General features: G+C 50.7%; 2 protein-coding genes across 12 annotated transcripts; both read left to right on the top strand.

The window, feature by feature from the left end:
- The first annotated feature begins 235 nt into the window (after positions 1–235).
- SPTBN2 (spectrin beta, non-erythrocytic 2) lies at positions 236–39696 on the top strand. Of its 3 annotated transcripts, none has more exons than XM_042958041.1 (37): positions 236–322; positions 6856–7034; positions 11530–11681; positions 12130–12303; positions 13125–13216; positions 13376–13456; positions 13782–13897; positions 16430–16542; positions 16677–16864; positions 18112–18229; positions 18820–18978; positions 19308–19610; positions 20874–21027; positions 21280–22150; positions 23933–24070; positions 24436–25192; positions 26059–26261; positions 26645–26735; positions 26983–27129; positions 29779–30042; positions 31261–31485; positions 31795–31884; positions 32238–32498; positions 32584–32714; positions 32959–33163; positions 33721–34095; positions 34792–35036; positions 35131–35269; positions 35533–35617; positions 35892–36088; positions 36389–36531; positions 36622–36697; positions 36782–36832; positions 37054–37274; positions 37789–37962; positions 38463–38505; positions 38833–39696. In XM_042958041.1, the coding sequence occupies exons 2-37, from the start codon at positions 6878–6880 to the stop codon at positions 39064–39066; spliced, it is 7173 nt and encodes a 2390-aa protein (XP_042813975.1). In that variant the 5' UTR covers positions 236–322; positions 6856–6877; the 3' UTR covers positions 39067–39696. The 3 variants fall into 3 exon arrangements, with proteins under 3 accessions (XP_042813975.1, XP_042813976.1, XP_042813974.1); XM_042958042.1 differs by lacking the exon at positions 236–322 and adding an exon at positions 906–991; XM_042958040.1 differs by lacking the exon at positions 236–322 and adding an exon at positions 1088–1183.
- A 5309-nt stretch (positions 39697–45005) lies between these two features.
- On the top strand, positions 45006–55612 carry RBM4B (RNA binding motif protein 4B). Of its 9 annotated transcripts, none has more exons than XR_006208275.1 (5): positions 45011–45204; positions 45888–46311; positions 51393–52069; positions 54490–54540; positions 55495–55612. XR_006208275.1 is itself a non-coding variant. In XM_042958270.1 (4 exons), exons 2-3 carry the CDS (start codon positions 45900–45902, stop codon positions 52058–52060), a joined length of 1080 nt encoding a protein of 359 aa, XP_042814204.1. In that variant the 5' UTR covers positions 45011–45204; positions 45888–45899; the 3' UTR covers positions 52061–52069; positions 55495–55612. The 9 variants fall into 9 exon arrangements, 4 of the variants coding, with proteins under 4 accessions (XP_042814205.1, XP_042814204.1, XP_042814201.1 ...); XR_006208274.1 differs by having other exon boundaries at positions 54490–54570; XR_006208276.1 differs by lacking the exons at positions 54490–54540; positions 55495–55612 and adding exons at positions 53675–53836; positions 54571–55173.
- The last annotated feature ends 5336 nt before the right edge of the window (positions 55613–60948 follow it).

Genomic DNA, 60948 nt, shown 5'->3' with positions numbered 1-60948 from the left:
GAAATGTCCATCCCCACCCCCACTCCCTTTTAAGACAGTGAGTAGGCCGGAATTCTCCTGGTTGATAAATGAGAGGAGCCGAGAAGGAGCAGAGAGAAGCTGCAGTGATGACTATTCTGAGAATCTGATCTGCGAGCAGGCGAATCTCCACCACATACACCATGGAGACGCTTTGGGAAAGAGAGCCGGCCTACCTGCCAGAAGAAGGATGCTCGAGAAAGGGGATGGACGACAGAATTGCTTAAAGGGAGATGAACTGGAGGTGCCCAAAGAGGAAAATTTGAAAAGGAAAACAGAAGCTGAATTTTGGGAAACCTGAGCGGTGAGTGTCATTAAAGGAAGGATTGCGTGTCTCGGGGAGACAGATTTTGGAGGAAATGAAGAGTAGGGACAAAGGTGGGGGTCCTCGAGCTGCGGAGCCCGAGCCGCGCAAGCTGTGGGGGATCTCCAGATGGCCCAGCGGTGACCGGAAGCCGACATTATGGGGGGCACCCACAGGGAAGGTGGCGGGGTCGGGAGCCGGCCGCACAGAAGCCGCCGCGTTCGCCCCGGGGAAGGTCAACGACCCCCGGCCAGGGGACTGTACGGAGAACTGAGAGGGGCCGCGGTTGCCATGGCGCCGGGCGGGGAGGGGGTGATTCGGGCCCCGCCCCGAGCCCCGCGGGGCCGCCGGCTCCAGATGGTCCCGGGCCTCCCGCGGGAGCCGGCGGCCTGCGGCAGGGGGAGGCTATTGTCCTCCTTCCGCGGCGCCGCAGTCCCGCCGCTCGCGCCCGCGCGCCGCCACGCGCCCCGCCGCCGCCGGCCCCGCGCGCCCCCCGCGCCGCTCGCGCCCGGTGACAGCGCCCGCCGCCGCTCGCCGTGCGCCCCGCCGCCGTCCGGCCACCCGCCGCCGCCCGCAACCGCCCCTCGCGGCCGGGCTGCGGGCGCGGCGACGACCGGTGCGCCCCCGCCCGCCGCGCTCCCGCCTGCCCCGCCGGCGCTCCGCACCGAGGTAGGTGCCGGCGCCCGGGCCCGCTTTGTCCCGGCGGCGGGGCGGCGCGCTTTGTGCAGCCGCGTGCGGGCGGCGGGGTTGGGGTCGGGGTCGGGGCCGGCCAGGGAAGTCCGGGAGGGAGGATGCGGCGCCTGGCCCTCGCTGCCGCCGGGTCCCGGCGACTGGATGGAGAGTCATGTGCCAGCCACCCAGGTACCGGGGGTGAGGGTTAAGGCGTGGGGAACGCGGGCCTTTCCGGAGCGGAGGGAAGAGTCTTGCAAGAGTTGGGACTGACAAACGCGTTGAGGGATCGGGTCCGCTGGGCTGCGAGCGTCTGACAGCGCCGGCTGTTCCCGTAGCCGAGGCTCCTCCGCCGACCGGCCGGCGCTGATCCAGGTGCTGCGGACACGCTCTGCCGTCTGTGCCCGGCGTGTGCGAGCGCCCGGCTCCCTCTCGGGAGCTTGTTGGGGGCTTCTCTCTGGAGCCGAAGGGGCTCCTCCTCGCCTCTTCGGTAGCTAGCTCCATGCCCTCCTTTATGCTTCCTCACAGTGTGTGCGAGAGGGGACACGGCTGGCTGTAGTGACCAGAACACTGGCAGAGGGGGAATGAAGCCCCTTCGGGCGGTGGGGAAGGAGCGGTGTAAGGTGTTTCTGTGGCCGGGACATCCAGAGGGCTGAGAGTCCACCCCGCACAGAACTCCTGGGCAAGGCCTCCTCCCTGGGGTGTTCCAACTCCAGCATTTACTGTCCACTCTGGGACCGAACGACCCCATGGCGTTGCATGCTCGTCCGCGCTGCAGGCTGGCCCCTTTCCTAACCTGCTGCATGTTGTCTCGTGGGTTTTTTCTCAGCTGCCCTCCTCCTCTCTCTGGAGCAGACACGATTCCAGCGCTGGAGAGGCTGTTGGTTCAGGCAGGCATGGGCAGGGTATCCACAAACCAGTTTTCCTTGAAGGTGAAGAGGGCAGAGTGAGTTCCAAATATGTGTCTTGGCTTTGGGTGCTGGGCAACCTCTTGGCCAATTCAGAAGAGGAAAGGATTAGAGAGGAAAAAGTTAATATGGATCTTAGTCCCTTGGAGAAACTGATGTAACCCATCAGTTACCGCTTGGGGGAGGGGCATAGCAAGGGAGTGAAAATTAGTCTGAATAATCCTACCCTGAGTGGAGGATTCTAAAGAAAATCAAACAAAAATTCAGTGCCATTCTTCAGCCCAGTCCCTAAGTTCCTTGGAGGAGAGTCCCTGTGTTTCACCAGAAATACAGCCTTGAGGGAAATGGGTTAGAGGTTTGTTTCTCCACAGGGGTCTGTGATTGCCCTGAGTGCATCTTCCTTTTGCCCTCCTAGGAGCCCTGACTTTATTTGTGATCTCTTTTTCCTTTTATGTCTCTGCCGGTCCACTCGTGCTTTGAGTCAAATAAGATTTTTACATGGCCAAGGTCCCTATTTCTTCTCATTTATTATTCATCTTGCTGTCATTTGTTCAACTCTGCTACCCCACCCCAGCGTCTCCAGCGTCCTTCTACAGCACATGTGTGATTCGCCTGTGTTGGGGCATCAGCTCTATTTGTGTCATTAGATCTAGAGTCCACTCCATCTTACTTCCTCTCTCATCGCCTGAGGCTTCTGGCTCTTTGTGGATCTTGGGGTTTCTCGGGGAAATTATATTTGCGTTTAGCATTGGGTAGAGCCTAAAGCCACCCAGAAGCTAACCTCAGGTCACACTCACCCCTGAAACTTTGTGTCTCTTCACTCCTCCTAGCCTCCCCTAACCAACAGTGGCCCTTGAAGTGTGGTCCCCAAACTAGTACTTTAGTATCAGCTGGGAACAGGTTAGAAATGCACATTTCTGGGCCCCACCCCAGATCAACTGAATCAGAAACCCTGGGGGTGGGGGGACAGGGCCCAGTGGTCTGTGTTTTAATAGCCCTCCAGGGTCACTGGAATTCATGCAAGTCTGAGAATCCCTGATCCTGAACTGTAGAGCTTAACCCTGAGAGTACTCCAGCAGAAGGTCTTCTCCAATCCCATCTTTGCTTGAGTTTTTCTCCAGCTCTAAGAAAGACATTAATTTGCTGGTAAAAAAAAAAAAAAAAAAAAAAAAAAAAAAAAAAAAAAAAAAAAGAAAGAAAGAAAGAAACAAGAAAAAAAGAATTATGGTCGAGTCATTCACTATTTATTTACCGAATACCTATTGTACTGAGCTTGGAAAGGACAAAACATGAGTAGAACACAGCCCTTGTCCTCAATGGGTTAAAAGTGGAGCAAGCAGAGAGACACATAAACAACTAAGTGTAATACAATGTGATGAAAGCAATGATAGCTTCATGCTGAAGTTCTGTGGGAGCAGCAGAGGAGGGAACCATCAACTCTTTCTCCGAGGGAGGTAAAGAATTAATCAGGAGCAGGATGTGGCCAGAGGAGGAATTAGGGTATAAGACAGGCTCTAGCCGGGGGACAGGATTTCTAGTTTTGCATGCCAGCTAAAACAGGAGTGAAGGGGAAGGGGCGGGGGGGGGGGGGAGTCTGCCCCTGAGGATCACCACGCGGCTGAACAAAATCTGCATCCAACAATGCTTGGGTGGAGAATTGAGTAGGACCACAAGCTTGCAGCTGGTGGGAGTTGGCTTTATTCTAGCATGAACAATGTAAGCTACTTGGGCCTGGCCTCGAGGTCAGTGGCTAAGAATAAGGTGCTGGTGAAACTGTAATCTGGATTAGCTGCTGTACCGTCCTATTGCCAGAGTTCAGGAATCCATGAGGAGAATACAGAGAGACAGGGGGGCATGGGGCTGGTGGACAGGCTGACTCTGGAAATGTGAGTATGGAGACCCAGATCATAGGTGAGGAATAAGATACTCAGTGAAAAGAAACCAGAGCGGGATCTATGTGAAGAAACTCAAATAGAAAACTATAGGAATCTAGAGATGGGGGTAGGGAACAGAGAACACAGGGTATTGTCCAAAAGGCCAGGAGACTGCAGAGCCCAAAAACCGTAAACCAAAACTCAGAGGCCCTCGGAACCACTGTGCTGAACAACACCAGAGAGCACCATTCACATCCAAGTCCATGGGAACAAGTTCCTTGGAATGCCAACATGAAGCCCTATAAGGATCTGTGATCTAAGGACATCTGTGTCATCTTCGTTCCTTATCTATATGACAGCATCCCTGGAAACTCAGGACACAAAGCATGTATGCCAAATTTTGATTTGGTCAAAGGAGCATTTAAGTGACTGAGTTTTTATTTGAGAAGAAGGAGAAGTTCCAAATCCATACTTTCCCCCTCAAATTATAGGATTCCATGGAAAGGCTCTAACAGCCAGACCTTGCTGGGCGGTCTGGATCCCATGCCTGGGTCCCTTAGGAGGACCAAGTTGGATTACCAAAAGGAAGCCAGAGTAATACATGTTTAGGTTTTGTACAGTTTGGGGGCCCCAGGGACACACAGTGGTTTGGAGACAGGATCAGACAGTCTGTTTCTTTTAAGTGTCTGTTCTTTGTGGAGCACAAAGATATAAAGCAGGATTTGAAAACCTCAGAGGTCTTCAGGGCCCAGGCAGCTAACAAAAATACATGACGTAGCTGGAAAGGAGACAAAAGGGAATGGTGGGGCCTGTAGAGAACTGGAAAGTACCTTCACGCCCACCTAAAGGAATTCAAAATCAGTCATGTGTATATATATATATATATATATATATATATATATATATATATATATTTAATTTTATTTATTTAAGTAATCTCTATACCCAACATGGGGCTTGAACTCATGACCCTGGGATCAAGAGTCACATGCTCTTCCGGCTGAGCCAGCCTAGCGCACCCAAAATCAGTTATTTGTAAACAGCTTATTGGACATAGACCTGGGGGCTGGCTGTAGTAGGTTTGTGACTCCTGATAAAAGGAAAAGGGTCATGGAAACTGAAGGTTAGAGGGCATTGCATGTACGAATTTTTGTGGGGAGGTCTATACAGGGAGAGTATGAGTGCTTGAAATGTCAATCCCAGAGCTAAGTGTGAGCATGGCTACTGGCGAGGAAGCCTTAATCTGAAAAGCAGAGAGAATGGAATTAGTACTGGTCCTGGGGCTTGAGCTGCTTCCCTGTTCCAGTGCCTGCCAGTATTAGGTGACTCTGGTTCAGGTCACACCTTGCCCACAGCACTCTTTACTCAGGGTGACTCAACTCTGCCCTAGAATTTATTTTTATATAAATATTTACAGAGCAAATTCAAAGAATCTGTTGGGGATTAGGAGAAATGATGGATTTTAAGTGAGAAAGTTGTCCCAGGCTAGTGGAAATTAAACTCTCTTGCCTATTACAGGGAATGAAAAACCCAGTCGAGGAACCTTAGACCTTAGCTCCCTCATACCTCATTAATGCTACTCCCAAGGAAATCCTTGTGCCTGCTTTCTCTTGCACGGAAAGGGGAGGGGCAGACAATCCTGGCTTCATGTGGGTCAGGTTCAGGTTCAGCTTCATAGAACCAGTTAATGACAGAAGCCAAGTCCTGCCTTTGTGTGCCCAGGGGAACACACCAACCTATCTACCCACAACTCACCCCGCATCTCTTCTTCCTTCCCCCAAACCGCACACGAGGCTCTCCTGACTTCCTTTCCAGAATCAGAGACTGCCAAGATCAAGCCTCGACTCTAGGAAGTAGTGCTAAAGGGTTAAAATGTGTTTGTGTTTGAGAGGTACTAGGAAAAATAGAAATGCAGAATTGGGGGTTCTAATAAAGTTACAGACCCAGCCCCCTCCATTCCCTTGAACGGCTGCTGAATTACCTGAGAACTTTGGACGGTAATGGTTTTTTTTTTTTTTTAATCCCTAGCAGCTAATCTGAAACTCATTTGTTAGTTTTGAGAAGGACAGAGTTTGTTTGCATAGCGTAGAATCGCAAGGAGTGCTGGCAACCATATGTGGTCCTAATTTCCCTAGCTTGGGCCCTAAAAGGGAGCCACAAGTGCTGATCTCTCCCATGAAACTCTGAAGGGCTCCAGTAAGTTCAAAGAACGTGTAAATGTTGTTATTAAGAGCTTGTTCCCCGAAGTGAGAAAGAACCTCTCTTTAAAACCCAGCTCTGCTCCTTCCAGCTGTGTGACCTTGAACCATGACTTAACTTTCACAGTGCAGCTTCTATGAATGGGGATGACAATGAACCCCTGCCCCATGGGGGTTTTGATGAGATGATGCATGTAAATAGCAGGGACACATATCACAGCTGACACTTATCCAGCACCTATTAGGTATTTCCTGTACAAACAAAAGGAAACAAAGGGGAGAGAGCCATACTGTGTCCTCCTCTGAACTCCTGGACACTTTGTCTGTACTTACCTAACAGTGCATCACGGTCTTCCTGGTGTATCATAAATGTGTCTTAGCTCAAGAGCAGGATTAGGGTCTTTTCAAATTACCTACTGGGTACAGGAGGCCATCTTATGTGGAGTGGGAGCTCAGAACAGTTTGCGGAATCAAGGAACCAAAGAACTCCAGTTTATACTCATTATTGCCCATGGGGTCCCATGCCTGCTCCCTTTGTTACCCTGGTTTGCGCATTGCTGTGCTGAGCCATGCTATTAGCCATGGCCGCTTCCAGTCCCCAGCTTTGCGCACCTGTCCCTCTCTGGCCTGAGCCTCTGGAGCCCTTCCTCTCTGTTGCACCACTCTGGGACACTCCTGCCTTCGTGTTTCACTCCTGTCCTTCTGCTTCCCCACCATGGCTCCCCCTCTTCCACCGGGGCTGATTTTCATTGACAGAGAAATCAACCACAGCCTTCGGCCCTCAGGACAGCAGAGCAGATCTAGGGCAAGAGAAGAGAGGACATGGTGAGTACTGGGCTCAGTGGTCCTGAGATGCCCCTCACCAACCACGTTCCCCCTTGCAGGAGCAGGAGGCCACCTACCACCATGAGCAGCACCCTGTCACCCACAGACTTCGACAGCTTGGAGATCCAGGGCCAGTACAGCGACATCAACAACCGCTGGGACCTGCCTGACTCGGACTGGGACAATGACAGCAGCTCAGCCCGCCTCTTTGAGAGGTCTCGCATTAAGGCCCTGGCAGGTGAGGCCAGGGGAGGGCCAGGGGAGATGCTGAGGAGGCTGGGGAGAGAAGCTTGTCAGGAAGAGTCCTTTAACCTTATGGGAAGACCAACTTTCTTTCTAAGCTGCTACACAAGAGTAGGAAATCCAGATCACCCCCATCAAGCCCCTGGGCCCAACTTAGCACCGAGAGCAAACATCATACAATCCAGAATGTTCCCCAGCTTCCCTTCCCCCAGGCACAGGACTCAATTCTCTTCCTCTCTGTCCCTGAGTCATGGTTCCTAGCTCTTTTTCACTTACTCCTGCCATCTCTACCCACCCATCTCCCTTACCTTTCATCCCCTTGTTGTGTCTTCCTTGGTCTTCACTGTCACCTCTCACACCTGTTCTCCCTCCCAGTCCATTATCCTCCCCTCTCCCTCCCCGCCTGTTCCTTCCACCTGCCGCCTGTTCCTCCCATTGTTTCATCTACCTGTTCCCTGAAGCAGGTTCCCTCCTCCCGCTGCTGGTTTCTGCAGCTGCCCATTCTCCCGGGTCTGCTCTCTACCCACCAAGGCCTCTGCCCTCCCCTAAGGCTTGGGCTCTTCCCTCAGCTTCTCGGAGCTAGCGAGCGCAAACAAACCCGTCGGACGGGCCTCCCTGCGTTCCTGGAGGAGTTGTCATGGCAACAAGAGTGCAGCTGCCACCTGACACCACCAGGGGCTGGCGTGGGGCTGAGTCACCCACACACCCTAAGGCCACCCACCCCGTCTGGTTTCCCTCCTTCATCCCACCCTTGTCTTTTCCACCCACCTGCTGGCCTCCCAGCCCAGTGCGGTGGGAGAGGCCGCAACTATTATTCCCCCCTCAGAGGCAGTGCTCCCAGCACGAGTGGGTGGCCTCCTGGAAGAAGGGAGACACTGAGGGGGTGGTTCCCAAACCGGGCTGCAGTTTTTACAGGATCACCCAGGGACATTTTTACAAATACAGGTTCCCAAGCCCCTCCCCTTCATAGACACATTGAATTAGGATCTTTGAACATACGGTCCAGAAATCAGGATTTTTAAAAAGCTCTCCAGGTAACTCTTTTCAGGCAGCCCAGTATCCATCTGAGGACCCTTGGGTGATGGCTTTAGCTCTGGGGATCCCTCATCATTTTCTCCTGGACCTCACTGCCTTTCTGGTTGGGTCTTCAGGCTGGCTTATGAAATACACCTATCAGTGTTTCTATAGATGAGAACAGTGGGTTACGGACAATGTCACCTCTTTGAGGAAAAGTTTCCCTGGTACCCTGGTTTTGGATGCACGTTGCCTCTAGAACTGTCATGATGTCGGTGTGCACATGTCTTGTGCCACCCAGGACTGTTTCGATGTCTGTGCACATGACACATGATACCCAGGACCATCACCATGTTCATGCACACATGCCACCCGAGCTGTCATTTCTCCACCACCAAACCGGGCTCTCCCGAAGAGGCATCTCAGTATGGGCTTAGCCTAGCACTGCAGCTTGCACCTACTGGTGCAAATAAATACGGGATGAATGGAGACAGGAGAGAGGCAAGAGTAGGCTGTAAGGGGCAGGCGCTGAAGCCCAGAGAAAGGAAGGAAGAAGATCTGGCAGCCGTCCCTTTGGTGCTGCGCACTGGGGGCCTGGAATGGCCTGGCTGAGGAGGGCCTGGTGGGCCTAGCGGAAGGGAAGAGCCAGAACTGGAAGTGGTGACAAACAAGTAGGGAAGACACCAACACCTATTTCACAGATAAGGGGACTTGAGCAACCGCCTAAGCACAGAGCCTGGCACCTACTGAGCTGGTTTTGCCTCTTGGAGGATTTCTCTTTCTCTGCTCTGGGAGTTGCAGATTAAAGCTCATGTCCAGAAGGGGACTTCCCAGAGTCGCCCCAAGAAGGGCCAGCCTTGTTACACCTGCAAACCTTCGGGGGCCCACGCTGAGGCAGCCGGGGCGGTGGAGGGGGGGGGCGGGGGGTTGCTGAGGGCAGTTCCCCGCTCGCCCCGCAGGGCCCGGCCCGCCACAGCCGGCCGCGCTCCGCCTCCCGCCCCTCCCCCGGCACCGTCCGACCTGTTTGTCGGGAGCGGCCTCTGTCTCCTCTCGCTCGCAGCCAGGTCTGCTCCGTCGACTTGCCCCGGAGCTCAGGCGCCCAGACGACCGGAACACCGTTTCCCCCGCTCGGCGACACGTTCACCACCTTTGAGCCAACTCCCTGACGGGAGCCCAGGCGCTCGGGAACCCCGGGTTCCGGGGGCGGGGGAAGGGAGCGGACCGGTGGCGCCCCGCGCGGCGCGGGCAGGGCATGGGCGCAGGGCCCCGGGCCGCGTGAGGGGCAGCGGGCGGCATGAATGGGAACGGAGTGAGCAGGGCGCACGGGCCCGGCCTGAACGGGGCGGGCGACTTTTACTATGAGGCCGTGGAAGGGGCGCAGAGCCCCGGGGGCCTCCTGCTGTCGCCAGCCGCCTTCATCAACCCCGCTCAGTACGCCAGCGTGCTGGAAGGCCGCTTCAAACAGCTTCAAGGTGAGCTGCCGGGCTGGGGGGCACCGGGCGGGAGCAGCGGAGCAAAGCCCCAGTGGGACATGGTCCGTGCTCAGCCGACGATGTGTCGGGGGAGTAATTACAAGAGCCCACGAAAAACTTGGTACTGACAAAGTGGGGAAAGGCTTGGACGCCCTGGAAGAAGGGACAGTGAGCGTGGCGGCAGCGCACAGGAGGGCACCCAGGCAGGCACCCAGGCAGTCCGCTGTGGCTGCTGAGGGTTTGGAGGTGAAGCACCTGCCGGGATAGCTGGAAGGAGAGAGGGTGGTGAGCGGGAAGGCTGAGCCACCTAGGGCTTGTCCCTGTTGCCCTGGGTTTCTGAGTGGGTGTCCCAAGGTGTGTGAGGGAGTGCGTCAGACAGGCTCAGGTATATTCTGAGCAGGCATGTGTTCATCCTGGCATCAATATTTCAGTGTATTTTTGGAACCCACTGTGTTTTGGGGTGTCCGTGGGTGTTGTGGGCACCTTGTGAAATTCTGCTTTGCCTCTGGTTCTTGGCTTTGCCCAGTTTTCTCCTAGCTGCCACTGTTTTCACGTCTTCCTCTCTTACCCTACCTGTGGGCCAAAATGGCCTCACCCCAGTGCACCTGGCATCAGGGCAGTCTCCACAGATCCAATAACGGCTGATGATCTGGGCAATCCCCAGCTCAGAAGGGGCCTGTGGACCCTGAAAGGAGGCCCACAGAGCAGGGGCCCATGGGTGCAGTTGTTAGGACCCCAAGGTTGGCCTGGGTAAGAGACAGAGGTTGGAGGTAAGAGACAGAAATAGACATGGGTGTGTCGTTTTGTTTTATGGGTGAGGTGCCTAGGAATGTGAGACTCAGGGATGAGTCTTTTCAGTTTCTGAGATGCTGGTGCTGAGAAGGGAAACAAAAGTGACTCTTCAGACCCTGGCCACTTGGGTTGGGTCCTCACACTAGGCTTCTCTAGGGGAAATGGGCAGAAATCCTCGTGGCCAGAGCAGCTCCCAATGGCCTGCACTTCTTCCCTCACTTTGTCATTTATAACGTTTAAAATTTTAACTTTTCTGCAGAACCTAAAAATCATGTGTTTATCAGCAGCCCTTCTTGCAGACCAGGCAGCAAGGCATCTCCTCACCTTCTTTGAGATCTGCACCTAACTCTGCCCGAAGTTTCCCCCTGTGTTTTTTGGGCTCAGTGTTTTCCCTATTCCCAGTTTTCAAGATTGTTTTCCTTCTTTGCATTGGAATGTCGGTGTCCTGGGACAGGATCCCCTTTCAGCCAATCAAATGAGCCCACCCCAGAAGTAGAGTAGCCTGTCTTTTCTTTAAATTATCCCAGGAGAACAAGCTGACTCAGGAGGCTCGCAGCCTCTAATGTCATGTCCTTCTAATGACCACTTGGAAGAGCCGCTGCTGCTGCTGCTGCTGCTGCTGCTGCTGCTGCTGCTGTAATTTAAGTCCACGCCCTTTCCTTTGTCCATCACCAAAGAGAACAGCCACACCTCCTGCTGGTCCTGGTTTTCCTTCGGGTTAGATCATGCCTGGATAACTGTAACTCATCAAGGAGTAACTCATCATGTGTGCCAAGCTTCTTACATACATTGTCTCATTTAATCAACGTAGTGACCCGTTGAAGTAGAAAGTCGAGTAGTATGCCCGTTTTACAGATAAGGAAAGTGAGGCCCTGATGAAGTAACAGTGTTTCACCACTGTTACAGGACAGAGCCCTGGTCCCAGATCCTAGCCCTTCTCCGTATGTCTCACTGCCTCTAATTCTTTTCATCCTTTCTTCTCAAAGCCTGTTTTCTCATTTTTATTTTTTACCTTATGAGCTCATTCCATTTTCTTTATTTCCTGCTTTGAAGTTAGTGATTTTCATCTCAGGCACCTTCCTTCCCCTCCTGCATACCCGACCTCACTTCCAGTCTCTCAAGCACCCCCAGGCCCCTAACCCTGTCAACTGGTATTTAGAAGCAGGTGCACTGTACTTGAAGGCTAGAAATGACCCCATATCGCTGCCACAGATGAGCGAGAAGCTGTGCAGAAGAAAACCTTCACCAAGTGGGTGAACTCACACCTGGCCCGGGTGACATGCCGGGTGGGAGACCTGTACAGCGACCTCCGGGACGGACGTAACCTCCTGAGGCTCCTCGAGGTGCTCTCAGGAGAGACACTGGTAAGCTGTGGTCATAGAGGAGGAGGGAGCCCGAAAAACAGTGGGCAAGGGGACAAACTTGGAGTTGCCCTTCGAGAGGAATGACAGCACAGAGTGGAAAGCAGTTGGCTGTTGTCTGCTCAGAGGATGGTTTCAGTTGGAGAGGCTTTGCTACATGGATTAAATAGGAGCATTGCTTCATGGAGACAGAAACAGTGGCCCCATTGAAAACATTTCTTTTCCCACCCACTCTGGGTGCAATTAATTCCCTTGGGAATCTTAATCTGCCCAAGCCTGATCTGGAACCTCAGCTTTGGCTGTGTGAACTCTGGCCCAGCCTTGAGGGCTGTCCCTGTGTTCCTGAGGGGGGTCATGGGGAAGGTGTGCAAAGGAGGGCCTTGGGAAGGCTAGGAGGGAAGGAGGAGGAGGCCCATGGATTCATGTCATTGTGTCCTCTGTCCCTCAACAGCCAAAGCCCACAAAAGGCCGCATGCGGATCCACTGCCTGGAGAACGTGGACAAGGCGCTACAGTTCCTGAAGGAGCAGAAAGTGCACTTGGAAAATATGGGCTCCCATGACATTGTGGACGGAAACCACCGTCTGACCCTTGGGCTGGTCTGGACCATCATCCTTCGATTCCAGGTACCCCACAGAGTGTCACGCAGAATGTGCTTCACACATTGGTGCTGTACCGTGGACAGGCACTGCCAGTCCCTGGCATGATCGATATAAACAGGAAGGGTCTAGAACCTTGTATAGCACTTTGTGGTTGCTGTGATATCCAGGCCCCAGATCAAGGGACTCTCCTCCTTAAACAGAGTAGAGACCAGTGTGGGTGTTATCAAACTTCTGTGGCCAGTTCCCTGTGGCCCGGTTTGTTGACTGGTCACATGTAGTACGACCACATGTTGGACCACAAGGGACTGGAGATTTTACAGACTGAACTTTCACCCCTGAAAGTTTGAGAACTGCATTTGGGGCCTGGTCATTGGTCCACTCCTCTGTCTCAAACTCTGCTTGCCTCCCTAAAACAGTCACCGTACTGTTCCTTATGCTCTGAGCACAGGCAGTCCAGTGTCCTAATGCCATCACAACTGTCCTGGTTGTCCCCTTTCTCCCTGGGTGTAACTTCTTCAGCTCCTCCCAGCCCTGAGCAGAACTCCATCAGTGTCCCCCTTGAAACCCTGCTCTCAGGCACTCGTGGGTCCCCACCGGGAGGAGGCAGCAACCTTCGTTTTGAGGAACGTCCACTATTCTGACATCTTACCCCATCTTGATGCCTCAGATCCTTTTGAACCAATGTTTTGTGGTCACTCGCCTAGGAGGAATGGTCCCAGGCTCTGTTCCTGCACCCCTATCACAGGAGTCTAAAGAGCAGTTTCCTGCTGTACATTTCTGAGTATCTCCAATAACTCCAGGAGCCCCTGTTCAAAGAGTGAGGATCTTCTTTCTCTCCTTCTTAGATCCAGGACATCAGTGTGGAAACAGAAGACAACAAGGAGAAGAAGTCAGCCAAGGATGCCCTACTGCTGTGGTGCCAGATGAAGACCGCGGGGTGAGGCTGCCCAGGGACCATGGCCTTGGAGGGTTGGATGCACCAAGGCTGTGTGGTAAAGGAGGCCTGGGCTCCAGGACCCATTAGCTGGGGATCCATCGTTGAGTTGCAGACCTGGGCTAGGCCCTACTTACCATTTGTCCCGGTCTCTGTATATAGGTATCCCAATGTCAACGTGCACAACTTCACCACCAGCTGGAGAGATGGTCTGGCCTTCAACGCCATCGTGCATAAACACCGGTGAGGAGCCAGGGTTAGCGAGCCCACCCGAGCTGCCGGGTTGGTTCATGGCCTAGGGGCACACACACGCACAAACAGTAAGATGGGCCACCCGGCAGTTATGAGGAATGAACATTCAGAGAAGAGCTGGGATGTGGGGGCAACACGATGCACAGAGGGCAGGGATGGGAGCCGAGATGGGGAGGGATGGGTGGGTATGGGTTTAGGGTCCTTGGTTCTGGACAAAATGGAGTTGGTGATGAGGATAAAGAATAGGGGTAGCTTTACTTTTCCTCTTTAGGAGCTCATGTGCTCCCAATGCCTTCTATATTCCCCCTGGTTGCAGGCCGGATCTGCTGGATTTTGAGTCACTAAAGAAGTGCAATGCACACTACAATCTGCAAAACGCTTTCAATCTGGCCGAGAAGGAGCTGGGGCTCACGAAACTGCTGGATCCTGAAGGTGGGGCAGAGGGATCTACCAAAGACGCTGCGGGATAGAGATAGAAGGCAGATGATGAGTGGGCGCCTGGGGCTGGCAGAGGGGTGGGGTGTGTGCATGGGAGGTGACTGCTAATGGATATGGGGTTTCCTTTGGGGGGTGATGTTCCAGAATAGATAGTGGTGAGGGCTGCACGTCCTTGTGAATATAGTAAAAACTGCTGAATAGTATACTTAATTTTTAATTTTTTAAAAATGTTTATTTATTTTTGGAGGAGAGAGAGAGAGAGAGAGACAGAGCATGAGCTGGGGAGGGGCAGAGAGAGAAGGAGACACAGAATTTGAAGCAGACTCTGGGCTCTGAGCTGTCAACACAGAGCCCAACGCAGGCTCGAACTCACAAGCTATGCCACCATGACCTGAGCAGAAGTCGGGCACTTAACTGACTGAGTCACCCAGGCGCCCCATGAATAGTATACTTTATATTTTTTTATTAAAAAAAAAAATTTTATGTTTATTTTTGAGACAGAGAGATAGAGTGCGAGCAGGGGAGGGGCAGAGAGAGAGAGGGAGACACAGATCTGAAGCAGGCTCCAGGCTCTGAGCTGTCAGCACAGAGCCCGCCGCGGGGCTCGAACTCACGAACGGTGAGATCATGACCTGAGCTGAAGTTGGACACTTAACTGACTGAGCCACCCAGGCGCCCCTGAATAGTATACTTTAAAAGGGTGGATTTTATGATATGAGAATTATATCTCAATTTAAAAAAAAAAAAAAAAAAGCTGTGGGAAGAGGTGCCACCCTGTGGCAGAAAGAGCCCTAGGCTACAGTTCCATCCCAGCTCCACCATGGACCAGCTCTAGAGCCAGTCACTTAGCCTCTCTGTGGCTTAGTTTCCTCATCTCTAATATGGGAAGATTGGTCTATGTGGTCTCTAAGGCCCTTCTCATTCTAAAATTCTAGGGTTCTAAATAAAGCTGCATGACCTTTTTCTAAAAAAAATTTTTAATGTTTATGTTTATTTTTGAGAGAGAGAGAGAGAGACAGAGTGTGAGCAGGGGAGGGGCAGAGAGAGAGGGAGACACAGAATCCAAAGCAGGCTCCAGGCTCTGAGCTGTCAGCACAGAGCCCAACGCGGGGCTCGAACCCACAGACTGCAAGATCATGACCTGAGCCGAAGTTGGGTGCTTAACCGACTGAGCGACCCCAGCGCCCCTAAGTTGCATGACCTTGAGGACTCACCAAACATGGGCCTTACAGTCAGCAGCCCCTGCTGACTGGCCTCTGTGGTTCTGACATTAACACTGGTGAGACTGGCCATAGCCACCAGGCTTTTATTTGGTACCTGGCACTGCACTTGATGCTTCAATTAATTTAATCCTCACAACACCCCCTTGAAATCAGTACTGTTATTATTCTCCATTTATGGAGGAGAAGATGGGGACCTATAACAGGGTTAAGTGACTTTCCCAAGGTCATACAGCTGGTGGAGCAGAGAGTCAAACTCCAGACCTGTTTGCTCAGCCACATCTGGGATAGCAGAGAACAGACTTGGTGCCTCCAGGAAAGGGAGGCAGAGAAGGGCCAAGGGGCTTCCCAGCTGGAAACGCCCCTTCTTAAACTCCCTGGACAGACTTGGGTCTCGGTTGTTTTCTCCCTGTTTTCCATCCCACCGTAGCCCCATCTCAGTCCCTCTCAGTCCAGAGTGACAACAGCTAACTGGTGTTAAAGGGAGAGCAAATGTAGGATCCTGGGAGAGCATTTGAGAAGCACAGCTATGATAAAGAACATTTATGCAAAGCTAAGTATCCTGTAACTTGACGAGGTGATTCCAGTGGTTCCTGCCTGCCTGTGAGCTTTCAGAAGTGGTCAAAGGGCTGCTGGTCCTCTAGTCTTCCCTTTAGGCAGGATGGAATCTGCCTAATAGAACCCAGGGATTTCAAGTCTTAGTCAGCCTTCGCCCTTGTGGTAGAAGCTGATTTGCCTCAAGGACATTCGCCTCCTTGGACCCATAGCTGAACTTTGGGATTGAGGTTGAAAATAGCCGTGACCATGCCCAAAGATGACCCTGAGAACTGCTGGGGCTCACTGGGCCTGTCCCTCTGAACATCCTGGGTGCAGGAAGCTTACTTTGTACCCTCTGTCTTGCTGCCCCTGAATCCATTGACTTCTTAGACATCTTTCCAGTTCTTAAGTACAAGATCCATCCCCGGACAGGAATATGGTTTCTTTCCTTACCTTTCTTCCCCTAAACAACTAACTTTGGTCTCCACTGGAAACAGTGGGTAAAAACCTCCTTGGGCTTCTGAATTTTGTCCTCTGCTTGTTTCTAGGAGGGAAAAAAAAAAATCTTAGCTTTTGCATGCCCTTTTAGTCCAAAGGATTTATTTGTCATTTTGTACTGAGAGGTACTGGAAAGAGGTCAGTCTTGGAGGGTTGGGGATGGGGTGAGGCTGGGACTGGGGTGAGTGATTCAAGCTGCAGGTGGATTTCTGGGAGGCAGGTTCCTGATCTCTAAGCATACATGACTGACCTGGGTGATCCTTTTTCTCAGATGTGAATGTGGACCAGCCAGATGAGAAATCAATCATTACTTACGTGGCTACTTACTACCACTACTTCTCCAAGATGAAGGCCCTGGCTGTGGAAGGCAAAAGGATTGGCAAGGTATTCCCCACCATGGGGCGGTCAGCACAGAGGTCTGGCCTGGAGGTCTTCCTCCCCTAAAGCAGAGACAGGGCGGAGCTGTGGGGCTGGGCCAGGGACCCCGTGGGCCGGCCCCCCATGTCGCTGTCTCACAGGTGCTGGACCATGCCATGGAGGCAGAGCGTCTGGTAGAGAAGTACGAGTCCCTGGCCTCAGAACTGCTGCAGTGGATTGAGCAAACAATTGTGACCCTCAATGACCGGCAGCTGGCCAACTCCCTGAGCGGGGTCCAGAACCAGCTACAGTCCTTCAATTCCTACCGCACGGTGGAGAAGCCACCCAAGTAGGTGCCTGGGGACCACCCCCTGCAGCATCATGCCTGCCCTGAGCCATGCTCATGGGAGAAGGAGCCTAAATTAGGGGGGCCTTTTGGGAGGGAAATTTGGCAGGACATAAATGCAGCGAAGGCTCATGTCTCCCAGCTCAAAGTGCCAGAAGCAATTCCAATATAAATTTTTTAAATGATTATCCATTTTTTAAAGATCATGCTGCAGGAATGCTTGCTGCAGTAGAATCAGTGCAATCCACTCGGATAAGATTACTGGCTGGGTGTTGCAGAACCCTATTCCAGCTCAGGGCCAGGGGGACTGGATCTGACAGGCGGGTCATAACCAGCAACACGGGTGTGCGACTGGTGACTTACACGTTGCAAAGGTTCTTACTGTTTACCTATATTAGAAATTGGCTTTTTTTCAAGTGCAGAATTGCCATTAGGCAGTTCTCTACCGTGCATGCTAAACCTTCTGTTTTCCTGTTTTTGAGCTTTTTCGGAGTTAATGTGTTTCAGCTCCAGAACGAACACTGATCCAGCAAACATCTGTTCCTACACATTCCAAGAATGATTTAAGGTGTGCCCTTTGACCCAGAAAGGCCTCTTCTGGGCATTGAACAAAGATATAGCTTCCAGGATGTTCACTAACCTGACCTTTGTAAAAGCAAAATGAGTCATGGGATAGCCACTGAAATTAATGTTGAAGAGCTGCATTTGTTGACATGAAAAGACGTTCATGAAAAATAGGTGAAGAAGCAGTTTACAAAACTGCTTATTTGTAGACAGTAGGGAGCAAACGGCTAAATGTTCAGGTTCAAAGTACCTGAGTTCAAATCCTGGCTTTGCCACCAAGCAGTCCTGAGCATTGGGCATCTTACTGAGCCTGCCTGTGCCTGTTTTCTCATCTAGAAAGTGGGGATAATAAGAGAATGCGGATAATAGTAAGAACCAAATGAGAGGGCCTGGCTCACAGTGGGGGGGTCCTTGGCCAACATTAGGTGTGGTTCTGATATAATCCCACCTGTGTACAAAAAAAGAAGAGGAAGCACATGCCTGCCAAAGGGCAACCGGTCGTTTCTGTATGGGTTTCATTTGCTCTAAAATTATGTTCTTTTTGCCTACCAATATTTTCTGGCCTTTGCACTGAAACCATGCATTGCTTTCATGAGAAGAAAAGCAACCCAGGACACTTTATTTTGAGATGTAAAGCGATCCTGTGCCTAAGTGGCCCTTGACCCCAACCTGGCCTCCTGCCTCAGGTTCACCGAGAAGGGGAACTTGGAAGTTCTGCTCTTCACCATCCAGAGCAAGCTGCGGGCCAACAATCAGAAGGTCTATACGCCCCGCGAGGGCCGGCTCATCTCTGACATCAACAAGGTGCACGGCCTCCCTTCCTGTCCCACCGATGTCCCATCCCTGGCACCAGCCCCCACTACCCCAACTGGAACACTTGTCCAGGCTCCCCACGGCCCTCCCCGGTACAGATATGACTCACACATCCTCCTGTGCATCCTGCACATCCCCCCTTCCTCCTCCGTCTGTCTCTCCGTGCAAGTGCACATAATAAAATTACACCCTAGTTCCTTATCTTGTTCAGCATACCCCGAGTTCGCGGTCTCTACTTTCTTTTTTTTCACAATGTTGTGAGATTAATGTAAGTAATAGGGTTCACCTGCGGTCCCACCACCACAAACAAATCCAGGGGTTTCCACCGTTCCCTGTCCCTTTCCAGTCCTCATCCACAAGCAGATGAGCTTTCACGCAGCTCCGTGGCACTCACGTCGTCCCACTTCTCATACTTCCACGCACAAATGTCTAACCAACTACATTCCACAGACCCCATTCCACAGACCCAGCAGACTGAGCTTCCGTGGGACTCATAGTGTGCCCTCGGTCCTGATGATCCCTCCCCGCCCTCACTTCCTGAGCCCTGGTTCTTTTGCACCAATCCCATCTCCACCTCGCAGGCTTGGGAGCGGCTGGAGAAAGCTGAGCATGAGCGTGAGCTGGCCCTGCGCACCGAGCTGATCCGCCAGGAGAAGCTGGAGCAGCTGGCCGCCCGCTTCGACCGCAAGGCCGCCATGCGGGAGACCTGGCTTAGTGAGAACCAGCGCCTTGTGTCCCAGGTAAAACCCAGGGGGCTCTTGGCCTGTGCAGGCCAGGCAGGAGAAATGGGAGAGCGAGTGGTGGATTAGGAGCCCTGCAACATGGGGAGCTAATGAAACCAGGAGTCCATCGCACGGATAAGAAGACCAGGAATCCCTGGAACGGGGGGCCAGAGGCTTGCGCTGGAGATAGGGCTAGTGAGATAGGATGGGATAGGATAGGGATGAGACAGAGCCACCTTGCGAAGTTGACATCTTGCAGTGGAAGCCCTCTGGGGAGCAGAAGGGACTGGCGAGCAGAGGTGGTGGCCCTGAGCTCCTCAACTTCCCCTGCCTGCCCTCTGCCTCAGGACAACTTTGGGCTGGAGCTGGCGGCCGTCGAGGCAGCAGTGCGGAAACACGAGGCCATTGAGACGGACATCGTGGCCTACAGTGGTCGGGTGCAGGCTGTGGATGCCGTAGCCGCAGAGCTGGCCGCCGAGCGCTACCACGACATCAAGCGCATTGCCGCGCGGCAGCACAATGTGGCGCGGCTCTGGGACTTCCTGCGGCAGATGGTGGCAGCCCGGCGGGAGCGGCTCCTTCTCAACCTGGAGCTGCAGAAGGTGTTTCAGGACCTGCTCTACCTCATGGACTGGATGGAAGAGATGAAGGTAGCAGCGGGATGCGGGCTGGGGGTGAAGATGAGCAGGGCAGTGACAGCGTGACTGGGGACCTGTTCCCTTGGCGCATCTTGGTGGAGTATGTCTCCGCGCAGGGCCCTGACCCCTATTCAGGTGCACAGAGCAAACAGGGCCCCGTCTGCACAGGGCTCACATTCTGGTGGGAGGAGGCTGATGATAAAACCCACGGACTCACCTGGTTGGCTCAGTCGGTAGAGCATGTGACTCTTGACCTCAGGGTCATGGGTTCGAGCCCCACATCGGGCATGCAGCCTACTTAAAACAAAACAAAGCAAAACAAAAAACAAAACACTCCACGAACCTATCAAGAAACAAAATAGCAGGCGGACATAAAGCCCATGAGGAAACTGAACAGGGTCATGTTATAAACTGGTCCAGGAAGGCATCTGAGAAGATGCCATTGCAGAATAACTGAAGGAGCCAGCACAGGGAGATCGGAGCAGGCACTGTTCCAGGCAGAAGGAACAGCCTTGGACCTGCACAGGCGTGCCGTGTTCAGCGAGAGCAGGAGGGCAGTGGCTGAGATAAGGGTGGAAGCAGCGAGCTCACCCAGGGCCTTCCAGGCCTGCTCAGGGGGATGAGTTTTGTTCAAAGTCATATGAAGCACTGAGAATGATTGGAAGGTTTTGGAAAGGAGAGACACGATTCTGCCTTAATGTTCTTAGAGGTCAGCTTGACCATGAGGTGAAGGAGGACCGTGGGCAGCTAGAGTGGGAGCCAAGGGGCCAGTTAGAGGTGGTGTAGTGACCTGTGCAAGGGATGGGGATGAGGCTGGGTCTGGAGAGACACTGAAGTTGCTGGGGTGCTGGGGACCAAGCCATGACCGCAGGAGGGTGGCAAGAATCTGGGGCTGAGAAGATGAGTCAGAACAGAGATTTCAGGAGCAAGGTTTGGTAAGAAAGTCGTTCCACAGGAGGGGAGTTAAGTACAAAATGGCCAGGGAGCCTGGACAGAGCTGGGGTGTCACTGTGTGTGTGTGTGTGTGTGTGTGTGTGTGTGTGTGTGTGTGAGAGAGAGAGAGAGAGAGCGAGAGAGCTGTCGCACATGAGCAGGTGGGCTCATCTGGGTGAGACACCCAGAGGCCCCCCCACAGAGGGGGTTAGGAGGTTCTGTGGATCCAGGAAAAGGGAGCAAGATTAGCCCATGTGAGTGGCAGGACTGAAAGAGGCCTGGCGGGGGGGTGGGTCCTGGGTGGCCCTCGGAGAGCCATGGGCATGCCACCTGTCCCGGCAGGGCCGGCTGCAGTCTCACGACCTGGGCAAGCACCTGGCTGGAGTGGAGGACCTGCTGCAGCTGCACGAGCTGGTGGAGGCAGACATCGCTGTGCAGGCTGAGAGGGTGCGGGCCGTGAGTGCCTCCGCACTGCGCTTCTGTGACCCAGGGAAAGGTGAACACGGGCTGGTGGGGGGAGCGGAGAAGGGGAGGGAGGGTCTGGGGAGGAGAACATTAAGAACTGAAGCAGCAAGGCCAGGGAAAACCAGGGACAGGAAGGACGAGGGGTGGATGGTAGGTGACTGGGCTAGGGAGGGAGCCCTGAGAGGTGGGGGGGGGGGGGGGGTGGAGATTTGTAACCATGGATGGGTAGAGGCCGCAGGGTGGCTGAGTCACAGCTCTCAACCCTCCACTCTGACCTTTTCAGAGTACAAGCCGTGCGACCCACAGCTGGTGTCAGAGCGGGTGGCCTCCCTGGAGCGGAGCTACGAGGCGCTGTGCGAGTTAGCAGCGGCCCGGCGGGCCCGGCTGGAGGAGTCCCGACGCCTCTGGCGCTTCCTCTGGGAGGTGGGTGAGGCCGAGGCTTGGGTTCGGGAGCAGCAGCACCTGCTGGCCTCAGCAGAAACTGGCCGGGACCTGACCGGCGTCCTCCGCCTGCTCAACAAACACACAGCCCTGCGAGGCGAGATGAGCGGCCGGCTGGGGCCCTTGAAGCTTACGCTGGAGCAGGGCCAGCAGTTAGTTGCAGAGGGCCATCCCGGGGCGGGCCAGGCCGCCGCCCGCACAGCCGAGCTGCAAGCGCAGTGGGAGCGGCTGGAGGCCCTGGCAGAGGAGCGTGCTCAGCGGCTTGCCCAGGCCGCCAGCCTCTACCAGTTCCAGGCAGACGCAAACGACATGGAGGCCTGGCTGGTGGACGCGCTGCGCCTGGTGTCCAGCCCCGAGCTGGGGCACGACGAGTTCTCCACGCAGGCCCTGGCCCGACAGCATCGGGCCCTGGAGGAGGAGATCCGGAGCCACCGGCCAGCCCTGGATGCCCTGAGGGAACAGGCCGCAGCCCTGCCTCCTGCACTGAGCCGCACGCCCGAGGTGCAGGGCAGGGTGCCCACGCTGGAGCGGCACTACGAGGAGCTGCAGGCCCGGGCAGGCGAACGAGCGCGGGCCCTGGAGGCAGCCCTGGCGCTCTACACCATGCTCAGCGAGGCCGGGGCCTGTGGGCTGTGGGTGGAGGAGAAGGAGCAGTGGCTCAATGGGCTGGCCCTGCCTGAGCGCCTGGAGGACCTGGAGGTTGTGCAGCAAAGGTAGGCCCCCTGCTGGCTCCCTCGGTGGGGGGGGGGGGGGGGAGGCCTTGTGAGCTGGGAGGCCAGCGTGTGGGTGGCGGGCCCTGCCATAAACTGCCTGCTCTTGCTACAACCCTTGAGTCTTAACGATTGTGTTTTCATTTTAATGAAAAATATTTTCAGAGAAAACATTAGGGGCCCCTGGGTGGCTCAGTGGGTTAAGAGTCCCAACTGTTGGTTTCAGCTAAGGTCATGATTTCATGGTTTGTGGGTACGTGCCTCACATTGGGCTCCGCGCTGACAGTGTAGAGCCTGCTTCGGATTCTCTCTCTCCCTCTCTCTCTCTGCCCCTCCCCAGCTCTCTCTGTCTCTCTCTCAAAAATAAATAAACTTAAAAAAGTTTTTTTGAAGAAGAAAATGTTATACAGCAAGCTCCTATATACCCAATCATCCAGATTCAATAATTGTCAGTATCTTTCTATATTTGGTTATTTTTCCTTTTCTTAAAAAAATTTTTTTTCGTGTTTATTTATTTTTGAGAGAGAGAAAGAGAGCACAAGCAGGGGAGGGGCAGAGAGAGAGGGAGACACAGAATCCGAAGTAGGCTCCAGGCTCTGAGCTTTCAGCTCAGAGCCTGACGCGGGGCTCGAACTCAGGAACCGTGAGATTATGACCTGAGCTGAAGTCAGACGCTCAACCAACTGAGCCACCCAGACGCCCCTTTTCCTTTTAAAAGTTAGCAAATCCCCACATTATCGTTTTCACTTCTACATTCTTCAGGATGTGTCCTCTAACATATGAAGAAGTATTCCGAAATATAGTAAATTATTTTTTAATTGCATGTGTGGACTTAAAAGAGCTGAGGCTTTGATGTTACAAACATTTAGGCAGATACACTGATTAACCTCTTATGAAGTAGGTTTACTTACAGAATAATACATCTTAAAATCATTTAGAAAGGACATTTTTCTTACAGAACCACAGTACCATTCTCACATAGAACAGAAACAGCAATTCCTTGATGTCTGTTACTCATTCCATAATCAAATTTCCTGGTGGCTTAAAAAATGTATTCAAAGATTTTTTTTCTTGGTTTTCAAGATACTCTATGACAGAGATCAGCAAGCTACAATCCTGGGGCCAAATCCAGCCTGCTGCCTGTTTTTTTAAAATAAAGCTTTGTTGGAACAGAGCCATGCTCATTCATTTACGTATGGTCCCTGGCTGCTTTTACTTTTTTGTATTGCTCTACAATAGCAGAGCTAAATTCTCTTGACTGGGATCTTATGGCCCAAAGGCCTAAAACACTTGCTATTTGGCCCCTTACAGAAAATGTTTGCAGACTCTGTGAGAATATCCAACGCCCCTAGGAGAAGTTATGCTTCACATCTTTATCATGCAAACAAATTTTTGGTTGTCAATTCATTTTTTAATACATGTTAATAGGAGGGGACCCAGCTAGGCAGCAAAGGGGTTCCAGGAAGAATGGGGAGGTTCCCATAGAGGGTGAAGCCCTGGGCCAGGAATTTGTTTGGCTCGTGCAACTGTTCGTGACATTCGCTTTCATCATCTCCTTGATTAACTCCAGAGGGGATTGCTTTTCTACTTGCTTGGGGGGAACCGAGGCTCCCCACTTGAGCCACAGATACTGCAGGTGTTATACGTGAAGATGTGCAGAGGCTGCTGAAGATCAGCCTCGGGTGGACAGAGAGGAGTTTCCCTGGGCATCCAGGGGAGATGGGCTGGTGCATCACTGCTCCCACAATCCACAGCCACCGCTTCCACCCTCTTCCACCCTCTCAGGTTCGAGACCCTGGAGCCTGAAATGAACGCCCTTGCAGCACGGATTACTGCTGTGAATGACATTGCGGAGCAGTTGCTGAAGGCCAAACCCCCGGGCAAGGACAGTATCATCAATACCCAGAAGCAGCTCAACCACAGGTGGGGTTGGGGAGGGCAACCAAGAAAGGATGCAGCAGACAGGGATGGCAGCCAGAGGGAGTTCCGTAGGGCATGGAATGGAGGCTAAAAACGAGGAAGGAAGGTCATCTGGAACATGTTATGGGGCAGAGGCGGGAAATGTTGAGAGAAATGAAGGGGGTAAAGGTAATCCGAAAGGACTTGTGCCTGGACAGGGAGCAATCGAGGGGTCGGGAGGGTGAGCAAGGAGCAGCCTCTTTAACAAGCAGAAGTAGGTGGAGGAATGTGCCAGAGGAGAGAGAGGCAAGGAAGAAGCTTCCGAGTATACCTAAATGGGGCAGGAAAGCTGAGCAGCTCTAGACACTAGGCCCTCCTTCTACTCTCAGGTGGCAGCAGTTTCGGACCCTGGCAGACGGCAAGAAGGCAGCCCTGACATCGGCCCTGAGCATCCAGAACTACCACTTAGAGTGCACAGAGACCCAGGCCTGGATGAGAGAAAAGACCAAGGTCATTGAGTCCACCCAGGGCCTGGGCAATGACCTGGCCGGGGTGCTGGCACTGCAGCGGAAGCTGGCCGGCACCGAGCGGGACCTGGAGGCCATCGCCGCTCGGGTGGGCGAACTGACTCGAGAGGCAAATGCCCTGGCTGCTGGCCACCCCGCCCAAGCCCCTGCCATCAATGCCCGGCTTGGAGAGGTGCAAGCTGGCTGGGAAGACCTAAGGGCCACCATGCGACGGCGAGAAGAGTCACTGGGTGAGGCGCGGCGGCTGCAGGACTTCCTGCGCAGCTTAGATGACTTCCAGGCTTGGCTCGGTCGCACGCAGACCTCTGTGGCCTCTGAAGAAGGGCCGGCTACCCTGCCTGAGGCAGAGGCCCTCCTGGCCCAACACGCAGCCCTGCGGGGAGAGGTGGAGCGGGCCCGGGGCGAGTACAGCCGGCTCCGGGCCCTGGGTGAGGAGGTGACCCGGGACCAGGCTGATCCGCAGTGCCTCTTCCTACGGCAGCGACTCGAAGCCCTGGGAACGGGCTGGGAGGAGCTGGGCCGCATGTGGGAGAGCCGGCAAGGCCATCTGGCCCAGGCCCACGGCTTCCAAGGCTTCCTGCGGGATGCTCGCCAGGCCGAAGGTGTGCTCAGCAGCCAGGTAAGAGCCCTGGGACACAAAGTCCCACCCAGGAAGAGAGGGAACTAGGGGTGGGGAAGTGTGGAGGAGAGAAGTGGGTGGGGAGGAAATGGCAGTGAGGGAGTAGTTGAAGAACCAGGATGGACAGAGAGGGCATGTTAGAAGAATATGGGCGGGGCGCCTGGATGGCTGGGTTGGTGAAGCGTCTGACTCTTGGTTTCGACTCAGGTCGTGATCTCACGGTTGATCGATTTGAGCCCCTCCCTCAGGCTCTGCGCTGACAGCATGCTGCCTGCTTGGGATTCTCTCTCTCCCTGCGCTCTCTGCCCCTCTCCCACTCACTCATTCTCTTTCTCTCAAAATAAATAAACATCCCCAAAAAAGTTGATTTAAAAAAAAAAAAAATGTGGGAGTAAAACAAACAAACAAAGATGTAGATACCTGGCTGGCTCATTCAGTAGAACATGTGACTCTTGATCTCAGGGTCGTGAGCTCAAGTCTCACATAGGGTTAGAGCTTACTTAAAAAAAAACAACAACAACAAAAAAAGATTAAACAGAATAAAAAGATGTTGGTATAACTTACCAAAACTGGCTTGAGAAGAAATAGAAAACCTGACCTGCCATGTAAGTGTTAAGTATGTGGCCAGAAAGAAGGTAAAACGGGATTGGGGCTGTTATGGTCCTCCTGCCTAGCTCCCTTGTAACTTTGCAAGACTGCAGCATAATCAGGCACCCCTCACCCCTCCACTCTGTCTTCAGAGCCAGGCTGTCTCCTCTCCTCTCCCCACCTGGCCTCCATGTCTGATATGTCCTTTCAGGAAGTCCCTTCTGAAAAGTTGACAAGGGCTTTTGAGAAGTGAGCTCTGTACCTCTCCTCCCACACAGGAATACGTTTTGTCCCACACGGAGATGCCGGGGACACTCCAAGCTGCTGATGCCACCATAAAAAAACTGGAAGACTTCATGAGCACCATGGATGCCAACGGAGAGCGGATCCGCGGGCTCCTGGAGGCTGGCCGCCAGCTGGTGTCTGAAGGCAACATCCATGCCGAGAAGATCCAGGAGAAGGCTGACTCCATCGAGAGGAGGTATGGTAAAGACAGTGGGTAAATGAGAGGCCCAAGGGGGAAGTGAGCGAAAACAGCATGGCCTGTTTCATTGAGGAAGAAGCTGGAGAACGCAGCACAGGCAGACAGATGGTGGTGGGGGCTGACAAACAGTAGAGGAGGAAGAACTAAGTGGTTGGAGAGAGACTAAGCCAGGAGCTGGGAAGCCCTGCCTCCCCCACACCAGGGGAGATGAAGGCCACTGGAGTCACTGGATGCTGGACATCAGGATCCCTGGATTGTCTTGCAGTGCTCCCGGAAGACATTGTCCCCATAACAAGAGGACTGAAGGCTTCTAGGTTAGTTAGAGGGCCATAACCCTTTGACAGCAAGTTCAAGGGTCTCACAAGAGACTGTCATTACAGACACAAGAAGAATCAAGAAGCAGTGCAGCAGCTCTTGGGCCGTCTTCGGGACAACCGAGAGCAGCAGCATTTCCTACAAGACTGTCACGAGGTGAGGCTCTTGGTACCCCCATGTCCCCTCCGACATTCCCTAGCCATCCCTTTGATAAAACGCCCTGGCTCTCTGAGCCTAGAGTAAGTCCATTGCGGTATCACCTGAATAGGTGTCACCTGAATAAGCCACCTGCATGGCTTCTCCCCACATCCACCACTTCTCCCAGCTCACCTCGCCCCCGTATGCTCCACTCCATCTGAAATGTGCTCTGCCCTTCTCCACCCCTGCTCTATGCTTGGTCCAGCTGAAGCTCTGGATTGATGAGAAGATGCTGACAGCCCAGGACGTGTCCTACGATGAGGCCCGCAACCTGCACACCAAGTGGCAGAAGCACCAGGCATTCATGGCTGAGCTGGCCGCCAACAAAGACTGGCTGGACAAGGTAGACAAGGTGAGTGGTGTGACAACAGCAGCAGGAAGAGAGCCCTGGGGCCTCGTCTGGACAGGATCATGGCCACAGTACAGGGAGGGATCCTGGCTTTAGTCTATGGTTCCTTCAGGGTTACAGGTCATGGGGCCTCTGGTATCAAACCTCCAAGGTGGAGAGTTACAGTCTGGGGAACAAAGGTCTTCGGTCCATGAGACAGTGACTCCAGAACTGTGGGAAAGTACAAATTAGTAGTACGGGAGCCAAACTGCAGCCTTGGGTCAACACCGTAACTATCCCTGGGTCCGGAGGAGGATGACGTTCTTCAGCAGGGGTCAGCAAACTTCTGCAAAGGGCCAGATGGTAAATATTTTCAGCTTTGCGGGCCACACGGTTTCTGCTATGTGCCGGTGCGGCACAAAAGCAGCCATAGAGAATACATAAACGATTGGGTATAGCTGCGTTCCAATAAAACTTTATTTATAAAAACAAGTGGTGGGCCACATTGAGCCCACAGAGCACCTTTTTGCCAACCCTTGCTTTTGAGTCTTATTCTTCCTGGTACTTGGTACCACTTCCTCAAGAGCTGAGCACAGATAAAACTTTATTTCAACTCAGCAAGTATTCCTGGGCAACAATATGTGTGCTCAGCACTCTGCTAGGTACTGCAAGGTATATAAAAAGATACTTTCCTTCCCTCAAGGGCATGATGGTTGGGGAGAGGAGGAGACCAGTGTATGCCCAGTGTTTCCATTTATTCAGCAAATATTACTATTTGCTGCTACTATATGCAAAAGCATTATATTAGGCACTGAGAAGGGTACATAGGCAGTTCCACCCTTGAAGAATGACACTATAGCCAGGCTATGAGATGTATACACAAATACCTAAATTAAATCCAGAGCAGAATATAGCAAATGCAGTGAGAGAGGGCCTGATAAAGCCTAGGCCCTCTGTGTGTGCCTGTAAAGCTATGTACCAATAAAGCTTTGTTTACAAGGAGAGAAGAGGCACGGGAATCCTAGAGGCTGGAGCCTCCAGGGCAGTTCATGAAGGATGAGTAGAATTTGGACAAGCAGAGACACTGGAGGAAAAATGTTTCTAGGCAGAGAAAACCATGCAAACAGGAAGCCCAAGATGCATAAGTGGGGTACCTATATGGGAGCAAGGGGGTAAGTCAGACTGGCAGGAACGTAGAACGTGTGAAGGGGCCCCATGGAAGAAAAGGTAGGAAAAGCCTGCTAGGCCAAGTCATGAAAAGCCTTGAACACCACGTAAGGACTGTGCATCGAAGTGTGGACTGTGCTGAAGGTTTGTGAAGTTACCCAAGCAGTGCTAGACTCTGACACTCATCCTGGCAGCCATGCACAAAGTGGCTTCAAGGCAGTGTCTTGGACTGTGTTCTTCTAGAAGCAGACCCTGAAATGAGGTTTCCAGTGCAGGCCACTTTATGACAGATGACCACCGAGAACACCAGTGGGGGCGTGGGGTGATGGGATGGAAAAGGAAAGGCATTTGATAATGGGCCCACGCTGCCATGCCAGTCACCCCAGTGGGCCACTGGTGCTCAGTACTAATGGGGCACCATGGGAACATGGGAGACAGTGTAGAACATGCATCCACATAATCCCAGCCAAAGAACAAGGATGCTGAGTCTTTGTCCACCGGCTCCCTGTCTATCACTGGTTGCGGGCTGCTTCCTTGGGCAGTAACTCCTGGGCACTTCCGGTCTGCCTTGCATGCAGGTCAGGAGACCATGCTTCCCTCACCTCCCCAGCAACGAAAGTCCTCAAGCAGAAAGGCTGGGAGTGGGGAGAGCAGGTGGGACTTGGGTGTACATAACTCAGGGAAAGGGTGGCTTGCTGGGAAACAGGAGAAGATGGCAAATATATAAGACCATGTGTGGCGTAACCCCAGAAGCCACTAGCATGAGGGAGCCCAGAGTAGGAAAGGTCTCCATGGCTTCTTAGTTGAAATGAGATTTGAGCCAGACCTTGAACAAGTAGGGTGCAACCCAGCAGTGGAGGGTGGAAGGGCTAGAAGAGGTCTGAAACCTTGAGAAGAGCATGTTACGGAGAGTATGCAAGAACCTGGAATTATTGCCTTCACTTCAGGTTCCTACTGCCCTTTAGGTCTCTGATCTGTTACCAACCCATAAAGTTCAGCAGTATCTAATTCTTTTTTTTTTTTTTTTTTTTTTTTTGGTAATGTTTGTTTATTTTTATTTTTTTTAATTTTTTTTTTCAACATTTATTTATTTTTGGGACAGAGAGAGACAGAGCATGAACGGGGGAGGGGCAGAGAGAGAGGGAGACACAGAATCGGAAACAGGCTCCAGGCTCCGAGCCGTCAGCCCAGAGCCTGAGGCGGGGCTCGAACTCACGGACTGCGAGATCGTGACCTGGCTGAAGTCGGACGCCCAACCGACTGCGCCACCCAGGCGTCCCAATGTTTGTTTATTTTTGAGAGAGAAAGTACAAGCAGGGGAGAGGCAGAGAGAGAGGAGGACAGAGGATCCAGAGCAGGCTCCGCTCTGACAGCAGCAAGCCCGATGTGGGGCTTGAACTCACGAACCATAGGATTGTGACCTGAGCCAAAGTCAGAGGCTCAATGGACTGGTGACAGGCACCCAGCATTATCTGACACTGACACCTTCTTTGTCCCGCCACCCAGGAAGGGCGGGAGCTGACCCTCGAGAAGCCAGAGCTGAAGGCCCTGGTGTCTGAGAAGCTGGAGGACCTGCACCAGCGCTGGGACAGGCTGGAGAGCACCACCCAGGCCAAGGCCCGTAGCCTCTTCGATGCCAACCGAGCCGAGCTGTTTGCCCAGAGCTGCTCCGCCCTGGAGAGCTGGCTGGAGAGTCTGCAGGCCCAGCTGCACTCTGACGACTACGGCAAGGACCTCACCAGTGTCAACATTCTGCTCAAGAAGCAACAGGTGCCCTGCAGGCCTGTGGTGGGGATGGGGAACCGCAGCAGAGTGGAGGAGGGAGTCTGTAGCTCCTGAGATTTGGGAGGTCATTCTCAGGCCTCACAGACAACATCTGTGCCAGTATTTCTCAAAGCAATGTCCATGGGCCACCGTCTCAGAATCTCTGGGAGCATGTGTCTGCCAGACTGAAGTCAGAAGATAGAAACCATTCTCTAACTTGAACAATGAAATTATAGTAAAAAAGAAGTATCAATTAGTTAAAGGTGGTTAACTACCAAAAGGTAGAAATCGAAAGCAGGGATGAGAAAACATTTTTCTATAAAGGGCCAGACAGTAACATTTTGGCTGTTGTAGGTCATATGGTCTCTGTCATAAGTATTCAACTCTGTTCTGGTAGGATAAAAGCAGCCACAGGCAATATGTAAAATAATGGGTGTGGCTGTGCGCCAATAAAACTTTATTTACAAAAACAGGCAGGGAGCTGGATTTGCTGATCCCTGCTCTAAATAGCACAGAAATGGCAAATGTAGGGAGCAGCTACTACCTCTAGTGCTGGGGAGGGGTACCCAAGGAGGACTGAGATGCGTCCCCCCTGACCCCACGGCTGTTTCAGACCTCGTTGGAGAGGGCCGAGGCCCAGGGGTAGGTATTGTAGAACTTTGCTGGGGTATCCTGGGACCAGGCCAGTCTAATGCTGGCGGGCCAACACTGGCCAGCAGGAAGTTACCACTGGGATGCCAGCAAAATTTGCTGGGGGTTGGTGAGAGCCACTGGATGTCCTGCACACCGTGGGCAGTCTTGCTATAGGAGCAAGAGCAAAAAAGCACACAAGAACCATAAATTGCACCTTCCCCTCCTTGCATTGTGCTGTGCCTCTGGCGCCCTCTAATGACAAGACCCAGCATTGCACCAGCTGGCAAAGGAGAAAGATCAACAGGGTTCAGTCCTAACATCTCAAAACAGGAAAAGATGTACCTGGAGCTGAGGTGATTTGGGGTCTGAGAGGCAGTAAACTGACAACTGGCCCCGTTATCACATCCCCCCCCCGCAGGCTCTTATGTATATTAGAGTTTGAGGTCCACTGAGCTAGGCCATGAGGAGATGCTCTCCCTGGGGTGAACCCTGGGGATAAGAAATCTTGATTGGCCACAGGAAGTGTGGAATCTCCTCTGAGCTTGAAGGCAGATGTGTGGTGACAACAACTCCTTCCTCCCCGGGCTGCAGATGCTGGAACGGGAGATGGCAGTGCGAGAGAAGGAGGTGGAGGCCATCCAGGCCCAGGCGACAGCGCTGGCCCAGGAGGACCAGGGCGCGGGGGAGGTGGAGAGGACGTCGAGAGCCGTGGAGGAGAAGTTCCGGGCCCTGTGCCAGCCCATGAAGGAGCGCTGCCGGCGCCTGCACGCCTCCCGTGAGCAGCACCAGTTCCACCGGGACGTGGAGGATGAGATTGTGAGTCACTAGAGTCTGGGCTGAGGTAGAGTCGTCATCGTGGCAAATTGCTCCCTGCCATTCGCTTTCTAGTCTCCTTCCTGGATGCTGGGGAGATGCCAGCATCTCTTCCCTTTGGCATGGAAAACGGACTCTCGAGGGACTCTTGGGGATGCCCTCTGGGTCCCTGTGCCCCAGACTCAGAGATGACCATTCCCAGCAGGCACACACCAGGAGCCCTAGCAAACCTCTCCCCAAGTCTCCCCACTGTCCAACCCCAGCTCTCACTTTGCCCTCTGGACCTCCACTGACCCCCTCTTTCTCATCCAGTTGTGGGTGACAGAGCGGCTACCCATGGCTAGCTCCATGGAACATGGCAAGGACCTGCCCAGTGTCCAGCTTCTCATGAAGAAAAACCAGGTGAGGCCAAGGCTAAAGGCAAAAGAAAAGGTCTCAAGGACCTCCCAGACTTGGAAGTTTGTTTTTTCTTAAAAAAAAAAATTGGGGTTTCTCTGGCTCCCCCTCAATCTGTGTGTCATTCTAGACTTCAGTGCTTGGCCTCTCTTCACCAAAGGAGGGTGGGCTCTCTTTGTAGCAGATCAGGTGGACTGAAGGGGTGTTACCATCCCATTCTTAGGTCAGAGGAGGGGGCAAGTGAGGAGGACTCAGGAAGAAAGAAAGCTGAAAGTAGGGGGCTGGCTGTGGAGCGGGTGGAAGGGGGAATGTGGTGAGGGGCCCCCTCTCAGAGTGTCCTCTTCTACTGCTGTGGACAGACCCTGCAGAAGGAGATACAGGGCCACGAGCCGCGGATCGCGGACCTGACGGAGCGGCAGCGTACTCTGGGAGCAGCAGCGGCAGGCCCAGAGCTGGCTGAGCTGCAGGAGATGTGGAAACGCCTGAGCCACGAGCTGGAGCTTCGAGGCAAGCGACTGGAGGAGGCCCTGCGGGCCCAGCAGTTCTACCGCGATGCCGCCGAGGCGGAGGCCTGGATGGGCGAGCAGGAGTTACACATGATGGGCCAGGAGAAAGCCAAGGTGAGAGGCCCAGCAGAGCTCAGGCTGTGTGGCTGCCACTCTCTTCCCCAGCCCCCTACTCCCTGATGCCCACTGTCATTCCCAGGACGAGCTCAGCGCCCAGGCAGAGGTGAAGAAGCATCAGGTACTGGAACAAGCCCTGGCTGACTATGCGCAGACCATCCATCAGCTGGCAGCCAGCAGCCAAGACATGATTGACCACAACCACCCAGAGAGGTGAACACAGCGGGGAACAAGGGGGAGCACGGCTCCTGGGGGAGACAAGAACGGGTTCCAGGGTGGTGCCGGGACCGTGGAGCCTTCTATGCTACATGTGTACAGAACTATTTAGAAAGCTAGACAGGCAGAGACTTGGCAAGTAGTGGGGGGTGGGGGGGGGCGGGCAGAACGGACTGGACTGTATAGACTAGGTAGGGTTCAGAGCCATGTGTCTTAAGTCCTGCCACCCCTGCCCCCACAGCACGCGAATATCCATCCGCCAAGCGCAGGTGGACAAGCTGTACGCCAGCCTGAAGGAGCTGGCGGGAGAGCGGCGGGAGCGCCTGCAGGAGCACCTGCGGCTGTGCCAGCTCCGCCGTGAGCTGGACGACCTGGAGCAGTGGATCCAGGAGCGCGAGGTGGTGGCAGCCTCCCACGAGCTGGGCCAGGACTACGAGCACGTGACTGTGAGTGCAGGGCGGGCACCAGCCCACCAGCCACAGAGCTGCTCTGGGAGGTGTGGAGGACGCCCCGGGAGGCCAGCGCCTCCTTCTGGCAGAGCCTCGAGGGGCAGGGGGTGCAAGAGCAGGCTGAGCAGGCACTGCCCTTGGGTACTTAATTTGAAGAACCGTGCAGAAAAGAGGTCATGGGACTGTACGCAGGTGTGGGCAAAAAGGAAATTTCCAGTCGTTTTTTTCCAACAGAACTCAACAGCACAGGTGACTTCCTCTACACTGTTTGGGAATTTGGGGCCCCGTTAGTGCAGACACATGGACCATAGTTAAGGTATTTTGCCTGACGGCCAAAGGTTCCAAGCACCCCTAATGCTTTGCTGGGGGCTGGGGGCATCAGTCACATGTGGGGTAAATGGGAACCAGTTGTCCTGCTGAAGAAACCTGTTTTGGCCCTTGTGGCCCATGGAGAGAGTCACTTCTCAGTTTTGGGGCTAGAAGTCTCGCCCACTAGACAGGGACTGCATCTACCCGTGTTAAAGCGCTGTCCACGTAACTGCTTCCTCCTCCAGATGCTCCGAGACAAATTCCGAGAGTTTTCCCGGGACACGAGTACCATCGGTCAGGAGCGTGTGGACAGCGCCAATGCACTGGCCAACGGGCTCATCGCTGGGGGCCATGCCGCCCGGGCCACCGTGGCCGAGTGGAAGGACAGCCTCAATGAGGCCTGGGCGGACCTACTCGAGCTGCTGGACACGCGGGGTCAGGTGCTGGCAGCGGCGCATGAGCTGCAGCGCTTCCTGCACGGGGCGCGCCAAGCACTGGCGCGCGTGCAGCACAAGCAGCAGCAGCTTCCCGACGGGACCGGCCGGGACCTCAACGCAGCCGAGGCCCTGCAACGCCGCCACTGCGCCTTTGAGCATGACATCCAGGCCCTCAGCGCCCAGGTCTGACCCAAGCATGGTGATTTGGGGGAGCGGGGGGGGGGGGGGAGGCGGTGCTCAGAGGAGACTTCATGGGAAATGGTGGGGGGTTGGCATCCTCTGGAGGGATGCTTAAGGACAAAGTTAGAGTGGTTCCAGGGAAACCTCTCTGGACAGGGTATATCTAGCCACAGCATCCACACCTTTAATGACCAGCCTTCATGGGGGCCCATGACATTTTCAGATGGTCTCAATGGCTGGATTCTTCATAGCATACTAAAATCTGCGTGTTGGTCCCACCCAGGTCAGAGCTCCAGACCCACACCACAGAAGCATAGATTCTTTCTCCAACCGTTTAAACCCAGTCAACCAATACCCAAGTCCCTTCATGGCTGCAAATCTCATTCTAGCAATCGTTGAGGCCCCTTGTGTCCTGGGCAGGCCTCTGGAAGCTCAATTGGCCAGTGGTCTGTTTAAAAGATTGCCCCCGCCAGACTCCCCAGGCCCCATGTTGAGACCCAGCAGGGCAGGGTATGACAGGGCTTACTCTGGGCACCGGCCTTCATTTTTCCCGGCCGCTACCCTCTGCTCTGCCTCCTGCTTCTCTGGCTGGTAAAATGGATGGGAGATAGAGCACAGAGACCAGGACCGGAGAGACCCCTGCTCGTTGGAGTCCCCCAGCTCTGCCTCACTCTGAGCGGGGGTGGGGGGGGCCCACAGGTCCAGCAGGTGCAGGATGATGGCCATCGGCTCCAGAAGGCCTATGCTGGAGACAAGGCTGAGGACATCGGCCGCCACATGCAGGCGGTGGCTGAGGCCTGGACCCAGCTTCAGGGAAGCTCTGCCGCCCGCCGCCAGCTGCTCCTGGACACCACGGACAAGTTCCGCTTCTTCAAGGCCGTCCGGGAGCTGATGCTGTGGATGGATGGGGTGAACCTGCAGATGGATGCCCAGGAGCGGCCCCGGTGAGGGCCACGGTGCCCTGCAGCCTCCGAGGGCTGTGGGCTGGGGGCTGGGACAGGGTTGTGGGCAGCGGTAATGTGGTCTCTGTACCCCCAGGGATGTGTCCTCCGCAGATCTGGTCATCAAGAACCACCAGGGCATCAAGGCAGAGATAGAGGCCAGGGCCGACCGCTTCTCCTCTTGCATCGACATGGGGCAGGGGCTGCTTGCCAGGAGCCACTACGCAGCTGAGGAGGTGGGTGAGGTGTGGGTGCAGCCAGGTCATCCTCACAGGGGGAGGCCTCGGTGCTGATCTCTCCTCTGAGTCTTCCTCCTCCCTCTCGTTCTTCCTTCGCAGAACCACCCCCTTCCCCTTGGTGCTGTTCACGATTTCCCCATTCCAACTTGCCCCCAGAACCGTCTGCCTCCTGAAATCAGAAATCTCTAGTTCCCTGTGTGAGTCCTCCAGAGACCCCAGAAAGGTCCTACTGGGTGCTAACTCACATCTCTGCCCCCTAGATCTCGGAGAAGCTGTCTCAGCTGCAGGCACGGCGCCAGGAGACAGCAGACAAGTGGCAGGAGAAAATGGACTGGCTCCAGCTTGGTGAGCTGCCATGGGCGCCAGGGAACTGGCTGAGGGCACCAGGCCCTGGGAGAAGGGGCTGGGGATCTTGCACCCTGTAGTTTCCAGAGTGTGTAAGACCAAGAGGCCTGGGCATGGAATTCAAGGTGCCTGCCCTTGGTACTGCCTGGCTCTGCCCTGCGCTCCTGCCCTGGGGCAGTAGCTCCCTCTGTGTCCCTGTTCTTGAAGCGCTGTGGCAACAGTGCCCTGCTGGTGCTCTGACCTGCTATCTCCTCCTGACCCCCCAACCCCCCAGTTTTGGAGGTGCTCGTATTTGGGAGAGATGCGGGTATGGCGGAGGCCTGGCTGTGCAGCCAAGAGCCGTTGGTGAGAAGCGCTGAGCTGGGCTGCACAGTCGATGAAGTCGAGAGCCTCATCAAGCGTCATGAGGCCTTCCAGAAGTCCGCAGTGGCCTGGGAGGAACGTTTCAGTGCACTGGAGAAACTCACCGCGGTGAGGAATGCCCTCCCCTCCCACTGCCCCAGACCTGCGCTCTGTCCTGCTTGATGAAGACGTGTCTTCCCTTCCCACTGTACCAGCGTGTCCTGGATGTGAGCCGTGGGTGCCTGTTGTACCACGGCTCCAGGAGCCCTCAGCTCCCCCGTTGCTTCTAATCCCCACCTTCTTTTGAAATTCTATTTTCTATCCTTTCTGTTCCATCAGGCGAGCTGAGGCATCTCAGCTTTCCCCAGTGCCCTCCCTGGTCCTTTTGAGTGCGACCTTCTATGCTCTGACCCCAGAATGTTTTGACAGCTGGAGGAGCAGGAGAAGGAGCGGAAAAGAAAGAGGGAGGAGGAGGAACGGAGGAAACAGCCCCCTGCCCCAGAGCCCACAGCCGGTCTGTCTGAAGGGGACCTGGTGGACAGCCAAACAGCTCCCGATGCCACCCGGGATGGGTGAGAGCTGGGACCCTTGGGGACAGAGAACGCGGCTGAGTCTGAGCAACCCAAGGACTTAACGCTCTGTCTCACCTTCTGCTGTTCCAGAACCCGCCCCCGGCCGCCAGCATCTGCACAGCAGGCCAGCGTCAACGGAGTCTGCACAGATACAGAGTCCCCTCAGGTGACCCCCACTGCCCTGTGCCCCCCCCATCAGGATCTTAGCTCCCCATCTTGCATGTCCTCTTACAGCTTTTTGTCCTCATAGCCCCTGTTGGAACAACAGAGACTGGAGCAAGGCAGCTTCCCAGAAGGACCTGTGAGTTTCACCCAGAGGTGTGGGTGTTAATAACGGGAGATGAAGGGAAGAAGAGGGGTGTGAGCCAGGCGGTGGGGATCCGGGGGATAGGATAAGACAGGGGCCCAGAGGAAACAGGCGGCGGGAAGACCAGCTCTTGGACTTCAAGCTTCATGACGTTTGGGCTAGGTATTTCCCATCTGGTCCTTTGACACTGACACTGTTGTCCATTTTGCCCACAGGGGTCTGGCACAGGGGACGAGGCCAACGGGCCACGGGGGGAGAAGCAGACCCGGACGCGAGGCCCAGCCCCTCCCGTAATGCCCCAGAGCAGGTCATCGGAGCCAGCCCGGGTTGCCACCTTGCCCCCTCGAGGCCCAGAGCTCTCTGCCCAGGAGCAGATGGAAGGGATGCTATGCCGCAAACAGGAGATGGAGGCCTTTGGCAAGAAGGCTGCCAACAGGTACTGGCCCTGGCCGCACAGCGTCGGTGGCCTCTCGGCTCCTGCCTTCTAAAGAGGCTTCCCTGGGCTCAGTCGGTTGAGCGTCCGACTTTGGCCCAGGTCGTGATCTCGTGGTTTGTGGGTTCGAGCCCCACGTCGGGCTCTGTGCTGACAGCTCAGAGGCTGGAGCCTGATTCAGATTGTGTGTCTCCCTCTCTCTCTGCCCCTGCCCCACTCACGCTCTGTCTCTCTCTCAAAAATAAACATGAAAAATAAAATAAATAAAAAGAGGCTTTCCTGGAACCTCTTCCAAATAGACGGGGAAGAGGTATGGTATAGGAGGAGGGTCCTCTGGGAGAGGGAGAGGACCCAAGAGAAGAGCAGGGGCCTCAGGTGATGGTCAGGAGTGTGTAAAGATGAGGGGCCCAAAGACAGGAGTGGCACTGGAAGCCCTCGGACACCCAAGCTAGGGTTCTAGGCCCCGTAGAGACCAGTCACCTGTCTCACCTCATCACCTACACCACATCCCTCCCAGGTCATGGCAAAACGTGTACTGCGTCCTGCGGCGTGGGAGCCTTGGCTTTTATAAGGACGCAAAGGCAGCCAGCACAGGAGTGCCATACCACGGAGAAGTGCCTGTCAGCCTGGCCAGGGCCCAGGGCAGCGTCGCCTTTGATTATCGAAAGCGCAAACACGTCTTCAAGTTGGGGTAGGAATGCAAAGTGCCCTCAGGATGGGAGGGGAGTTGGGGGCGATACGAGGTATAGGGGAGCCACAAGCTAGTAGAGGGAATCGAGTCACAGGGCTGGGTGTTTGGAGACAGAGATGTAGGTGAGGGAACGGGAGGGGGTCTGGTTGCACTCAGGCCGCAGGAGCACCAAGATGCGGGCCTGCCTGCTGATGTCAAGCAAAAAATTATCGTGCATGGGAAATCTGAAGGCGGCCTGCCTCCGGGGACCTCCAGGGGCCTGCCTCTGCCTGCCAGCAAGCAGCCAGTGCAGGAGGCACAGCCTGGGATGCAGGTGAGCTCACCGTGGTCCTCAGCAGCCAAGCAGGAAGGGCCTGCTTTTGCAAAGCGCTGGGAAAGTGCAGGATGTGCAGAACGTGCCCTCCAGCCTGCTCTCAGGGTGATCACTGGGACTCCACGGGCGCTGGTGTAGCCGGTCCAGATTCTCAGCTCTGCTCTGAGGCTTCTCTTTCTCCCAACAGCTTGCAGGATGGAAAAGAATATTTATTCCAGGCCAAGGATGAGGTGAGCTTGCCCCTTCTCCCCCCGCGTCTCTATCTCTGGGCCATTCTCAGAACCTTCCAGTTGTAGATTCCCCTTTCTTCCCTCTCCTCTCTTTTTCCTTAAGTGTCTCCCTCTTCGTGAGCAGATAGCTCACAGTGTGCCACCTGGATGTTTGTGAAGGCCACCCAAAAACCTGTTCCCCGTCTTAAAGGGGTCATTTTCTCCAGTGAGACAAAATAGTCCAAACACTTTCCTGCCTGCTCCTCCTCGGCTTCCCAGCGTCTGCAGGCCACAGCTTCAGCCCGGCTGCCTTGACGCTGACCACCTGTCTTCCCGTGCCCTCCGCAGGCAGAGATGAGCTCATGGCTGCGGGTGGTAAATGCAGCCATTGCGACTGCGTCCTCTGCCTCTGGAGAGCCTGAAGAGCCAGCGGTGCCCAGTGCCGCCCGGGGCATGACTCGGGCCATGACCATGCCCCCGGTATCACCGGTTGGGGCTGAGGGGCCTGTCGTGCTTCGAAGCAAGGACGGCAGAGAACGAGAGAGAGAAAAACGCTTCAGCTTCTTCAAGAAGAGCAAGTAGTTGGGGGCGAGACTCCCAGGCCAGCTTCTTCCCTGTATTCAGGAAACTGCCAGGGACTGTCAACAGGGACCACCCTCTTGTCAGGACAACTGCCTGCTGCTAGGGTCTGTTGCCAAGGTCAACCCATCACCAGGAACTGTTGGGGGGTGGGGGGGACAAGTCAGTGTTCCCAAGGGCAATGCTCCTCTTCTGCTATTTAATTCCAGACTGGTGGTGGGACCCAGGCAACCCCCAATTCCACTCCCGCCTCCTGACTTCTTCCCTCTCCCCCAGCCCTATGCCTCTACCCTGACTCCGGTGCGGACAGCCCTGCACCCTCAACATAGGCCATGTGGGGAATGGCTGCCCCTGCCTCAGGTCATTCTCCCACCACGGCTAGGGCATGCCCCTCGGTTCCTTGCCCCTGGGGACCAGCCAGGAACCTCTCAGAGCTGAAGCAGGACCTGGGGGCAAGATTGCCAGATGGCCGAGTCAGAGGTGCCGAAATTCCCCCTTCCCATCCTAACTCGTCCTCTGACTCGAGTGGCTGCCCATCTGCAGCGACGCTCAATGGCTTCCAGGTGTGAGTTGTCCGAGGGCAACCACAGCCTTGAGTCTGGCCAAGGAGGTGATTAAACAGCTCAGCTTGTCTTACTGCTTCTGGGTGTCTTTGCTTTCCCGACCACAAGCCCCCCTGCCTATGCCCACGTTCTTGCCTTTGGCTCTGGTCTCCCGTATGTCAGGTTTCCGCAATGCCCCCAGCCTCCAAACCATCAAAGAACCACATTATCTTGAGAGCTTCCCTACTTTGGTCTCATTTCCCCGTGATAATGACCTCCAGTTTGCTGGGTTGATTAATGGCAAGCCTCAGTTTTAGACCAAAGAAGTTCACCATGGGTCAGGATGTTAACAAGCACTGTTAATGTTAAAGGCAGTGAACAACTAATTCCCCGGTGCACAACTTTCTTTACTCACGACTCTCTCAACTATTTTCAAAAATGAAAGACTGAATTGCCACAAGCAAGTCTCAGCCACTGCTCAGCCCAGCAGTGGAGAGTGGAGCACAGAGGGGGTGGTTATGGACCCCGTCTTCCCTCCCGAATGGAGAGGATCAAGGGAGTTCAGACAGGGGTCAGATTAAGTGGCAAATTCCACTGACGAGTAGGATGACATCACCCTGGGAAGCCACGAGGTACATGCAAAGTGTGTAAATACACACACATACAACAGAATATATTCTAGATCTAGTGAAGTATTAAAAAAAAAAAAAACAAAAACAAAAAACCACCCGGTAGCTTTTTCCTTTGTCTTTGGCTTGGCAATTGGAAGTTTCAGGCAATAGTATTGCCTTGGTGACCTCCTACGGGAAAAGCTTTGTTCTTTCATTTTTTCCCCATAAATACACAACCATTTCTTTTGGGGGCTCAGAGAAGATCTTTCCAGAGAAGCAGCCCTATCTTTAATTTTTAAAAATTTTAACTTCCAGTATAGTTAACATACAGTGTTATGTTAGTTTCAGGTATACACTCTAGTGATTCAACGATTCCCTACATCACCCAGTGCTCATCACGACAAATGCATTCCTTAATCCTCATCACCTGTTTCACCCATGCCCCCTCCCCCACCCCCTCCCGTAAGCAGCTCTATATTTAGCATAATTGGCCAAGGGCCCTGGCTCTGTAGACCCCTGACCATCCTCAGCCACCACAGAGAGTCAGGTGTGTGCAGGCCCAGGACTGGCACAACACAGCCCCAGAATGGTCTCCAGACATGAGATCTGGTAGACCAGATAGCTCACCGAATAATTCTCCCTTTCTCGTAAGAAAAGCAGATTCAGAACTATCCTACAGTAAACATGTTGGATAAATGTAACTGAACAATCTGTCGTGGGACTATACATCAGTACAACCTTCTCTTGTTCTTCGGGTACAACTGTAAAATCTCCACTGTATGAAGGAAGAAAAAGTCATACGCTGTCGAGCCCTCAGACTCGACACTCCAACATGGCAAGCCTGGGAGTTAAGAGGGAGAGCAAGAATGGGAAATTTTAGAAGGAAATGTATATAGGAGTGAGAAATTAATGAAGAAATGATCGTTTTAACATGTGAAATGTGAATGTCAGTAGGGCAGCTAAGTACAGCAGTCTTGCAGGATGCAGTCAGTCACTGTGAAAGGAGAAGTAATGGAGATGTGGTTTGAGCATCATCTAGGGGGCAGCTGAAGCTGCCTGAGGACATGAATCCTTAAGAACAGGACATAGAAGAGGATCAGCATAAGGTCAGGGAGTAAGTCTTAAGAGATCCCTTTGGATATGAGTGCAAGAAAAGAAAAGCTCCAGAAAGAGAATGAAATGGAGAGTGGGGGATACAAGACAGGTTAAAGCACAAAAATGCAGTAAGTGCAGGCACCACAAGTCATGGGGAAATATGGGCAGATAAAAATGGATTGAGAAAAATGTATTTGTCATCTTACTGAACATCACCTCTAAGGATGAACTCTAGATCTGGGCTGTCCAAGACAGTAGCCATGAGCCACATGTAGCTACCCAGCACTTGAAATGTGGCTAGTCCAAATTGAGATGTGCTGTAAGTACAATGCTCACCAGTTTCAAAAATGGAAGAGGAAAAAAATTAATATTTCATTAATACTTTTTATATTGATTATATGTTGAAATATTTTAGCTTTATTGGGTTTCAAAAGTATTAAACTGAACTTCAACGGTTTCATTTTACTTTTTAAATGTCTTTCCTAGAAAATAACATGTTTTTAAGTTTTTGTTTTTAAGTAATCTCTCCACCCAACGTGGGGCTCACACAACCCTGAGATCAAGGGCCTCATGCTGCACTGACTGGCCAGCCAGGGACCCCTGGATGGCACTGTTTTAAATTGACTACAGACCTAATGTAAAAAGGACAAACATTACTGTTAATAGAGAAAAATGTAGGGGAATATATTTGTGACTCCAGGGGGAAGAAAAGGACATCTTATACAAAAGTTCAAAAGCACAAACTTTAAGACAAAAATGAGATTCCATAAAAAATTAGGAATTTCTGTTCAATGAAGGACATCATGGACAACGTTGATAATTTAGTGGAACGACAGAAAATATTTGAAACCAATAAGAGATTTATATCTAGAATACACAAGAAAATCCTGCAAATCGACAACAAAGAGGAGATTACTACCACTAAGAAAGATGAGCAAAAGATATGAACAGGAAATTTACAGAAGAACAAACCCCAAAAAAACTTTACACCTATTATACTGGTAAAAATTTGAAAACTGGATAATGTCCAACATTGGCAGAGTTGATATACAGGGCCCCTCACGTGCTGCAGGTGGGAGGTTAGACTGGTATAATTTTTCCGGAGAACAACTTGGTACTACTTAGATAAGTTAGTTCCAAGAATACCCTATGACCCAGCAAACTAGCAATTCCACCCCGGGTTTATATCCCTCCAAATTCTCACAGGGATCCATTAGGGCACACATAATTAACATAATGGTATTAACTGTAACCTTGTTTATAATGGTGGGGGGTTGGAGGCAACCTAAATGTCCTACATGTAGAGATGGATAGGTAAAATATGATGATTGCACACTAGGGAATATTACACAGTGGTTAGATATCACACAGCAACACCCGGGGGGGGGGTGGTGGGGGGAGGAGCGGTTAGCGGAAAAATTAAAACAATGAGCCATGCAACACAAGTTGCATAAAACATTTACACAATTTACCCACAATTACATGCATTGCACAATTACACAATGCGCAATGGGTGGACCTTGTTTATATCCACATTAGAAGAAACCAACTGCAAGAAGACGTATTTGCAACAATCTAGGAGAAACTTTAATATAAAGATTAGATAATATTAGCATAGTGCTGATGTTTTAATTAGAGGTAGATAGTGAAGGCCTTATAGGTGAAATGACATTACATCTCAGGTTGCTTTTTAAACACTCCAGCCTCCCCCCCCCACACACACACACATGCACACACAAGTATAGAGGATAGATAAGATAAGCAGAACGTTGGTAATTGTCAAAGCTGGGTAAAGGGTCCATAGGAGTTTGTCATAATATCCTGTCTCTATGCCTTTTTGAAAATTTCCACAACAAAACATTTCTTAACATGGAAAAAGCATATGCGCACTAAAAAGACATGTCTCGCAAAAACACAAAATAATACACATTAAACTCCTTAGAATCGTTGCCTGTGAGGGAAGGGGAACTGAGATAAAACAGAATAAATAAGAGTAGGGAAATAGATGGGGGGGGGGGAAGGGAGATGGAACAATATAAAAACGCAGGGAAGAAAAGGATGGTGAATGAAATGAAATCTTTAGAAGGGTGAAACGTGTTAAAAAGACATTAGTTTTGGTGACCTCAGAAAATTTGGGGAAATTGGAAAGGTGGACAGAACCCAAAACACAGCACTCAAAGGTGGGCAATAGCAGGTTCAGACTCTATATTTGAAAATAAATCTGGCCTGGAACACAGAGAAAGAAGCCAAGATAGAAAACATTAATAGTGAAGATGAGTGAAAGCGATTTCACAAATGGATGAGGAGGTCCCCATACACGTTTTAAAAGTCTGAGTGTTGGGGCACCTAGGGGGCTCAGTTGGTTGAATTTCTGATTCTTGGTTTTGTCTCAGGTCATGATCTCAGGTTTGTGGGTTCAGGCTCTGCACTGACAGTGCAGAGCCTGCTTGGGATTCTCTCCCCCCTCTGCCCCTCCCTCGAGCATGTGTTTTCTCTCTAAATAAACAAGCATTAAAAAAAAAAAAAAAAAAAAGAGTGTAGAGAGAAACTGGAAATTACCAAGAGGAGGAGGGAAGGAGAGAAGTAGCAGTAGGAGAAATCATGAGTTGTATTAAATTTGTAAGGACAGTGCCTCTTCTGACATGGTGTGGGAAACAAAAAAAGAATTCCGTGAAAGAAACTTATCAAAGTAGCTGGGGAGGAGGAGAGCACCCTGGGGAATTTGTGCCTGATGGTATCAGAGAAGCTTCTTTGGAGCCACCACAATGAACAATGGTGATTGACAACCTCACTGGCATGCTCCACTCAGAGATAAACTGGGTCCATCAATCTCTATAAACGTCTATTCTTTGTTCAAGGATGACAGTGAGTAATCCACTTAAATAGCTTCTCTTTTGCCACCAGGAGGTGCCCTTGGACTACAGCTGAATTTTGAATGCTAGAAAGTGCTGAGGAGTCACAGTTGCCTAGACCTCCAGCAGCTTGGTGTGGACTTGGAGACCCTTTCTCACCCCTTCCCTCCGTTCAAACAAGGAATTTCTCTGGGCCCCTGCACCAAGTATTCTTTTGGTGTGTTCACCACGGACCAGGGACCGTGAAGGACACACATCAGAGTTAATACCCTACCTAGAGAAAGAAAACCAGCCGACATATGTATGAGCAAACAAAATGTTACTGATAAATGTAGCCTGGATAACAATGCCTCATAGAGCTATCCCAGCTCTGCCATCTTTCGTTCTCTTTCCTCACCAGTGGATAACATGTTTGCAGTGAAAAAAACTAAGTTATATTGTTATATCTAAAGCTCTACAAAAATTGACTACGTCTGCTTGAAACGCTTAAAATGCTTCCTTGTTTCTAAAATGTTATCCCAAGCTACCAAAGAGGTTGGCCAGCCCGGTAAGAAACCCCAGGTTAGAGGACCCAGCGAGATAACCCTTTGTCATCAGCTACCCGCCCCCACCCCCCAATAGCACGACCCATTGTGATGATTAGCGACATCCGAGGCTTCCGATTACACCAAGGCAATGGTTGCGTCCGGAGCCCTTCTGACGCTTGAGCTCCGACCCTCCCCCAACCCCGCTTCCAAGGTACTGATTGGCTAGCCGGGGCTGGGGGCGGACTGACTTCCGCTCCGCAGCGACGTCACCAGTTGGCCCCGCCCTCGTGTCAGGGCGGCTGGGAGCCTAGCCCGAGGCAGCCATTTGTATGCGGCTGCGGGATTGGCCGCCCGGCTCCCGCGAGGGGGAGGGGAAGGAGGCAGAGCGCACTCGCGCGTGCGTGAGCTGGCGCGCGAGAAAGGGCCCGGTCGCGCCGAGGCTCGAGCGGCCGTCGCCATTTTGTAGGGTTCTCTCTGACGCTGGAGCCGCCGCCACCGCCGCCGCCACCCGGAGGTGCGAGTGGGTCTTGTGGGTTTGTGGGGAGCCCGGGGGTGGGCCGGGCTGGGCCTCTGGCGAACGGGGCTTGAACAAGGTTTGGGTTTCTCTGGCTGCGGGAGGTCCGGGGAAGACAACGGGAGGAGGCGGGGCCGGGTCTCCGGAGGGGGCGGGGCAGGGGTCGGGTTGAGTCTAGTCTTTGTTGGGGCGAAAGAACTGGAGGTTGGGTCGCTGGGGGAGTACGAGATTGGGGCCAAGGAAGCCTCTTTATTCTTAGAGTATCTTTGAAGGTATTACCGCCCGGAGGAGACGTGCACAGATTTCCCTCCAAAACCTCGTTACCGGGGTCACTCAAGATAACATGCCTCTTGTCCCTTTCTTGAGCTCTTTCCTGCCCTCCCCAAACAGTATTTTAAGACATAAAGCAGCCAACCCTGTTATTTAAATGCTCCTCGTTTCACGGAGATGATAGGCTATGCCACGCATGCTGACCCCCGACCTCCTGTTTGTGTGTCACATCTCACACTACCCCTTAAGTACAAACCTTTCCCCTCTACTGAAAAAATAATGAACGTTTATGTGAACGTTTATATGAATCTTGAAGGTGCCGAGAACTTCTTTGGAGGGCTAAACCAAATGCAATGCACTGGAATTCCCCACTCCACCCCTAACTTTTGGAAATCTTGTTCCTTCCCTCCCAGGCTCTTGTCAGGATGGTGAAGCTGTTCATCGGAAATCTGCCCCGGGAGGCCACAGAGCAGGAGATCCGCTCACTCTTCGAGCAGTATGGGAAGGTGCTGGAATGTGACATCATTAAGAACTACGGCTTTGTGCACATAGAGGACAAGACGGCGGCCGAGGATGCCATACGCAACCTGCACCACTACAAGCTGCATGGGGTGAACATCAATGTGGAAGCCAGCAAGAATAAGAGCAAAGCCTCCACCAAGTTGCATGTGGGCAACATCAGTCCCACTTGTACCAACCAAGAGCTTCGCGCCAAGTTTGAGGAGTATGGTCCAGTCATCGAATGTGACATCGTGAAAGATTATGCCTTCGTGCACATGGAGCGGGCAGAGGATGCAGTGGAGGCCATCAGGGGCCTTGACAACACAGAGTTTCAAGGTGAACTGCTCTGGGATCTGGGTGGCAGAACTGAGTAGTGGGGTCTAGGTCAAGACAGAGATAAGAATGCAGGACCACGTGGCTGGCAGGGTGGTGTCTTCAATTCTATTTTGGCCGATATAATAGATTGCATGTTTACCACTCTTAGGTACGGTTTACTCTTGGGAGAAGCAAACACTTCCCCTTTTCAGATGTATTTGCCAAGATGTTCCTCCGCAGCTGTATAGAATCACAGACTGTGGGTTACTTTATCCCACAGTCTTCATTTATCTGAGTTCTGCTGGAAGTTTACTCTGCCTGGGCAAATGAGCACCTCATGTGAGAAGGGAGGATAAAAGTCTGTGGATTACCTGCTTCTTTTGTTATATTCAGGAAGCCTTATCTTCCTGATAGGAGTTTAAATGCCTAGGATTTTGTACTCTTTACTGCCTTGGGTGATAGGTTGTTGTAGGAAAGAGGAACAGAGACATCTAGAGAGATCCCTGTTAAAAATCTAGATGGTAAACCTGGATTTGGGGGAGTATCTTTTGAGTGCTCAAATATATTCGGTCTGTGAACTATACAAGCAGGGCCAAAAACCATGCCATTGGACTATTCTCTTCGGCCTACTATTATTTAATGGAAAAATAGAGGAAATTTTAAAAAATACTAGGTTGAATGAGGTGATGGTCTTGCTTCTGAGAGGTTCCAGTAAGGGTGTTGTAGAGTGTATTGTGTAATTTTTTTTTTAAGTCTATTTATTCATTTTGAGAGAGAGTGAGCAAGTGTGGGTGGGGGAGGGGCAGAGAGAGGATCCCAAGCAGGCTCTGCAGGGTCAGCCAGATGTGGGGCTTGAACCCCCGAACCATGAGATCATGACCTGAACCGAAATCAAGAGCTGGGCACTTAACCAACCGAGCCACTCGGGCGCCCCTAATTTTACCAGTTGTAAAGGTACATCTGTTCTTCTTAATACCTTGAGGTTGTCTGAAGACTCTGCAGCTGTGCTAATGTAGCCACTAGGCACATGTGGCTATTAAATAAATTTAAAAATTCATTTTCTCAGTTGTACCGCACACATTTGAAGCACTCAGAAGTCACATGAGGCTGGCTAGTGGTGACTGAACTAGTGTAAATACAGAACATTTCTGTCATCATAGAAAGTTTTGTTGGAGAGTGCCGTTCCACAAGAAGTTTTCTGTTGACAGTATCATCTTGGGCCACACATTTACAGCCACTTTCCAGGTTCATAAATTAACACCATTTTTTCTGAGTGCCGCTAAAATTTGTTGAGAAGTATTTAAGTGTCCTCTGCTAAACCTAGAAAACAGTGAGAAAAGAAATGGGAGACAAGGAAAAGTTGACCGGAAAAGGGTAAGAAAGTTTGCGGATAGTGTAGATTGCGAGTAGTGTGCATCACATCGCTCTGGCCTCAGCCACTGGTGCCCTGGCCTTTAGGTCACCTCTGTGGTACAGGGTGAAAGTCACAGATAACTTGCTACCGTTAACTAGTTGTGTGACTTTGGCCAAGTGTTTTAACCTCTCTGTGCTTCGTTTTCCCCACTTACAAAATAGAATTAATGATCCCTGCAGTACCTCCCTCACAGGATGGTAGTGAGGCTAGGATGAGGTAATAGATGTGAAAATGTTTTCACAGTAAAGCACTATAGGATGAAAGGGGAGTGTCGTCTGCTACAATGAGTGTGTTTCCATTATGGTTAGAAACTGATTTATAATTTGATAGTTACGCTTTACTCATTTACCTATTTTATTTGTTTTTTTTTATTATTTTGGAAAGCTGTTGCCCTTTAGACAGCTTTAAAAATATTCTTAATTATTTTCACTTGAGACAAGAACGTGACTGGACAGTGTTTGGAAAAAATGGGGGGGGGGGGTTCTCTCTTGACAGGTAGCAACATGTAAAGAATGCAGTTAAAGCCGGGTACAAACTCTGCAAAGATATCCTAGTAGTGTAATACTCCACGTCCTTACCTTTTTAATACACGATTGAGTAAAAAGATGAGGGCAAAAGTATGCGTACAGAAGTCAGTTAATTGGGGGGCGCTGGCTTGGGAAGAGCGTGTGTTTTAATAAACCAGGTTTAATTACTCTAGGAAGTGGGTGTTTGAGTAATGGTGATCCATGAATTGTTTAAAACGTCATTATTGGAAAAGAAAAATCCTTTATTTGGTTTTCATGTTCTTAGCCTGGCTTCTCTGGAGAAAGGACTCCACTCCGAGTTATATATATAGACATTTTTATAACCAGCTCTTTTTTTTTTTTTTTCCCAGATGACAAGAGAAAGTTTAGCATTGGATAATATGTTAAGGGTTTTAAAGAAAATATAATCTACATACCAATTTGTCACATTTTTTGATAAAGCCTTTTTTTAGTCAACTGCTAATGAAGGTGGCCTCTTAAAAGAGGGCCATTTTGAACATCTTTTGAACCTTTATATGTTAATAGCTGCCAATTTAGGCTTCTGCGTTCAGGACTTAAGAAAGGAAACAGCGGAACCTCAGTTACCTGGGTCTTTCAGGACCTGTTTCCTCTCCACGTGTAGCAGTGAACGGGAATTGGGAATGATGAAGCAGCTGAATTGGGAATGATGCATGAGTTCGGGTGTCTTGTTCCCCTCCTCCCCCAACATGTAAACAAGCACTAAGCTGGAGTACCGTTGTGGGTCAGCTACACACCCAGCCTTCTCTGGGTCCAGGCACGGGATAGGAGCTCAGTGTTTAGGACCCCAAGTGGCCCATCTCTCAGGATTTTAATAATCTTTTCTGTTCCAGTTTTCAGAAGAAAACACCTCTATTAGGTCGGTTTTCTGGGAAACGTTGGCAGCATATTTCAGTGACTTTTGGAGGTCTCAGAAAATCTTTTAAGTTTTTGGCTTCTCCAAGTGTAGTAAAGTGGTAGACTTTAATCTTTCGACATTCTTTGCCTTGGTTCCTTAAAGTAATAGAGAAGCACAGTATTTTTCAACTATAAGGACTTTAGGGGACTTAAAACCCTAGTTTTACAACCTTTGGAACATTGTGGAAAAAACAACTATCACTTCTATTCAGATCTTTCAATGCTGGTTAAAAAAATATTTTACCTGAATCCTTTTCACAGCTACTACAGAGGTAGATTTTGCCATAGATGTTTATAAATTTATGAGTTCTACTCAATAAAACAGGAATGAAGACTGGGTGTAGTAATAGAAACATCAAGCAAAAATTACTGAGTTTTGTTTCTCAAGAAAAAAATTCTTTTAATGTGCTTTTAGGTCTCTCAATTGGCTACTTTTTAGATTGGCATGGTTACTCCAACTTCAGAATTGGAGCAGTTTGTGTCTGTCACACAGGTTCATGTCACCATGCATGTTTGGAAACCAAGTACCTTGTGTCTTCCAGTCTAAGTCATAGGGAACTGTATATAAATTGGAGCAAAAAAGAATCCGTATTTCTGTTCTAAACATAGTTAGCCCAGGGTCCTTACTAACGTCTCAGAATTAGAATGGGAGTATTTAAATCTCTGAAAGCAATGGGTGGCTAAATGCTGCTTTCGGAGAATGATTGCCATTTGGCATCTGTTGACTCTCAGTGGTGATGGTGGATGCTGCATCTCTGCCGGCAGCTAGAAGAAGAACCTGAGCACTTTTGTTTGTGCTAAAGAAAAGGTTTTAACTTGGAGGCGGCAAGTACTAGAAACTGGGGTGGTATGAATCTTAGACACTGGGCGGAACTGAGTTTGACTAAAGTGATGTTACTGCACTAACCCACTCCCCTCTCAGGGTCAGTGCATGGCACTGTTCTGGCTGCCGTCCTGAATCGGGCTGTTTCCAACAGGATGGTGGAGCACGAGGCCTCCTATCCGCATAGCTGCATCCAGAACAAGGTCTGTTAAAGAGAGAGCAACTTGCTGATTGTGGAGGGGGGATTTGTTCCGAGCAGCCTTTAAGAGTGACGCGAAGCCCCTGTTCTCTGCCTCCAGTGGCTGCCTTTTGGCCACGATTTGAGAAGTAACTGACTTTATCTCCAAAGTCTTAGGCAGTTTGGCACTAAATACTGCCAAGAATAATCCTTTCCTCAAACTGCTTTTAAAGACCTTGGATGCTTTCATCAGTAAGGGTCCCTGGGCATGGTGGTACATAAGCCCTGGGCAAAGATTGTTTCTTCTCTTAGCTGTTCCTGGTGCTGGTCATTTCCTGGAGGAATGGATGTTGCTTGTTTATATGGGTGCCCAGAGAGACCTTTAGGTAAATGCTGCATTTTTCTAAGAAGTAGATAATCCCCTGTGAAGATCGTAAGCTACGCTGCAGGATGAAATGCTGGTCATTCCATTACATGGGAACACATTGTCCCGAAGAAACCAGAACTGTTTCAGTATCTTTCTAATTTTTGCTGTTGAGAGACCTTGGTCAAGTTTTCTTTTTCACAGTAGGCATGGATTCACCCTTGCTGAAAAATGTGGGGTGGGGTTGAAATCTGGAGGGCCTTATAACTCCTAGAGGTACTGGAGGTGAAGCAGATGATGAGCCAGGTATGATTTGTGTACCCAACATAGCCTTCTGGTGACATCTGCAGAAATGGCTGGACGAAACAAGATGGACAGAAGATCGCTGTGGTTTTTAAGCTACAGTTAAATGCTCAGGCCTTGTATTGCCCTGAGTAAATCAGTGAGAGGTTGGTAAGATGCTTTTCAAATGTGGCATAACTGAGGTGTTGTTGGCTATCTGATTTGGAAGAAATGGCAGGTCTTGAATCGTTACAGTTATAATCAATCTTAGCAGTGAAAAGTGCTGAACTGAAAAGTTTCTCAGTTTCTGTCTTGGGGGGAGAGGGGGAAGGAAGGGAACGTTGTGGACACAGAAGTAGGAGGGAATCTGGTCAACCTGGTGTAAGTAGAAAGTATTGACTGATCGCAGAGAACTCAAAGTTCCTAGCTGTCCTCTATATTGAAAAGTAACTTCATCTTTTGGAGGGAATTGCTGAAATAGGGTTGCAGGAGTGTGTGTATGTATGTGTGTCTCAGACCAACTAGTTTACTTTCGTTTTGGGGAGGATTAAAGAATGTCATTGAGTTATAATAAGTCTTCTTGCATCTATTTTCTCAAGGCAAAAGAATGCACGTGCAGTTGTCCACCAGCCGGCTTCGGACTGCCCCTGGGATGGGAGACCAGAGCGGCTGCTATCGGTGTGGGAAAGAGGGGCACTGGTCAAAAGAGTGTCCAGTAGATCGTACGGGCCGTGTGGCGGACTTTACCGAGCAGTATAATGAACAGTATGGAGCAGTGCGCACGCCTTACACCATGGGCTACGGGGAATCCATGTATTACAACGACGCATATGGAGCACTCGACTACTATAAGCGTTATCGGGTCCGCTCTTACGAGGCAGTGGCAGCGGCGGCGGCAGCTTCTGCGTACAACTACGCGGAGCAGACCATGTCCCATCTGCCTCAAGTCCAGAGCACAGCTGTGACCGGTCACCTCAACTCCACTTCTGTCGATCCCTACGACAGACACCTGTTGCCGAACTCAGGTGCTGCCGCCACTTCGGCTGCTATGGCTGCTGCCGCCGCCAACAGTTCCTCCTATTATGGAAGGGACCGGAGCCCCCTGCGTCGTGCTGCAGCTGTGCTCCCCACAGTTGGAGAGGGCTACGGTTATGGGCCAGAGAGTGAGCTGTCTCAGGCTTCAGCAGCTGCACGGAATTCTCTGTATGACATGGCCCGGTATGAGCGAGAGCAGTATGTGGACCGAGCGCGGTACTCAGCCTTTTAAAAACTGGAGGTGAGAGTGGGGTGGGTGTGGTTAAGAGACTCTATTTTGTTTCCTTGAAAGAGACCTGTGCTGCATGGAGGAGGCTAAAGCCACCTGTTTGTTTGCTGTCAGGACGGTCTCCAAGTGGTATAAATTACATAGTAGTAGTTTTCAATATTTCTCTAGCTTAGGCCAGAGGTTCATTTGGCCTCTTGAGGTTTTTTAGTGTACGACTCCAACCAACTTTTTCCTTCTGAGAGAACAACAAACTCAGTTAGTGCGAATATTATTTAATCAAGCGTAAGCAATCTGGGTTACAGAATGTAGTTAAGAGAACATTTGTTGAGTCCCCTCTTTGTACATTATATTATTGAGTCTACACAATAAGCCTTTAAGATGTTTTCTCTTTTACAGAGCAGGGAACAAAGGCTCAGAGAGGTTAAGTACTTTGAGGTCATCTGACAATTGAGAGGTAGAGTTCAAACTCAGGCCTTGCTGACTCCAAAATGACTCTCTTTCCACCATGAAAGTCACTGTGGTCTAAGCTGAAGAGCACGGGTTCAGGAGTTACGAATGAATGTCACGGTGAGAATTTTAACTACAACTTTAGACTTCTCACTTGCCAACAAAACTACTACTTAGGTCATTAGCCTTTATCAGAGGAAGCTCTTCTAATATCCTAGAGCTATAAGCCAAATAAAGATCTATAAACTTCAGGTGTTTATTAGTTCTAAGACCCTTGAAAGCAAAATGTTTTGATGCCACTGTCCCATGGAGTCCTTTCCTTATTGGTAATCCAGAGCATCTTCTTCTGCGTGGGCACTTTAAGCCCCGTTTCTGCAGAGTCTGTGTTACTATCGTGTAGAACCCCAACACTTCTCATTTCTTCTAGCAGTTTTTGGTTTGTGTTCAAGAGGAACCTATAAGGAACTAGGAGAATAGGTAATTTTCTAACGGGTATAAAATCCCACTGGTGGTGCCCCTACTTCAGACAAGGTATGCCAAAGATGTTGGAATGTCAAGAATAATCGGCAGTAATATCTAGAGCTTGATAAATCTCTTCATCTGAGTGGAAGTGGCATCACGACAACTTCTGTTCTCATGGTTTTCCTTGTGCTTTGAAATCAAGCATCACTTGAATTGGAAGCCTACCCGAGAGGTCAAATGGAGTTACCGCTGAGTTTCCAGGGTTCCTAACTTATCCTGTTGGTAAATATATGTGTAGAAGGAAATAAAGCAATAGGAATTTGCCCTTTTATGTAGTGAGAAGCAAATGATGGTTTGAACCTGTGATGAATTATACCCTGTGTGACCATGACACGACTGGGATCTCCTGAGACCACTGTGTAGTGGTGTATCTTCATGTGCGTGTAGGTAATCTTATACTTTGTGTAGCTTGCCTTAATTTTTACTTTTAATGCAGCAGGATCTGCCATGAAGCAGGAGATTTCTCTAAAGGTGGTATCATCTACCAGATGACTTCTGTTTTTCTCATATGTGTTTCAAAGTTAAATTAGTGTACTATGGTCTTAAAAGGGTATCGTTAAGGTATTTTAAAGTGAATTTTGACTGCAAGCAGTGGTTGTTCAACTAACCTCTTTTTAGTGATGACTTTTAAAGAAACTTACCTTCCAGGTGTGAACCTCAAATGGACTGAATAACCCTGAGTTGGTTGCAGTCCCAGGAGCCTGATGTTAATGAGGCTGCCAGGATGAAATACTCCAGAACTGTTGGGGATCTGAATTTGGGTCTCACCCTAGCAGAACTGATTCAAGAACGTCACAACTTTTGAAGTCGGTTGGTACAGATCAAGACCAAGATTTGGCCCTTTGTCTGTAATAAGTAGAGGAACTTGGTGTGAGTTAACTTCTTTTCTCCCCCAGCCATTGGTGTCTGGAGTTCCCATCATCAATGGGAGAATTAGGGAATTTTAGGATTTCTTCCTTTGATTTGGTAAGGGAGATGTGATCAATTAGGGGAACTCCTGGAATTATGGCTCTAAATGTGTGACAGTATGACATGTAGGTATGTTGGAGGGTGAATGAACCATTCCTTGATATGCTTTGTGATTGCTGTTTATGAAGCTTGTTTACTTATGAAAGAGTAAAACGAAACAAATTTAGAGTAGTACAGTTGGCCATATTTGAGATCTTGGCATCTTCTGCTTTTTTCTGGACCTAAAAATTAAATTACGGTTTTGGATAATATCCACGTATGCCCTTTGTTGCAGTGACAGTAGCCTTGTATCACAGAGGTTGTCTTGCCTAAAAGATGGTAAGAGAGTGGAAAAGATGTATTTTATCACCAACACAGCAGTCTGCCAGATAGATTGCTTCTAATTCTATGTATATAACTAGAAGTAGAGTCCTTGGTAATTACATGGGATGTAAGTTTGATCCAGTCTGACTTGGTTTTGTTTTGTTCTTTGTTCTTTTCCCCCTGGAATACAGGACGGGACCAGGGCCCTTGTGCTCGGAGCCAAGCTGCTCTCCAGGCATTGTGTAAGCCTCTTGTGTTGTGCTCTCTTTCAGGTAGGATAATTGCGGACTGAACCCTCGGGCTGCGGTCATATATGAGAACTTGCTCCGCGCGGTCCCCTTTGCCGGGATGTTTCCATTGCTTCATGTTTCAGTAAACAAAGGAGTTTGTGACCAACTATGTTTTCTTTCTTAATTTAATTCTTCTAAGTTGACTTTTCTTTCCTCCTGATACTAGTCTCTGTAGCCTTTCACTCTATTCCTTATATTCTCAGCCTCTGAGCAGCCCTAGGTAAGGATTATGCTGGCATCCCCTTTTTCCTGTACAGTGGAACCCCTCTTATCTTGCTTTCCTTAGGAGTTGAACCCTTCTCCCTGTCTACCTGCAACATCTCCTTTCCCTTTAAAATGACCATGTAGTGGCAAGCGACCTTTTACTCTTCTCTGTTAGCTCTGGACTCTAACATTGAAGCTAATCTTCTGAAACTGCTAGGACCATTGGGGTTTTGGGGGAGGGGGGTTGTTTTGTTTGTTTTGTTTTTTTATGTCTGACCTGTGATCGTGGTACAGCATTAGCTGAAATTTAGCCTTGTTTTATTCCACTCCTCCCACTTTTTTTTTTTAATATTTTGACAAATAAACGTTTCTAACACTTAAGTACCTTTTTGTGTTATTTACTGTTGTGTTATATACTGTTATTTACTACCAGTTATTTACTACTGTTATTTACTGCCAGTATCTTCTAACTCTTGTATCTTCTGGTTCTTTCTTAGTTGTGCTCAAACTACAAAATTCAAATGAGTAATTCCCTGAAATTTAGATGTAGAAAGAGGGGTTTGGTGCGGTCTAGGTAATATGGCCTCAGTCAGTAATGGGTGAAGAAAAGTTAGCCAGCATCTTGAGACATTGACAAGTATGCTACTGCATATGGTCGGGTTCCTTCTGTCTAAATAATGAGTTGCTCTTTTCACTTTACAGGTTAGCAAACTCAGATTAGAATGCCTTACCAGGAAAAAATAAGCCAGAATATCTCCAACGACATCAGGTTGACTCTATTTGACTTCATCTGTTCAATTAAATTCACTTAAAACTACTCAAGTCTCACTTCCTATGGTATTAATATTCTGCTAGGATTAGACTTTGCCTAAAGTGAATAATAGTTATGAGACCAAAAAGGGAGAACATGTCATATTTTGAGCAGAAAAGCAAGTAGGGTATTAATGATCAGAAGGGACAACATCCTGCAATTAAACATGTCTATAATTTTTTAAAAGATTTATGGATGTTGCTTAGGTCCCTAGAAAAGCAAGGTTAGTGATGGATTCAATGCTACTTAAGCTTTATTTATTGCAACCTAGATGGAAATGCTGGTGTGTAAATTCTGACTACCTGTGAATTTTAGAGCAAAATTTCCCGATTTTTTAGGGGTAGGATACAACAGTCTGGAGATACTAACCTGTCCGTGCACCACTGCAACCAAGTGGTAAAAGTACACGAGGCCTGTGTTAGCTTCAACATTCCCTAAGGAGGCAGGGCTATCCGTTTTACATTTTTTTTTTTAAATCTTTTTTTCAACGTTTTTTATTTATTTTTGGGACAGAGAGAGACAGAGCATGAACGGGGGAGGGGCAGAGAGAGAGGGAGACGCAGAATCGGAAACAGGCTCCAGGCTCCGAGCCATCAGCCCAGACAGAGCCCGACGCGGGGCTCGAACTCACGGACCGCGAGATCGTGACCTGGCTGAAGTCGGACGCTTAACCGACTGCGCCACCCAGGCGCCCCCCGTTTTACATTTTTAAAAAAGGCAGAGATACTGGGATTCCTTGTCATTCATGTACAAGGTACCAGGCCGAACAAAGATAAGTATGTACAGGTTTTGTTGAGCTCATCAAAATGTCAGGTCTTCCCTGTGTGCTTTGGGTGTGTGGGAACTTTTAATGTAACAGTTTAACATACCTTGATTTCTATCTCCCTGACAGATCAAACAAAAAACCCAAAACCCAGCATTGGCAAAAGTTCTACACCAACTCTGTCCAATAAAATCTTGGCAGTGTTGGAAGTGTTCTACATCTGTGCTATTCTCAATTTATAGCCATTAGCTACATGTGGCTGTTAAGTACTTGAATGTGACTAGTGAAGCTGAGAAACCAGTTTTTTTATTTTATAATTAGCCACGGTGGCTAGTGGCTGCTACTGGACAGCACGGTTTCGATGATAAAATAAGTTATGTAAGGAGGGGGAAACGCCTTGCACAATCATACAAAATATTTTTCCTTTAAAAAGTCCTTTCACTGCACCAGAATAACATACTGGGAAAGGGGTTGGTTTCCAGCCAATGTGAGGACATTTCATAGGAACAAATGTATTTCTAAATCTGTTATTACCATGAGAAATTGCATGTTGTGGACACAAAATCCCTTTTATCCAAAGACCAAATTTCTCTTTATAGACCATTTCAGAGTCCCACGAAACCTCTCACAATAAAAGCACCTGAATTCATTGATCAGTGATTTGAATTTCCTACTATGAGCCAGGATTTAGGTGATGAAGGAGGGGAGGCCTATGTGGTTCCTAGCAGAGAAACAAACGTTAATTACATCTTTTGTAAGCACAATGGAGGGTGGAGTACAGGACGCTCTGAAAACACAACAGTGACGGGGATCGGGGGATTGGGCGGTGGACTGGCAGTTGCTAGTCCAAGTGAGGAAGCAGCTCATGTGAAGGCCCCTGATCAGGAAGAGTGTGACCCACACTAGGAACCAAAAAGGGAGCTCTGTGGCAGAAGAAAGTGCAGCAGGAATCTAAAGAGGGAAGTTCTAGGCACAGTTCATTAGAGCCTTACAGGCTATCTTAGGAATTTCACCTTTATCCTAAAAGACTGGGAGCCATTAGAGGGTTTTAAGTTTGGGGGTAACAGGATCAGATTCACTCTTCTTAAAACAATCACTCTTGGGGGCGCCTGGGTGGCTCAATCAGTTGAGTGACCCTTGATTGCGGCTCAGGTCATGATCTCACGGTTTGTGAGTTCAAGCACTGCATCAGGCTCTACACTGGCAGTGTGGAACCTGCTTGGGATTCTCCCTCTCTCTGCCCCTCTCCTTGTACGCTCTCTTGCTTGCTCGCTCTCAAAAATAAACATTAAAAAACAAAATCACAATTACTCTGTATAGGAACAGAAGTAAATTATTATATGTGAAATTTATGTGACATAACAGCAGCAGTCTGTCCCCTGATCATGAAGCCAAAAAGGGTGACATTTTGTCTTAAAGGGGGAAAACATACCTTGTAAACAGAAAAAGGACCGTTCATAAGGACATGTGATTCAAGGGGCAAAGGGGTAGGGTTTAAATCCCTGAGGTTAATCAACCCATAAATAACAGAATGAGCTATGCCTCTCCCACCCTAACATTTGGTGAGCACCTGTTGTTGGCCAGAACCTAAGGGCTTTGCACAAGGAACCACTGAGGGGCAGGAGAGATGAGATTAAGTCTCAGCTGAAAGGATGGCACAATGAAAATGGTAATTGCTGTGAGGAATGTAAAAGTATTGTGTGAACTCAGAGAAGGGCAATTATTTATGCAATCCTACCAAAACTATGGCTTAATTTGTGCCTTAAGACCTCTCTCCTTTGAAACAAACACACTTACCAATTTACAGACAGTGAAAATGGAGGGACGATGGAAGGCCAAGGGGCTATCCTTGGCCCAGTTTGGGGGTGGAGGATAAGAATGAAGAATATCCCCAGATCTTCCATCACCATGAATTTCTTCCTGAGCAGTCTATTTGATGTGGGGTTCTGGGAATCCATCCAAGCAACACCCAGCCATAGTAGCAGCACTGTAAGGCACTTCAAGTACAAAGCAAAATCAATCCTAGCCTGATTTAAATATTACTGCCCAGAAAAGCATCCAGATTCCCCGAGGTGGTGTCTGAGAACTCCCTGGCTTCTACTGCAACACCTTCCCTGGGATGGTAGGGGAGACAGAGACTCGTTACAGTGTCTACTTGGTGAGAAAATTCCTACTGTAGCTCCAAGGCCTCGCTCTACCCTTTAGGCCTGTGGCAGCAGACAATTCGGCACAAAAAGATACCAAGCTCTCAGCACTCAATGAACTGCACAGAGATTGTCTGAAGGCAAAAAAAGGTTGGCTGGCTTCAAGGCAGCCCAGAAAAGGGAAGCAACTTGCCCAAGATTGGCTTCATGGCTTGTCAGGATTTGGCTCACAAATCTGGTCCTCAAAGAGTCTCTTGCCCTAGATTTTGGAGGAGGAAAAGAGAGATAAAAATACATTCCTACGAAAAGCTGTCAGCTTGTCAGAATAATTCCTCTCAGGGCTTTCTTAAGATCTTGGCTATGTTCTGCTAAGGAGACCTGAAGTACCAGAAATGACAGATCAGCCCTAGGAACCCACAGGGGAAGAGGTTAAGGTCTGGTGAGAGGATTTCAATCAGTAGTGCCTTAGGTTTGTGGGCCCTTTGAAGATCCCAGCCAAATTCAAACCGCACAACAGCCCTGTAGATTTGATGACTCAGCAATCATCTCTGCTAGTCCACAAGAACCCAATGAGGTAGCATCCTTGGCTACCCTGGTAATTAAAGCAACAGAGGTTTAAAAAAGTTAAATGACTTGGCCCCGCTCCTCTGGCACACGATGCTGAGAAAAAAAAGGTTCCTGATTCCTAGTGCTTGTTTTCTAAAGCAGAAAGCCACAAGAAGCTACTGAAGAGCAGCTGGCAAAGGGACCCAGCAGTCCTAGCAGTAGACCTATCCACATGAAGGGGATACAACGGAAGATTTTAAGCTGCTTCACTTGGCAAGGTGAACTAGACTGCCAGTGAGAGTGGCCCCGGACTGACCTTGGCTCTGGTATCTCTGAAGTAGGGCAATGGCTACAAGAATTAGGAAAATGAGTGGTTAAGGAAAGCAGTCTTCCCACCACGTACCATCATATTCCCTCCAAGTTGGGGCATGGCCAGGACGCTTCAGTGGCTGTGTGAACTGTGCTCCACCTCTCCATATAGACACAAGGAAGAATATTTTAGAGATCTAAATTGGGCGATTGGCCAACACTCCATGGGACCACACTGGTGCTGGCACCCGTTGCCACCTGGAACCAAAGTGCACTGGAGACAGAGGCTTGCATCAGGCAGGTATGGAGCCTTGGGACCCACAGGGAAGCCAGAACTCTGGGTGCACCTCACAATAGAGCTCTCACTGCCACTGCACAATCACTAAAGGCTGAAATTTGGGCTCTGGAACTAGACTGCAAAAACTTAAATTCAAGCTCTTTCTGTGGCCTTAGGTGTGTTACTTGACCTCTCTGAGCCCATTTCATTATAAAATGGGAATAATATAACCTTCCGGTTTTGTTGGGAGTAAATATAAAAAACACCGAACTGTCTATTCCCACCATAAATAAACTGGGGACTCTGGGTGGCTCAGTCGGTTAAGCGTCCAACTCTTGGTTTCGGCTCAGGTCATGATCTCATGGTTAAAGGCACTAAGCCCCATGTTGGGCTCTGCACTGACAGAATGGAGCCTGCTTGGGATTCTCTCTCCCTCTCTCTGTCCCTCCCCACTTGTGTGTGTACTCTCTCTCTCCAAATAAACTTAAAAAACTGATGTGGGCAAGCAAAAGAGAAGGTTCCACCCCTTCTGAAGCTCATGAATTAATGGAGTAGGTGGACCTTCAAATACGCAAATCTATGATGACAAACTATTAAGAAGGCTATGCATGCTTGCAGAAAGGTGGAGGAAAGCTGTCATCATGCTCTTTAGTCCTTCAAGGATTCCAACTCCCCCTCCTTCAATTTCATACCCAGCTATGAGACCTAAAGACCAACCCACCTGCTCAGCCCTTAGGGATCACCAAATCTCAAAGCTAACTGGCCCTTCTAGGTTATCAAACAGTTCTACCTTATCTGCTTTTTACTGACTGAACTCTTATGGGATAGAACACAACTCCAGCCCTAACAGTGGCCATCCCCCAATCCTCTGGTCCTACCCCCAGGGTCTGGTTCTATGCTGGCTGGCACTTTTTTTTAATGTTTATTTATCTTGAGAGAGACAGAGACAGTGCAAGCAGGAGAGGGGCATAGAGAGAAAGGGAGAGAGAGAATCCCAAGCAGTATATATCCCAAGTATGTGTGTGTGTGTGTGTATATATATATATATATATATATATTTACATGTATATGTATATATATGTATATATATATATATATGTACTTATATATGTATATACTTACATATATACATTTATTATTAAATGCCTGTTATGTATCAGGCACTAATGCCTGGCACAGGGAATTTAATTCCCTGTCCCACCCCCTCCCCCAAGCTTGCAATTTTGTGAGGAAAATGTTCACTAAATAAGCAAAGAAACTGAGTTAAGTACAAAATACATAAGCTGGGCACAATGGCAGGGAAAAA

This window comes from Panthera tigris, chromosome D1, assembly GCF_018350195.1.
Source record: "Panthera tigris isolate Pti1 chromosome D1, P.tigris_Pti1_mat1.1, whole genome shotgun sequence".
Lineage (NCBI taxonomy): Eukaryota > Metazoa > Chordata > Mammalia > Carnivora > Felidae > Panthera > Panthera tigris.
This window is presented reverse-complemented; position numbering and strand designations above follow the sequence as displayed.

Coding starts and splice junctions, on each gene's coding strand:
- SPTBN2 (XM_042958040.1), top strand. Junction 19,611..20,873: donor ACTGGATGGAAGAGATGAAG/GTAGCAGCGGGA, acceptor CTGTCCCGGCAG/GGCCGGCTGCAGTCTCACGA. Junction 35,270..35,532: donor GCCACTACGCAGCTGAGGAG/GTGGGTGAGGTG, acceptor TCTGCCCCCTAG/ATCTCGGAGAAGCTGTCTCA.
- RBM4B (XM_042958270.1), top strand. CDS start 45,900: ATGGTGAAGCTGTTCATCGGAAATCTGCCCCGGGAGGCCACAGAGCAG. Junction 46,312..51,392: donor TGACAACACAGAGTTTCAAG/GTGAACTGCTCT, acceptor TATTTTCTCAAG/GCAAAAGAATGCACGTGCAG.